The sequence below is a fragment of the Vitis riparia genome, chromosome 13 (genome assembly GCF_004353265.1).
Source record: "Vitis riparia cultivar Riparia Gloire de Montpellier isolate 1030 chromosome 13, EGFV_Vit.rip_1.0, whole genome shotgun sequence".
Classification (NCBI taxonomy): domain Eukaryota; kingdom Viridiplantae; phylum Streptophyta; class Magnoliopsida; order Vitales; family Vitaceae; genus Vitis; species Vitis riparia.
In genome coordinates this window covers 1,142,366-1,214,043 of record NC_048443.1, presented here as the reverse complement: position 1 = coordinate 1,214,043, position 71,678 = coordinate 1,142,366, and the positions used below count along the sequence as shown (strand labels likewise).

At 38.9% G+C, this 71,678-nt stretch overlaps 4 protein-coding genes and 2 long non-coding RNA genes across 14 annotated transcripts in view; 5 read left to right on the top strand and 1 right to left on the bottom strand.

The window, feature by feature from the left end:
* Positions 1-481, bottom strand: part of LOC117927744 (secreted RxLR effector protein 161-like) — a 741-nt gene extending 260 nt beyond the window's left edge. The window contains exon 1 of the mRNA XM_034847404.1: positions 1-481. This exon is cut by the window's left edge and continues 260 nt beyond it. Coding sequence (XP_034703295.1) covers positions 1-481 — 481 coding nt within the window.
* A 19,709-nt stretch (positions 482-20,190) lies between these two features.
* On the top strand, positions 20,191-20,982 carry LOC117927742. Its single transcript, XM_034847402.1, has one exon. The coding sequence runs from the start codon at positions 20,191-20,193 to the stop codon at positions 20,980-20,982; it is 792 nt and encodes a 263-aa protein (XP_034703293.1).
* A 7,526-nt stretch (positions 20,983-28,508) lies between these two features.
* LOC117929359 lies at positions 28,509-29,955 on the top strand. The gene is made up of 3 exons (XR_004653745.1): positions 28,509-29,499; positions 29,643-29,739; positions 29,859-29,955. It is a non-coding gene; the product is annotated as an uncharacterized LOC117929359 (long non-coding RNA).
* A 115-nt stretch (positions 29,956-30,070) lies between these two features.
* Positions 30,071-32,662, top strand: LOC117929357. The gene is made up of 4 exons (XR_004653744.1): positions 30,071-30,243; positions 30,520-30,651; positions 31,639-32,020; positions 32,590-32,662. It is a non-coding gene; the product is annotated as an uncharacterized LOC117929357 (long non-coding RNA).
* Positions 32,663-36,860: 4,198 nt separating this feature from the next.
* Positions 36,861-46,247, top strand: LOC117928169 (putative disease resistance RPP13-like protein 1). 2 transcript variants are annotated; one of them, XM_034848054.1, is made up of 4 exons: positions 36,861-38,321; positions 43,238-43,562; positions 44,872-45,019; positions 45,542-46,247. In XM_034848054.1, the coding sequence occupies exons 1-2, from the start codon at positions 36,918-36,920 to the stop codon at positions 43,319-43,321; spliced, it is 1,488 nt and encodes a 495-aa protein (XP_034703945.1). In that variant the 5' UTR covers positions 36,861-36,917; the 3' UTR covers positions 43,322-43,562; positions 44,872-45,019; positions 45,542-46,247. The 2 variants fall into 2 exon arrangements, with proteins under 2 accessions (XP_034703945.1, XP_034703944.1); XM_034848053.1 differs by having other exon boundaries at positions 44,099-45,019.
* A 1,257-nt stretch (positions 46,248-47,504) lies between these two features.
* On the top strand, positions 47,505-63,882 carry LOC117928168 (putative disease resistance RPP13-like protein 1). Of its 8 annotated transcripts, XM_034848052.1 has the most exons (11): positions 47,505-48,147; positions 48,804-48,876; positions 48,965-49,140; positions 49,789-50,785; positions 50,937-51,010; positions 56,037-56,489; positions 56,581-56,734; positions 56,819-56,895; positions 57,017-57,056; positions 58,332-62,315; positions 63,111-63,882. In XM_034848052.1, the coding sequence occupies exons 5-10, from the start codon at positions 50,993-50,995 to the stop codon at positions 62,282-62,284; spliced, it is 4,695 nt and encodes a 1,564-aa protein (XP_034703943.1). In that variant the 5' UTR covers positions 47,505-48,147; positions 48,804-48,876; positions 48,965-49,140; positions 49,789-50,785; positions 50,937-50,992; the 3' UTR covers positions 62,285-62,315; positions 63,111-63,882. The 8 variants fall into 8 exon arrangements, 1 of the variants encoding a protein (XP_034703943.1); XR_004653552.1 differs by lacking the exons at positions 56,037-56,489; positions 56,581-56,734; positions 56,819-56,895; ... (1 more) ...; positions 58,332-62,315; positions 63,111-63,882 and adding exons at positions 51,586-51,758; positions 52,298-52,884; positions 53,490-53,929; XR_004653553.1 differs by lacking the exons at positions 56,037-56,489; positions 56,581-56,734; positions 56,819-56,895; ... (1 more) ...; positions 58,332-62,315; positions 63,111-63,882 and adding exons at positions 51,586-51,758; positions 52,298-52,884; positions 53,120-53,138.
* The last annotated feature ends 7,796 nt before the right edge of the window (positions 63,883-71,678 follow it).

The window sequence follows — 71,678 nt, the reverse complement described above, 5'->3', positions numbered from 1 at the left end:
TAACCTCGGTTTTTAACAACTCTACCAACAATCGTCCCAGCCATACTCCTTGACATGCTGCTGCACAGGCAGCGATATACTCTGCTTCACAGGAAGATAACGCAACCACTTTTTGTTTTTGTGAACACCAACTAATAGGATTTGACCCAAGGAAAAATATTAAACCTGAGGTGCTTTTCCTATCATTAGTATCACCAGCTAGATCACTATCAGAGTAGCTGATCAGCTTCAAGCTTCCTTCCTTCTTTTCATAAACGCAACCGAGGTTTAAAGTTCCTTTCACGTACCGCAGTATGTGCTTCACCGCGGCCATGTGCTCTGTTGTGGGCTTCTCCATGTATCTACTCACCATGCCGACAGAGAATGCCAAATCTGGGCGCGTGTGCAGTATGTATCTTAAGCTGCCAACAATACTTCGGTACAGAGTTGTGTCTACAGGTGGACTTGTGCTTTCCTTGCTCAGTTTCAGACGAGGTTCCATCGGGATTTGCGAAGGGTTGCAATCTTTCATGCCGCATTTATCTAAAACCTTCCTTGCATATGCCGACTGGTTGAGTGTAATCCTTTGAGAATTCTGACAGACTTCAATTCCCAGATAGTAACTTAGTAACCCAAGGTCACTCATGCTAAACAATTTTTCCATCTATGATTTGAACTTGTCTATGTCTTGAATATACTCTCCAGTGATGATTAAATCATCCACGTAGACTCCAACAATTAAATTCCCTTTACCTTGATTTCTCATGTACACGGCATGTTCTAAAGAACACCTCTCAAAACCGAGTGTCCTCAATGACTTTTCCAGTTTTGAGTTCCAGGCTCTAGGTGCTTGTTGCAAACCGTACAATGCCTTGTGCAGTTTCAATACCTTGTGCTCTTCTCCTTTTATTTCAAATCCCGGCGGTTGAATTACATACACTTCTTCTTCCAACTCACCGTTGAGGAAGGCTGACTTTACATCCATATGATGCACCTCCCATCCTTCATGTGCCGCAATAGAGATCAGCAAACGTACCGTCTCTAGCCGAGCAACAAGGGCAAAAACTTCATCAAAGTCTATGCCTTGTCGCTGAACGTACCCCTTTGCCACTAGTCTCGCCTTGTGCTTCACGATTCTGCCTTGAGTGTCCTTCTTTAGTTTGTAAACCCACTTTAGACCTATAGGTTTGTGGCTGTCGGGTAATGGGACGAGCTTCCAAGTTTCATTCCTTCAAATGGAAGAAATTTCCTCCTCCATTGCTTTTCTCCACATCGGGTCTGCCTTAGCTTCTTCGAGAGTTGATGGCTCCTCCTCTCCTAGCAAACACAGTCCCGAATACTCCAGTTCTATTGGGAAGGTTTTATCATAAAGGCTTTTGATGTCACGCTTACCCCGTGGTCCTTCTGATGAACTCTCATCAGATGTTGTGGGCTGCACTTCTTCTGTTGAGGCCGCACCTTCAAAAGCATCAAAAGTTGCATCTGGAGTGTGTGGTGTCAATGAATCGGGGTCTGAAACAGATGTTCTGGATCTCATGTTCATCACTGGTGAAGCATACTGGTATCGGTTACCAGTTTGTTCCTGTGTCGGTTGTGGGAAATCCATACCAGAATCGCTGACCGCTACTTTATCTTCCTGATTTGTCGTATCAGATGCGCCTGCTATGGTAAAATAGTGTGCTGTAAGAGTGTTCCCTGTTGATCCTGTACCTGTTACTGGAGAGTTGCTCCACTCCCACTTCTTCTCCTCCTCGAACACTGCATCTCGTGTCACCACAACTCGTCTTGTCGCTGGGTCGAACATTCGATAGCCTTTCGTATTCATATCATAACCAATGAACACCATTTGCTTGCTACGATCAGCCAACTTCGGAATGTGCGGTGTAACTACTTTTACATGTGCAAGGCATCCGAAAATACGAAAATGATCGACACTTGGCTTGCGGTCATAGTATGCTTCATAGGGAGTTTTGCCGACGACGCTCTTTGTTGGTGCTCTATTTAAGAGATATACAGCAGTTGATACCGCTTCTCCCCAAAATCCACCTGGGACTCCCATGCTTTTCAACAAGCTCCTTGCCATGCCGACCACCGTCTGATTTCTTCGTTCAACAACTCCGTTCTGCTGAGGAGAATAAGGCGCCGTGAGATAACGCTTAATTCCCAACAGCTCACAGTAAGTCTCGAACTCATTTGAGGTGAATTCGCCGCCACGATCAGTGCGCAAAGCTTTCAGCTTACTGTTTTTCTCCATTTCGGCTGCAGCTTTGACCTTCTTAAATGCCTCAAATGCTTCGTCTTTGTCTCGGATCAGCACCTGCCACATAAATCTTGTACAATCGTCAACCAACAACAAGAAATAGCGCTTCCCTCCGTGAGTAGCAGGGGTAATTGGGCCGCATAAATCTCCATGCCACAGGTCAAGAGGTGATTCTGCTCGGAAGTTTGCCACTGCCAGAAAAGGATTTCGGTGTTGCTTTCCAATCAAACAACCATCACAGATGCGGTCCTCATGCTCGATTATGGGCAAGCCGTGCACCATCTGTTTCTGACTTAGAGACTTCAAGGCATGAAAATTCACATGCCCGTATCTTGCATGCCATCGCCACGCTTCTTCTTTGCTCCTTACCAGAAAGCATTCGGGTAGAGCTGGTGCTATGTTAAACATATATAACCGGTTGCTTGACCTGTTCACTTTTGCTAGTAGCCTTTGTGATCTGTCCAAAATAGTCATAACACCTCCTTCAACCACAACCTTGCATCCGTTCTCATCTAACTGGCCAAGGCTTATTATGTTGCTCTTCAACATCGGGATGTAGTAGACATTAGTAAGTATTCGATGTTCACCTGTGACGCTTTCAAACAAAACCGAACCTCTTCCTTGGATTTTTACAGTCGAGCCATCCCCAAATTTGACTGACCCTTTAATGGTCGTGTCAATTTCAGCAAATTTTTCGATACAACCGGTCATGTGGTTACTTGCGCCGGTATCTAAATACCAAGCCTTCTCTCGGGTGCTTTGAATCTTTGGCACCACCTTGTCTTCGTGCAGTAACACATGCTCGTTCTGTATTGCGTGGCTGAGAACACAAGTTTCGGCCATCAGCAGTGCCGGTTCATCATCGGTTTGTGTTGTAACAAGATTGGCCCTCTCTCTTCGGTTTGGCTTGGGACAATCTTTTGCGAAGTGTCCATATTCATTACAATTGAAACACTTAACCTTGGATTTGTCGAAGTTGCGTGGCTTTCGGTCTTCGTTAGTGCGTTCACCATTTCCTCGACCTCCACCATATCCACGCCCACGACCACGTCCTCTCCCGTGACGTCCTCCTCTTTTGTTGTTGCTGAAACCTTCATCTCTCTTTGCTTTTGGGATTCTTGCCTCCCACTCGGCCTGGGTAACGAGTAACTGTTCTCCACTGCCCTTTGAGTGCAGTCGCCCTTTAAGTCCTTCCTCGAAGGTTCTGAGACGGCCAACCGCCTCTGAAACCGACATGTTCTCAATATCGCCAAACTGCTCGATCGTTCCGATAATTTGGAGAAATCTATCTGGAACTGCACTGAACAGTTTTTCAACAACTTCGCTGTCGTCGAGCTTCGTGCCCAGCGAACGGATCTCACCCACCAGAGTGGTAAGCTTCATGGAAAACTCGTTTATTGTTTCTGAATCCTCCATGTGTAACTTGTTCAGTTGCCGTTTCAGCACCTGTACGCGTGCCTTCTTGACGCGATCTTCACCAACTCGCATCTCCCTGAGTGCGTCCCAAGCCTCCTTGGCCGTCTGCTTCTCCGCGATTGCCATCATCACATCATCTGGCACAGCTTGAGAAATGGCCACCATGGCGCCTTGATCTTTGTCAGCGTCTGTGTCTCCACCTTCGATCACTGACCATACTCCTAGCGAACGCAAGATTATCTTCATCTTGACAGCCCATATGCCGTAGTTCGTTTCGCTTAACGTTGGATATTGGATCGGGATTGAGGCTCCTCTTGCCGTCGGTTTGACGACTGCAAGCGTCTTAGATGGATCTCCTTCGTCACCGGCCATTGCTTTGACAACTTGGCTCTGATACCAAATGTTGGTTCTCTTAAAGCCAGTAACAAAATTGAAACTCAAAACAAACACAGAGGATTTTTGCGATGCTTAAAACTTACTTGCATCATTTTCTGGTTTTTCTCATTATATAAGCAAATACAAAATCATAACTGCACCACTAACATTACAGCCCACGTTTTCTAAAAATAAAACTGCTCAAAAATAAATGCTACCCTAATTTTAGTAACTGCTGAACCTAACTCCTAACTGCCTAACAATATGCATAACGTGCAAGCCATACATAGACAACTCCTGGAGACAACTAGATTAACTCATCAGAGACTGGAGTTAAGATTGCTCTGATACCATGACAGAGATGCAGATATGAATAATATTGCATGCTTTGTTATTGATATTATCGAATATTTATAGAGTACATAATATCAGTTTGAAACAAAGGAAACAAACTATTCCTAAAATACAGTAACAGAAATTCAAACTTATTCAAATACAAATCAAATCAAAGTAGTTACAAAGTTACAACAATATTGACCATATCTGCTGTTACTTTGTTCCATCATCTTCCTCGTCCCGAGTCTACAATGATGCTGGTGGGTCTAGTGTGAAGGGACCTAAGAGCAAGTCATCGAAATCTTCATCAAGAGCTCCGATTCCGGTCTCTTACTTCCCCGTTAACTCCTACCTCTCTCGCATGTAGTGATTAATTTCACTGCAAGGTGGAGTTAGAATTTGAAGAATATGAATGGATCATTGATTCAGTCTAGGTATTATATGATGGGGTTCTTCATCATGCAGTCGCTCAAGGAGTGATGACGGAGTTGGTTTTCATGTACAGTTTGATTTGCAATAATTTGATTGAAGAATATTGTATTAGATCTTCATCTTGTTAATTTCCTCCAACTGCATGCAATAAACAGTTCTTTTTAATAGAAAGTTGGGTACGAGGATACCATGAAATTACCTGCAACCAAATAAGACATCAGCCCCTACTATGAAAATTGAGAAACAACAAAAAAGTTCAGTTGGGGTTTCCATTGGAAAGAATCGGTACTTGAAATATTGGCAATCAGTGATTACCATATGTATAACTGCTAAGTAAACCCTAGAATCAGTTAGGGTTTACCATCATCGAAGACAAAGGTTGTTCGTATCATATAATCAGTAAGGGAAGAAGTCTTAAAAAATCCAAAGGAAACTGAACCTACGATTTTGGAGAAATTAGGGTGTAATTTGATCCACAAGGTGACGACTAATGACTAGATATGCATGGTGGGATTTGTCCATGATGATAGAAGGCTATTATTCTTTTATGCAAGCACTAAAAGAAAAAGGAAAAATTAAGCCGCCTTGCTTTGTCCTTTCATCCGCCCAAAAGTCTGCAATATGCACCTCAAATCAAACCTAAGAGTATCAATGACTCTCTTTCTCTCCATCCATTAAAAAGTATTAATTTCAAACTTGTGATATCTCACATGCCGTAGGAAATAATAGCCTAATTTTATATATGTATAGGTTTTTTAATTTTGTAGATGTACTTTAAAGTTATGAGTGTCTATTGGACTTAGAATTGATAATATCTACGTGAGAAAGAGTAAATCATTACAAATGATATTAAAATTGATCATCGATCTTAATATGAGAGTTTATTTGACCCTGCAAGGGATCTTTTTATTTCTGCGATCTTATGAGATACAACGAAGATATTGTGTATTTATATGAGGGTGCATTATATATGTATTGATTCTTCTTCTTCTTATAAATAACTTTTAAAGTTGTGAGTGCCTATGAGAGCCAAAGCGGATTAGTACAAATATTTATATAGACTTACATTTAAATCTAATAAAATATTATTTGTTATATTAAAATAAATTGTTGTTTTTTAAATGAATTGGAAATATTTTGAAGTGTTTGTTTATAAAGAATTTTGATAAATAATTGAAGATATGAAGATTAATTGTAGGGGACTCCTGACATGTGTTCAACATTTCAAATATTGGCGAGTACCTAACATATTTATTTGATCTTATTCCAAAGGAGACTTTAGCTAGTATGCTTTAATTTTCTTAATAGTTTTGGTCCCACCCTCAATTTGTTTGTTCCCTAGAGCTTCATATATATATTTGACATGACTTTTCTTCAGACTTGGACGCGCTATATATATATTTGACTTGTCAAAATTTGAAAGGTAATATAATTTGACATGACTTTTCTTCAGACTTGGACGCTACATCCCCCCTGTACAAAAGTTTTGACTGTTAATTTGGTTTTTTTCTGTAGTCAGATTAAGCCGGCAGCAGCTGGCACGATTGTCACAGGAAGCGCAAGGGAATTTTCCATCTCATACATTAATCATTTAGTTTTCCTTGCTATGCAAGTAAATCAACCCTACTTCCATTTCATATCTGCATTATAAATATAGAAGCATATGTTAGTCTAATATTTCATCAAATGTCACACACTTCCTCTCATTTCTAGTTTTCTCAGGCAAATTAAGAAGGGTTAAAAATGGTCTTCTCAGCCATATTAAGTTGCTTTGTGCCATCATCTTCCTCGTCCCGAGTCTTCAATGATGCTGGTGGGTCTAGTGTGAAGGAAACTAAGAGCAAGTCATCGAAATCTTCATCAAGAGCTCCGATCCCGGTCTCTTACTTCCCTGTTAACTCCTACCTCTCTCGCTTGTAGTGATTAATTTCATGGCAAGGTGGAGTTAGAATTTGAAGAATATCAATCGATTATTGATTCAGTTTATGTATTATATGATGGGGTTCGTCATCATGCAGTTGCTTGAGGAGTGATGATGGAGTTTGTTTTAATGTACAGTTTGATGATTAATTTGCAATAATTTGATTGAAGAATATTGTATTAGCTAGATCTTCATCTTGTTAATTTCCTCCAACTGCATGCAATGAAACATCTGTTTGATGATACCATGGAATTACCTGCAAATAAATAGGACATCAATTCCAATTCTGAAAATTCAGAAACAACAAAAAATTAAGTTCAGTTGGGGATTCCATTGCAAATTAAGAATCGGTACTTGAAATGGAAATAAGTGATAACCATATGGATAACAGCTAATAAAACCCCAGAATCAATTAGGGTTTATCATCATATATTAAGCAAAAACTACGTGCATTATACAGATGATGATTGGTAAAGGAAGTAGTCTTAAAAATGAATGCCAACGGAAAAATTAGGGTGAAATTTGATCAACAGAGTGATGATTAGGTATGCATGATGGGATTTGGCCAATCCGTCCATGATGATAAAAGCCTATTATTCTTGTAAACATGTACTAAAAGAAAAAGGAAAAATTAGGCCCTCCTACTTTGCCTTTTCATCCTCGAAAAAGTCTCCACTATGCACCTCAAATCAAACCTAAGAATCTCTATCACTCTCTTTCTGTCCATTGGTTAAGAAGTACTAATTTCAATATTGTGATATCTCACAAGTATAGGAAAAAAGTTTTTAATACTATATATACATAAACTGCTTTTAATCTAATAAAGTCATGAGTATCTATCATACTAAGAATAAACAATATCCATGTGGGAAAAAAAAAGTTATTACAAATAGTATTAGAGTTTATCCTTGACTTCGTTGTAGAAGTTTGTTTGATCTCATGAGGGGTATCTGTTTCTTTAATCCCACAATCCTACGAAAAATGGTTAAGATGTTGTGTTTGTAAGAGAGTTTATTCACGTATTGATTCCTCTTAACCTAATACACGTCTTATAAAGTTGTTAGTATGTATTAAACTTAGAATATGTACTCATAGTAGGTCATTACAAATATTTGTGCAGACTTACATTTAAATCTAATAAAATAGTGTCACAAAAATATTATATAAGTATGAAACACAATCTCATTTGACTATATATATATATATATATGTATGTATGTATGTATGTATGTATAGTACCGAATAATGGTTCCTTAATTTGATTATATGTCTAAAACTAGATGATTGATAAAAAAAAATACTTCGAAATGAAATTGAGGTAAAAGAAAATAATGAGAGTTATATAAAGAGTAATGCGACCTTTGACCTTATAATTAAGTGTGGTTAAATTACATTTTTTAATCCTCTTAGTATGTGAGACCCAAATTATTGAATATTTTTTTAGGTTGTTATTCAATTTATGAGAATGACAAATTTATGGCTACCAACAATGATGTTTATGATTTAAAGCTACTCATTTTGAAGAAGTCGCCTACCAATCCCTAACTAAATCAATTAGGTCTTAACTACTTTTTTCTTTAATTTTTTTTTGTAATGAGTTGGTCAACACTGAAGCCTTAATTTTATGTTTGAAAACTTTATTTTAAATAAACTTCTATTAAAAATAAGAATAATGTTAGTATATTTAATAGTTATTACTACTTTGGTCCCACTCTGGATGTGTTTGTTCTCTGAAGCTTCCCATTTTCTCTGGAAGGTAATTTTTGTCTAATGTCTTCCTATTATGATTGTATTAAGAGTCTAAGACTAGTCGGTCTAAGTTTTGGAAAGTTTTTTCAAAGACTTGGCCACCACATCCCTCCTGGACAAAAGTTTAATTTGTCAAATTAAGCAGCCAGAATTTTCTCCAGAAGCTCAAGGGAACCATCTCAAATATTATTTGGATTTCCTTTCTATGCAAGCAAATCAGCACTATAAATAGAGAAGCATCTTGGCCTAATGTTTCATCGGTCATACTTCCTCTCAATATTTTTGGTTTTCTCAGGCAAATTAAGAAGGGTGAAGAATGGGGTTCTCAGCCATACTAAGTTGCTTTGTGCCATCATCTTCCTCATCGCGAGTCTTCAATGATGCTGGTGGGTCTAGTGTGAAGGAACCTAAGAGCAAGTCATCGAAATCTTCATCAAGAGCTCCGATCCCGGTCTCTTACTTTCCCGTTAACTCCTACCTCTCTCGCTTGTAGTGATTAATTTCACTGCAAGAGTTAGAATTTGCAGAGTATCAATAGATCATTGATTCAGTCTAGGTATCATATGATGGGGTTCTTCATCATGCAGTCGCTCAAGGAGTGATGATGGAGTTGGTTTCATGTATTGTTTAATGATTGATTTGCAATAATTTAATTCAAGAATATCGTATTAGCCAGATCTTCATCTTGTTAATTTCCTCCAACTGCATGCAATGAAATAGCTGTTCGATGATACCATGGAATTACCTGCAAACAAATAAGACATCAATCCCAATTCTGAAAATTCAGAAACAACAAGAAATTAAGTTCAGTTGATGTTTCCATTGGAAATTAAGAATCGGTACTTGAAATGGCAATAAGTGATAACCATATGCATAACAGCTAATTAAACCCCAGAATCAATTAGGGTTTATCATCATATATTAAGCAAAAACTACTTACATTATACAGATGATGATCGGAAAAGGAAGTCGTCTTAAAAACCTATTATTCTTGTTTCCACATGCACTAAAGGAAAACGGAAAAATTAAGCCACCTGCTTTGCCTTTTCATTCTCCCAAAAGCCTCCAATATGCACCTCAAATCAAACCTAAGAGTCTCTGTCACTCTCTTTCTCTCCATTGGTTAAGAAGTACTAATTTCAATATTGTGAAATCTCACAAATATAGGAAAAAATTTCCTAATGCTATATATACATGAATTCCTTTAAATTTTATAAATGCATTTTGAAGTCGTGAGTACCTTTTAAACTTAGAACAAGAACAAGTTGTTATAAATAGTATTAAAGCCGATATTTGACCTTATATAAGAGTTTGTTTGATTCTATAAGGGGTATTTGATTTTTTTTTTTGTTCCACAAACTTATGAAACATAATGAAGATGTTGTGTTTGCATGAGAGTATGTTATTTATGTATTGACTTATCTTAACCTGGCATGAAACTTTTGAAGTTGTGAGTACTTATTGGACTCCGAGTAAGTTATTATAAATATTTATGCACACTTATATTGAAATCCAGTAAAATAGTGGGGAAAAGATAAAAAAAACGTAACTTCAATATTATTTGTTACACTTTTGGACTCATGACCTCCTATTACATAAACCTGATTTTAATATACCATATTAAGTTATTAATTTTTTAAATACATAAATTGTTAGGTAATAGACTAGTGATGTATATGGGGCTCTAACATTTTGGACTTATCTTTAAATTGAACATGTCCAACATACTAGTTAGTGGAACCTAATGTCCAACATACTTGTTAGTGGAACATAATTGTTCATTTGAAAGTGTCTTTTCCATTCATTTAAAACGTGCACGGTAAATTATTCACAAACCCACCAAACTTGATGGAACCATTGGCTGAACACACCTACTATACGTTAGTTAGCTTGCTCTTCCTTTCTCTACATGGTAAGTAACAAAGGGGTATTTAATGTTTTAATTAAAGTCATTAAATTTGATAACTTCGCTGTTACGAAGATCAACAACAAAAGTACCAAGATTCATAAACAAGTTCATCATTTTCTTGTTCTTAGCATTTGAAGCTATGAAAAGAGTTCAATTCTTTGTTACCCCACAAACCACAATCATTTTTCTTGCTATTGATGTTGCCATAACTCTTTCGGATGTTCTACGTACACTTTTAAAACTGCATTGATATATTTTTTTTTAATTATGAGTTTCTTTGTTCTCTGAAATATGGGTGAATTATACTAAGAAGTATAAATTCAGGATTAAGATTTATATCTAAAAATTCATAAAAGTTACATTTGATTTTTAAAATAATGCTTTTAGTATTTAAAAAACTTTGCCAATTGGGTTTAAAAATTAGGCCATTGATAAAAAAAATATAAGGTCAAAAAAAAAAAGAGAGAGTTATATATAAAGTAGTGAGACCTTAATTTGACCTTACAATTAAGTGTGGTTAAATTACATTTTTTAATCCTTTTGGTATGTAGAGACCCAAATTAATGAACATTTTTTAAGGGTGTTATTCAATTTATGAGAATGACAAATTTCCGGCTACCAACAATGGTGTCTATTATTTAAAGCTACTAATTTTGAAGAAGTCAACCACCAATCCTTACACTAAATCAACTAGGCCTTAACTACTTTTTTTCTTTAATTTTTCTTGTAATGAGTTGCTCAACCCTGAAGCCTTAATTTTATGTTTGAAAACTTTATTTTAAATACACTCCTATTAAAAATAAGAATAATGTTACCACTATGGATGTGTTTGTTCTCTGAAGCTTCCCATTTTCTCTCAAAGGTAATTTTTGTCTAATGTCTTCCTATTATGATTGTAAGAGTCCCAAGTTTGGAAAGGTTTTCTCAAAGACTTGGCCACCACATCCCCCGTGGACAAAAGTTTAATTTGTCAAATTAAGCAGCCAGAATTTTCTCCACAAGCTCAAGGGAACCATCTCAAATATTATGTGGATTTCCTTTCTATGCTAGCAAATCAGCACTATAAATAGAGAGGCATCTTGGCCTAATATGTCATCGGTCATACTTCCTCTCAATATTTCTAGTTTTCTCAAGGAAATTAAGGAGGGTGAAGAATGGAGTTCTCAGCCATACGAAGTTGCCTTGTGCCATCATCTTCCTCATCCCGAGTCTTCAATGATGCTGGTGGTCTATTGTGAAGGAACCTAAGAGCAAGTCATCAAAATCATCAGCAAGAGCTCCGATCCCGGTCTCTTACTTCACTGTTAACTCCTACCTCTCTCGATTGTAGTGATTAATTTCATTGCAAGGTGGAGTTAGAATTTGAAAAGAATATCAATGGATCATTGATTCAGTCTAGGTATTATATGATGGGTTCTTCATCATGCGGTTGATTGAGAAGAGATGATAGAGTTTGTTTTTCATGTACTTTATTTTGATGATTGATTTGTAATTTGATTCAAGCTCATTATGTTAGATCTTCATATTGTGAATTTCCTCCTACCGGCTGCAATGAAACAGCTGTTTTAATACAAATAATTAAGACATCAACCCCAGGTCGATGTTGTCATAAGTACTTTTTCAGGTGTTCTATACTTTTTTGAAAGCGCGGACACGACATTTCTTGAGAGAATTAAAATTAGAGACAAAGCCGTCTCAACGCAAACATCATCCATTAGATTTTGTGATCAGGATAAGAAAAGAAAAAAAAGAAGATTGAATGAATCAATGGGGGGTTAATTGATGTCCAATTTGTGAACGTGCTTGTGTGTCTATATCTATATCTATATATAGAGAGAAAGTGTCTCATCCATTAAAGTTTGTGATCAGGATAAGGGAAAAAAAAAAAAAAGAAGAAGGTTGAATGAATCAATGGGGGTTAATTGATGACTAATATATATATATAGATAGATAGAGTGAGAGAGAGAGAGAGAGAGAGAGAATTGCAGACTTTTTGGAGGATAAAAAGGCTTTTATGATCATGGACCCATAGGGCAAACCCCACCATGCATACCTAATCATCACTCTGTGGATCAAATTTCACCCGAATTCCTCCAAAATTCATCTGTATGATGTAGGTAGTTTTTGCTTAATATATGATAAACCCTAATTGATTTTGGGCTTTGATTAGCTCTTATCCCTATGGTTTATCTATATTGCTCAATTCTTTCCATTGGAAAATTCTTACTGAACTTCTTTTGTCGTTTCTAAATTTTCAGAATAGGGTTGATGCCTTATTTGGTTGCAGGTAATTTCATGGTATCATCGTACCCGACTTTCGATTAAAAACAGCTGTTTTATGGCATGCAGTTGGAGAAAATTAACAAGATGAAGATCTAATACCATATTCTTGAATCAAATTATTGCAAATCAGTCATCAAACTGTACTAAAAATTAACCAGCTCCATCATCACTCCTTGGGCGACCGCATGACGAAGAAATCCATCATATAATAATACCTAAACTGAATCAATGACCCATTCATACTCCTCAAATTCTAACTCCACCCAGCAGTGAAATTAATCACTACAAGCGAGAGAGGTAGGAGTTAACGGGGAAGTAAGAGACCGGGATCGGAGCTCTTGATGAAGATTTTGATGACTTGCTCTTAGGTTCCTTCACACTAGAGCCACCAGCATCATTGAAGACTCGGGACGAGGAAGATGATGGCACAAAGCAACTTAGTATGGCTGAGAACACCATTTTTAACCCTTCTTTTGCCTGATCAGAAAACTTGAAATGAGAGGCAGTATGATTGATGAGATATTAGGCTAAGATGCTTCTCTATTTATACAGCAGATTGGAAATGGAAGTGGGGTTGATTTACTTGCATAACAAGGAAATAAAGCCAAATCATATATGAGATGGTTCCCTTGAGTTTCTGGGGAAAATTCTGGCTGCTTAGTTTGACCAATAGAAAAAGACCCAATGACTGAACTTTTCTCCAGGGGGAATGTTGTGGCCAAGTCTTTGAGAATTTTTTTTAAAACATCGACTAGTCTATCATGCCTACAATTATGCAATAGCGCAAGGGTATATTTGTTATTGGGATGCCCTAATTGGTCATTGAATCGAGCGCTCAATTGTATACATTATTTGAAAGCGTCGTTTCATTCATCCAAAACGTGCACGGTCAAGGTATTCACAACCCCACGAAACTTGGTGGAACCATCATAGAAATGGCCAAAAACGTATTCAGCTAGCTTGCTCTTCGTTTCTCTATACGATAATTAACAAATACAAATTCCTCATTTGATCAATCACTCTAACATTAGTTCTTGCCCAAGTCCATAACCATTTAGCTAACAAGAGAAGTTCTCCAACCAAGCAATAATGTCTCTCTTTTTCAACAATTTTCAGTAGCTTGGGGTTGCCATCCTTATCTCAAGTCTGCAGTCTCTGAAAAAGAGCTTCCTTGGAGAAAAATGCAATTCAAATCGTAGGCCACCTTTGCTTGTGGGAAATATTTTTAACATTTTTACGGTTTTTAAAATAAAATATTTGAAAAAAAGTAGTTGTAAAAATAATTTAGAATTTGTAATAGGTGAAAAACAATTTCTAAATTTATAATAATTTGTGAAAAATGTTTCTTTACTCAAGACTCTATTGTAAATTCAAAAATTTAAAATTGGTTTTTTAAGATGCTACTTCAAAATTTAGTAATCAAATTGAAATTTTCTATTATTTAACTCCTTATAAGCTATTGTAAATTTTGAAACAATTTTTCAACTTGTCTTTATTTATTTATTTATTTATTTTAAAGAAAAAAAAACCTTTTTCCAACTTCCCTAAACCAAATATAAGATAAATATTTCTTTGAAAAATCATTTTTTATTAATTTTATTGAATAAAAATATGTTTCTTACCCTACATCGTTTTTTTTAGGAAAAACATGAGCTAGTTTTAAAAATTATGAGAAGTATAAGACTCGACTTAAGAATTCTATCTAAACATCTCTAAGGTAGCACACATTTGATTAAGATCAATTTACACAAGATTCATTTGATCATTTTATGATATGATGCACTTAGTGATTGCTCAGTCTTTCCCTCGTACTTAGCTAGCCAAGCTAAGTTAGAGACAATTTGAAAGCTAGGAGAACCATAGGCAATACTTAAATAGTAGGAAGTTTTGTTGCTCAAAGAAAGCTTTATAAGTACTTGGAGGCTCACTTGCTTGATTGGTTAGATTCTTAGGTGGTGTCTTGGCCAATAAGACCCTTACCTATTTATAGGTACTAGTGGAACTCTCTAGAACCTGGGAGAATTCCTTACAAATAAAAAATGTTCTAGATTATCCTAGACACTACCTATGTACAAGTATTTATAAGACATGTTTGGAAGTCTCTAGAATATCCCATAGGCTCCCCTTGTCTTCCACCCTTGGTGTAGAGATGTGTGGGTGCCTCTAACCTTTTGTAGAATCTTCCTCACTCTTCCCACTAATGGCTAAGTGTAGATGGCTTTACAAGTCTCTAGAAGCTTCCTGTCCTCTATATAAGCCAATGGAGAGAGTCATTTGAGCAAGTCATGACACTCTCTCCCACCCATGCCATCTACATCCCTGTTGTTACCTCGGCAATTTAATAATTTAAAATAAATTTTAGATTAATTTTACCAAACAACCTTAAAACTTAAAATAAAAAAATAAATAATAAATTTTAAATTAACAACTTAAAAATAATTTAATTTAAAATTAATTTAAGTCATTAAATAATAAATATTAAGTTTTACTAAATGCATACAAAAGTTTTTTAAATACCTCAATTTTTTATTTAAATTTTAAAATTTATTACATTTTCAATACAAGTTTTAGGGAGTTTTTATATTATATATATATATATATATATAAAAGAAAAGATTTCTTATATAATTAAACTTTAAATTCACTTAAAGACAATTCTTTCGTCTTTCTTTTTTCTACACTCCATACTACAAAGAAAATTTTATGCTCACTTGAATCATTCATCATATTTGTATTATTAATGATTTTTTATGGCATCCCACTTGAAGAAAATCATCTAACCATAAAAATTTTCAATATGTAGAAAGTAATATCATTATAAAAATATGGAAAACAATAATTTTCATAATTTGATGCTTTTCATTCATATATATATTTTAATATAAAATTAATTAGGGTAATAAATTTCATAATTAAATTTGAACTATAACGGTGGTGAGTTTTATGGGAGTTCTTCTTCCTCGCCTCAGCCCTCCTTCCCATCCCTACAAATTCTTCATTTTATCATATGTCCAATTGGGAGTTATGGTTATGTCATGGAGGCAGACATGGAGAATTCCCTCGTCTCCAGGAGGTTTCTATAGTGATGTGTCACCAACTCAATGGGGAATTACCAATACACCTTCCTTCATTGAAGGAACTTTACGTTGAAAATTGTCCGCAACTGCTTATGCCTACACTCAATGTTCCTGTTGTCCGTAGATTGCTCTTGAAAAGGGAAACTTGTGGCTTCACAGCTCTTCAAACTTCAGAAATTGAAATTTCAGATGTCTCTTAGTTGAAGCAACTTGCGGGGATACCCCACAATCTCTTCATTAAAAATTGTGATTCTATGGAGTCTCTATTAGAGGACGAATTCCTACAAACCAACATGTACGGTTTGGAAATTTGTGACTGCTCTTTTTCCAGATCCCCGAGCAAAGTTGGCTTACCCACTACATTGAAATCACTATCAATCTCTAACTGTACCAAATTGGACCTTCTTCTACCTGAGTTGTTCAGATGTCATCACCTTGTCCTTGAAAATCTATCGATCAATGGTGGTACCTGTGGGATCCCCACTAAAAAGTGCCACGTGGCTCCCTCTCCCTTGGCCACACGGACGATTCCCCTTGCGACGCATGGCACGACTAATTCCACCCGGACGGGAATCATCGCTCATTCCACCCGGATGACTCACAACCGCCATTATATCCGGCCGACATTCCACCTCAGCCGGATATCTCATATCCGGATCCGGTCGACGCTTGATTCGTGCCCAGTTGGGTGTTTTAATAAAAAATATTTATAAATCCTATGACCTCATACTAGCGTAGCACAGCTACTATAGTATAGAAGCTCTAGGGTCGAACTCAGGGATGGGTTTTCACTCTACCAGTGATAGACTCAAGATTAGAAATTGAATATGATGATTTCCTTTGTCAAAAACTTAAAGTTTAAAAGAAAATAAAATTTGTTTTGAAAGTAATGTTTGAAACTAAACTAACATAGAACTAGGTAAAAATGAAAGAAAGAAAGTCTCCTGGAGCTAAAGGTTGCTAGGGTTAAGTTCAGAATGCAAAGTGGGAAATTCCGGATTTTTCTCCTCGTATTGGGGACAACAACATAAAGGATGGTTGTTTCCCGAACCGGTATAGGTTTAACAATGAAGATTTAATCCATAAAAAGTCAATAGAAATGGTAGTCAAGTTCCATTAATGGCTTTAGACACTATGGGTCTTCACCTTGAGCCACTTTCCAATGGCTCGTACATGATAACTAATGGTCTGATGTGGATCTAGCAATAAGTATCCACAGAGACCTAAAAGCTTATCATGTATTGGCCATTCAAAGTGATTCTAAGGGATTCAAAGCAAAGCTTTAGATTTAAAAGTCATTTATGAACTCCAACTACCTGTATTTAATGCACGAGAGTTTTCCACTTTTGCATCTGGACTTTTCACCTAGCTTCCTTCACTCCAAGAAACTAAAGGTTTAGCCTCTCATCCTCTGGGAAAACATCCTCAGAGGTTGTTTGGCTTCCAAAAAGAAAATAGAAAAGAGAAAAAGAAAGCAAAAGAGAACCCTATATTTCACTAAGTGTAAAATATACAATATGTTCGTTCCCAGGGCAAGCTCCCCAGAATGTTATATATAGCTGGATTACAAGGAGAGTTTGGGTATTTAGACATCAAATATGTAAAGCAAAATATCATAAAATAACAGCTGTGCATAGCTGTTGTGCAGATGGCTGCGAAATGGATCCGGCGGATCGCTAGTGTTTGACGAGCCAAGCTGTCTGCAGAATCTGGATTGGCGGCTGCGGATGCCCTCTGGGTAAGCGCTATAAGATGGCCCGGACATGTCTGTCCAGGGAAGTTGAAACGCCTTCCTCAACTCTCCGGCTGTGAGATACGTCTTCCTCAACTCTCCGACTGTGAGATATCCAGATGAAAAAATGTCGGCGCATGGCTCACATCCGGATGTAAAAATGTCGGCGCACGGAACGTACTCCTTTCCCATCCTGCTCCTGAATTCCGGATGTGAGATTCCCCAAGCGGAAGGCGGCGCAATGCTATCCGGATTCCCCAAGCGAAGCGGAAAGGCGGCGCAATGCTATCCGGATTCACCTAAGTGGAAAGGCGGCGCAATTCTAATTCGGACATCTTTGCCATGGATTCCTAAAGAACTCTCCTCAATCACGGATTGCTTTGGTGATCAAAAAGCTATCAAAACACCAAAACTTAACACAATTTGATTAGAAACAATTGCAAGGGTCCTTAATATGTTAATTGGGTTAAAAGGTGATAACTACTACTCAAAAGTATTTAAAAGAGTTAATTACAAGTTATCAAATAACACTTTTTGAGTAGTAATCAACGCTACACCTCCGAATATTTCACATCCGGCGCCTTCCATAGGATGGAAAAGGAGGACGATTCAACTTCCCCGGATAGACATGTCCGGCTACTCTAGTGAAACATACCCGGGCAGCTTAGCTCGTCAGACATTCGCGATTCGCCGGATCCACTTCCGCCCGCAATCAAAAAGGTAACTCTGACAACACTGATGACCAAGTCTCCTGAACTGTCACTCGTCATTAATGCAAGATACATTCAACAAGACATTCCCAAGTCTTCTCAGGTTTCCTGACACATCCCTAATATTTAAAAGTCGTAAATTGCGGTGACGTCCACCGCCAAAATACCTTCCTGATAGCCCTCACTTGACATCAGAAATGTCATGATTGTTTAGCCTCCCTATGAGCCACAATCATGACAATGGGACCCGCTAGCAAGGCAGTGCCATACTTTCTGACACTGTATAAAAGAGGCTTCACACAAGGAGGGAGGTAAGCTTGCTATCCCTGAAAAAGAAGGCTGAGTATCCCTGAAATAGCCTGATAGCTTGATCTCTTGAGCCATGACTGACAAAACCATCGGAGGGTGTGTCCGGACATCCCGTCCGGACGCTTTTTTGCAGGAGGAATGAGGAATTACCACTCTGCGTTGACCGAGATTCCGTTGCTGTTGACGATTACTATAGTAGGGGAATTTCGCCACCAACACTGGCGCTGTTGCCGAGGAACGTCTTCTCTTCTCAGTAAATCCTATACCTTCCAACTGTAAAAATGACTTCACCCTCAAGGAGACGTGTTTTAACCAAAGGTGCCGAAAGTCACTTCGAGTGGCGGGATACCATGGAAAGACGACAGCAAGAGAACGAACGGCAGATGCAAATTCTGCTCCAAGAAACAAGGAAACTCAGGGAAGAAAACAATGTCTTGAGGATCCGAAGCTCTCCTCAACCTCAGCACTATCAGCGGAGGCAGGACCCCTGTCACAGCCAGGGAGCTCCATTCCCCCAGAGGGGAGCCCAACCCTCGAAGCGCATCAAGTATGGCCTATCGAAACCTCGGTGCACGCCCACCGTGTCCGACGAGACGAAAGCTCTGGCTCCACTCGAGTCTCATCCAAACTACGACGTGAGAAAAGACCCCAAATATCTGACGCCATGTACACGCGTCTGGGACCCCAAACATCTTACAAAAACAAGCCTCATGCCACCATATCGCCAGGTGCACATTCCGAGCCCTCGAGCTCACCTACTTTACAGGGACATGCCGCCCGCCCCCCAGTGGTGCGGGGTGGTAAAAATCCCTTGCACACAGCCCCTCCGGGCTCTATCAGCAGGCGTCTGGACGACATGCTCTCCACTCCTTTCAGCTCTCGTATCATCAAATATGAGCCCCTTCGAGGGTTCATCGTCCCGAAATTCTCCACATATGATGGATCCAGCGATCCCTTTGATCACATAATGCAGTATCGGCAACTCATGACCCTTGACATAGGGAATGATATGCTGCTGTGCAAGGTTTTCCCAGCCAGCCTACAAGGCCAGGCTCTATCGTGGTTTCACCGACTGCCCGCGAACTCGATTGACAATTTCAAGGATTTGTCCGAGGTCTTCGTGGGGCAATACTTATGCTCAGCCAGACATAAGCAAAATATCAGCACCTTGCAGAACCTCAAAATGCAAGAAAATGAAACTTTGAGAGAGTTCGTGAAGCGCTTCGGACAAGCTGTCCTACAAGTCGAATCGTACAGCATGGATGCAATCCTCCAAATTTTTAAGCGGAGCATATGCTCAGGGACCCCCTTCTTCGAGTCCCTCGCCAAAAAACCTCCTACAACCATGGACGAATTATTCCGGCGTGCGAGTAAATACTCCATGCTAGAGGATGACATCTGCGCCGCTACACAGCAGGTCCTGGTAACTGGCTAGGCCGCTACAAGTGAAGCCACCAAAAGCTTCAAAGCACCCAACCATCCTGGGTCATCCAACAGGGGGCAAGATGAGCGGCGCCCGCCACCCATTCGAACACCTTTCACCAAGTCGTACGAAAAACTGCTTCCTATAATCCACAATCTGCCTGGATTTAGATGACCAGTACCAATAAGATCGAACCCCTCAGAAAGGGACTGCAACAAAAGATGTGATTACCATAAAGATCATGGGCACACGACTGAAACGTGCATAAGCCTCTATTACATGGTAGAGGATCTCCTAAAGGCAGGACACTTGAAGCAGTACATCCGAATAGTGCCTAAAGGTGAAGAATCTTCCCATAGTCGAGGCCCACGCACCCCAGCAGCTCCTGCTAGAGCAATGATCAACTATATATACGGAGGACCCTTGGATGACGAGTACAATTCCAAAAGGAAAAGGCAAAGTCTACTGCGAGCGGCTACGGTTTGGGAACACGTAAGCTCCATCCGCCCAGGGTTAGCCAATGGGAGCATCCATCCCATAGATGGGACCATTGTCTTCCCCGCTCTAGATCCATCCCGAGTGCTGCAGCCGCACCGAGATGTTCTCATCCTAACAATAAGGGTGGGAGACTATGACGTAAAAAGAATCTTGATTGACCCAGGTAGTTCCACGGACCTATTGCAGGTGGCGGTCATCAAACGAATGGGTTTCGAACCCTCCAGCCTGGAAAATCCCGGAAGAACCCTGTCCGGATTCAATGGTTCATCCACAACCTCACTTGGGGATATAATACTACAGGTTCATGCCGGGCCAGTCATCCTAAATGTTCTGTTTTCTGTGGTTGAGGATTTATCCCCCTTCAATGCCATTTTGGGACGCACGTGGTTGCATGGAATGAAGGCCATTCCATCCACATATCATCAAAGGGTCAGCTTCATTACCCGAGATGGGCAAATTAATCTTTACGAAAGCCAGCTCGCTGCTCGACAATGTTATCAGATCGCTCGCGAGGCCGGACCCAGTGCCGACCGCGAGCATTCCTCCAAAGAAGCAAATGCTTCTGACCAATAGCAGTTACATCATCCGGGAGACAAAGATCCCTCGGCAGCAGATCCGCTGGAAGCTACCCGGATATCAAAGGAAGGTGAACGCTTCACATACGTCAGTACCCTCCTACCGCCAACCGAGAGATTCGAGCTTCAAAAAGTGCTCCAAAAAAATCGCGATATTTTTGCTTGGGCCCACTCGGACATGCTTGGAATACTTCCGAGCGTCGCCTCTCACCGGCTCAACGTGTTAGCCACCTCCAGGCCCGTTCGACAAAAAATCCGACGATTCCATCCGGACAGGCAAAAAGTTATTCAGGAAGAAATGGAGAAATTATTGGAGGCCGGATTTATAAGGGAGGTGGAGTATCCGGAATGGTTGGCAAACGTAGTAGTGCTCCCTAAGAAGGAAGGAAAATGGCGGGTGTGCGTAGACTACACCAATCTCAATGACGCATGCCCCAAAGACAGTTTCCCACTACCGCGAATAGATCAGATAGTAGATGCAACCTCCGGACATGAAATGCTATCCTTTTTGGATGCTTTCTTCGGGTATCATCAAATTCCCATGGCTCCGGATGACGAAGAAAAAACCTCATTCATAACTCCTCACGGGCTCTACTATTATAGAGTCATGCCATTCGGACTCAAGAACGCTGGAGCTACGTATCAGAGGCTAATGACCAAGATTTTCAAGCCGCTGATTGGTGACATTATTGAGGTGTACATTGACGATGTGGTGGTCAAAAGCAAAACCCGAAGCGAACATACCCAGCATTTGCAGAAAGTTTTTCATTTATTGAGAAAGTATGGCATGAAGCTTAACCCAACCAAATGCGCATTCGGGGTAAGCTCGGGGAAGTTCCTGGGGTTCATGGTTACCCAAAGAGGAATCGAAATCAATCCAGATCAGGTGAAAGCAGTCGTCAACATGCTTGCACCAACAAACAAGAAGCAGTTGCAACGCCTCACTGGCAAACTCATCACTCTCGGACGGTTCATAGCTCGATTCACAGATAAGATGAGGCCTTTCTTCCTGGCACTCAAGGATATCAATAAATCCGGATGGACGCAAAACTGCCAAAGCGCATTTGAAGAAATCAAGCGGTATCTTTCTCAACCTCCCATTCTAAGCAGTCCGCAACCTGGGGAAAGACTATACCTGTATCTAGCAGTTACCGATTGGGCTGTTAGCGCGGTCCTGCTCCGTTCCTTGTCGCCCCAAGAGCAAAGACCCGTATATTTCATCAGCAAAGCCCTTGCCGATGCAGAGACAAGATATTCAAGAATGGAACAGACTGCCCTGGCGTTGCGCACGGCCGCTCAGAAACTGCGTCCCTATTTCCAAGCTCACCCCATAACCGTACTCACCAATCAACCTCTCAGAAATGTCCTACATAAACCAGACATAACAGGAAGGATGCTGCGATGGGCGATAGAGCTGAGCGAATATGGGATAGATTATCAACCTAGACTATCCCTGAAGGGACAAGTCATGGCAGACTTTATAGCAGAATTGCCTGAAGCGCGGGCCCCGGACAAAGAATCTACTACGGACGATTGGTGGTCTTTGCATGTTGATGGAGCCTCCCGCTCGTCCGGATCAGGAGTCGGACTCTTCCTCAAAACACCAATCGGAGAACGACTGGAGCAATCCATCCGTCTGGATTTTCCCGCTTCAAACAATGAGGCTGAATATGAAGCCATCCTATCCGGATTAAACCTTGCAACAACTTTGAAAGCCTCAAAAGTCAAAATCCACAGCAACTCCCAGCTCGTCGTGGGACAAATACTAAAAGAGTACGAAGCCAAGGACGAGCGCATGACCAAATACTCATTGAAAGTACAAGAATCACTCAACCGGTTGGAAGAATGGATCATTGAGAAAATCCCAAGGGGAGATAATGTGCAGGCCGACGCCTTGGCAGGAATAGCTGCATCATTTCCCGTGAAAGAGTCAACAATGCTACCAATATACGTTCAAACCATTCCCACCATTGCTGAATCACACATTTGCAATGTAAGCCCAAAGGAAGATGATTGGGCGGTCGACATCAGAATCTATCTACAAACGGGAGCACTGCCTGACAATCCCAAGCACGCCCACAAAATTCGGGTACAAGCATCCCGCTTTACCCTAATCGGAGGTGATCTCTACAGGCGATCCTTCGGAGGTCCGTACCTCAGATGCTTGATCCAACCGGAAATCCAATATGTTCTATCTGAACTTCATGAAGGCATTTGCGGCAACCACTCAGGGGGCAGAACCCTGGCACACCGGGCGCATTCGTAAGGATATTATTGGCCTACAATGAGACAGGACACAGAGATCCATGTCAGGAAATGTGACAAATGCCAAAAATACGTGCCAATCTCGCATATGCCCGCTGAGGCGTTAAACTCAGTAACAAGCCCCTGGCCTTTCGCACAATGGGGGATGGATATCATGGGACCCTTTCCCACTGCAGCCGCTCAGAAGAAGTTTCTGCTCATTGCTACCGATTATTTCAGCAAGTGGGTAGAAGCTGAAGCCTACGCAAGCATCAAGGACAAGGACGTCAAAAGGTTCGTCTGGAAAAATATAGTGTGTCGATTTGGAATCCCTCAGGCAATCGTAACCGACAACGGCCCTCAGTTTGATAGCTCTGCCTTTAAAGGTTTTTGCGCGGAACTTCACATCAAAAATCTGTATTCCACACCGCGGTACCCTCAGAGCAACGGTCAAGCGGAAGCAACCAATAAAACCTTACTGAGTGCGTTGAAAAAACGATTGGAAAAAGCCAAAGAAAAGTGGGTAGAAGAGCTACCCGGCGTCCTATGGGCTTATCGAACTACACCCGGAAGGCCGACAGGAAATATCCCGTTTGCCCTTTCATACGGAACAAATGCCGTCATCCCAACTGAAGTGGGTATGCCTACAGCCCGGACTGCCGTCCAAGGTCAAAGAAATGAAAACGACGAACTTGCAAGGCACTTGGATTGGGCGGATGAGGCTAGAGAGGCAGCATCCATCCGGATGGCCGCATATCAACAAAAGGCGGTTGCATACTACAACAGGAAGGTGTGACCTCGAATTTTCAAGAAAGGGTCATTGGTGCTTAGAAAAGTTTTTGAAGACACGGCTGAGAAAGGAACCGAAAAATTTTAGGCCAATTGGGAAGGTCCTTATATGGTGTCAAAAGCTAACGAAAATGGATCATACCATTTGCAAACCTTAAGTGGAACCCCTCTACTCCGCCCTTGGAATGCAGCCAATTTGAAGCAATACTACAAATGAAAGAAAGATAGAAGCGCAATTTGAATAAGTATGTTTCATTAACACTTGTAAAAATTGTGTACAAAGAGACTCTCCGGACTACAAATACAGGGAGAAAATAGCAGTAAAAATTACAAAAAGAAAAGCTCTCATTGGGAGGGCTTGCCGCGTAGCTTGTCTTCCTCATCCGGGGGAATCGAAGGGACGTCCCATTTAATACCATGCTTCTTCATGCAGCAATGGTAGCCGAAAAAGTACATTTCGTCTATCTGCTTCTGGTAGTCCGCTTCGAGTTCCTCCCTTTGCGCAGCAAACTCAGCCTCCAACTCTTCCTTTTGTGCTGATAAGCGCAACTGCAAATCCTCTCTCTGTTTTTTCTCGATGGACACCTCTGTCCGGAGTTGCCTCACTTCTCCCCTCAGCTGAGCCATCTCGCTCTCCGCCTCATGCAGGCGGGCGTCTGTAGATTCCTCCCGACTCTTTGCCTCAACTAGCTCTATCCGGAGAGCCTCATTGTCCTCCTGGGACTTCTTCAAAGCTTCAACATTTTCTTCAGAGGCTCTCCGGCAGTGGATAAGCTGGCTTCGGCCCGCTCCAACCTCAAGCGCAGTCTTTCTTCACTGTTCATACGCTGGGAGACGAAGGCCTTCATATAATTGGTAGTCCGCAGCAGGTCTATAAGAAGATCGTGTTGTTGAACCATGCTGCGAATACCGCTCACCAGCTGCAGAAAATCCCACAACAAATTCAATCATCAGTCATGTGAAAAGCACACCAGCATGGAAAGAAAAATCAAAGGAAGATAAGCTATACCATTTCCGCCGCTTCAAACATTTTCCCTGTAGGCGCAGCAACGTCTGAGCCGGATGGAATCCGTTTCAACATCTCTCCCAACTCCGCATAGCTGAAAGGGTTAGCGGAGGTGCAAGCTGCATCATCAACGGGACTCCCCCCTGACGAGGCGGTAGGGTATGACTCCTCCCCCGGATCCGGGCCCTCATTATTCACGGCCGGCTGGGTCTCTTTGGGTGAACCCTCATCCAGGACCAGCACCAGGGCGGTTGGGTTCTCTTCTGCCATCACTGTCTCACTCTCCTCCGGATGATCCTCTTGGATGGACGAGTAGCTGACTTCGATGGTTTCCAGAAGTCGATCCTAAAGCCGCCCGATGAGGCCAGACTTTAAGTCACGGGCCGGACGAGACCTTCTTGTAGCTGGCCCCTTCACCAGCACAAGGGCAAGGGAGCTTGGCTCGCAAGGAGGCAAACCCTGACTTTCAGCCCCCGCTTCTTCCGTTGGAGGTGCCGTAGGAGGCAGTGTTTCATCGAAAGAGGCGCTAGCTACATCCGCGTCCGGATGGGGAGAGCCGGGCTGATCACTGAAGTTGCTTCCTCAACCGGAAGAACCAGCCGTCTAGCTCCTGGCAATGAAAGCCCTGATCCATTTAAACACGCAAGACGTCCGGAGCCGCTTGAAACAGAGGGCAAGACAGGGGGATCCGGTGTCCTTGTTGTTACTCCCTTTACAAAAGTTATAGGTGGTATTACCACTTCCTTTGGGGGAGTTGGAAGTTTTATTTCCTTTCCCTTATTGAGAGTCTTCTTTTTCTTTTTTCTGGGGTGCCAGCAGGAGGAGAGGACGCGAGGCGTTTATCACCCGGAGCCTTCCGCAAGGTTCCTTCTTGGTTTTTCTCCTCCCGTTTGTTGAGACAGGCTTTGCGTGCCCGGGCGTCTGCCTTTCGCGCCTCCGCGTAGAAGGGAAGATCTTGGAGAACAAAATGTTCTCCAGCTACCACCTCTTTGGGAAGCCGCCTTGGGAGGATATTGAGTACGTATGACTGAGGCTCCCGGGCAACCGCACGAAGATTCTGTGCGGAGAGAAGCGTCTCACAATTCCTCTCAGCCACCGCAATCTCAAAAAGCCTATTCAACCGATCGAACGAGGCTTTCTCCACCCATTCTACCAGCTTTCCCCTCTGATCCTTGCCTGCAACCAAGAAAACAAACCATATCAGCCACCTGATAATGCTGATTTAATTTGCAACAAGGGGGGACAGGGAGTAACTTGTTCATACCTGGGACCTTCAATTACTGGTTAGGAGCAAACTGCTTGTCCGGATGCACCGTCAAGCCCGCCCACAGGCCCTTGACCAACACGCTTCCCTTGGCGGCCCCCTTGGTCAAATCCGGAAGGCTGGTCACCAACTGGAGAGATGGAAGACTGGCGACGAAGCTGAAGATGTCATTCTTTTCCTTCTTAATGGAATAGACGAAGAGAACCTCCAGCAGTGAGAGGTCCAGATTGAACAACATGCTCAAAATGCTGCATCCCATCAGCACCCGGACCATGTTAGGATGGATGTAAACCGGAGGAATCCGGGTGAAATGAAGAAACTCTTTGAACAAAGACGGGAGGGGGAACCGGAGCCCAGCGTTGAATTGCTTCTTAGTGAAGAAGATGGCATTGTCCTCAGATTTCTCAGTCGACACGGCCTCTCCGTCTACAAGCTCAACGAACACTCCATTCGGGATGCAGAAGCGTTCGCGAAACTCCTTCACATTCAACTTATCCACGGATTTCTCAGCGTGAACATCTCCGGATACATCTCTGCTGCTTTGTCCGGACGAGCTAGACGAAGCGGCTTCCTTGTTTGAAGACATTTTTGAGACTGGGGCTGAAATGGTACCTGCATGGAAGAATGCCAACAGTCAAACACAGCAATCTGGCCCCACAACCCTAATGGCAAAAACGCCTAGAAAACCTAACATCACCAGCATACCCATCCCAATCTTTGACTCTACCCCAAAGAAGAATCGGTACCCCACAAAAGGCGCAGGGGGCAACAGAAACCCTAAACACGCCCAAAACACAATCAAAACCCCCCGAAAAAACCCTACAAACCAACATAGACCCGCCAGAAAAAACCCTTCTCTCAGCAACCTCACATTCAAAGAAACCTATGAAGACCCTTAAAATACATCAGAAACCCCTTATCAGTCCCCAACACATCCTGGCCTCTTCAAGGCTCGAACTCTGGCAAAAACTACCCGTATTGTTCACTCCTATTAACCCAATCCATCCCCTCAAAGGGCAAACAAACGACATCGCAAGCAGCAAAGTGAGAGAGAAAGGAAGAGAGAAATGGCAAACCTTGCAAAAATTTCTAGGAAAAGTTGAAAACCAGTCGCTGCGCTTTCGAACTTTTTTCTGAAGAGTTTCTAAAAGCACTTGGGAGATTGGAAGCAGAATGAAAAGTATCAACAGAGGGCCCTAGGCCCCTACTTATAAGAGCAAAGCCTTGAGAAATTCCCCCCAAACGACAGGAAACATAATTGCACCAAGTTCTGAAACAACACACCATCTGGCACAGTTTTCAAAGTCGGCGCGCCTCACTAGCTCCCGCAACGAGAAAGCGCCACGTGCCATTGTTGTCCGAGTGAAAGAGAAATTGTGTAAAGGTAACATTTTTATCCCGCCTTTTCTGACCAAGCCAGATAGGCGATATAAAAGGGGGCATTGTGGGATCCCCACTAAAAAGTGTCACGTGGCTCCCTCTCCCTTGGCCACGCGAATGGTTCCCCTTGCGACGCATGGCACGACTAATTCCACCCGGACGTGAATCATCGCTCATTCCACCCGGATGACTCACCGCCGCCATTATATCCGATCGACGCTACACCTTCTCCGGATATTTCACATCCGGCACCTTCCACCGGATGGAAAAGGAGAACGATTCAACTTCCCCGGATAGACATGTCCGGCTACTCTAGTGACAGCATACCCGGGCAGCTTAGCTCGTCAGACATTCGCGATTCGCCGGATCCACTTTCGCCCGCAATAAAAAAGATAACTCTGACAACACTGACGATCAAGTCTCCTGAACTGTCACTCATCATTAATGCAAGATACATTCGACAAGACATTCGCAAGTCTTTTCAGGTTTCCTGACACATCCCCGATATTTAAAAGTCGTAAATTGCGGTGACGTCCACCGCCAAAATACCTTCATGACAGCTCCCACTTGACATCAGAAATGTCATGATTGTTTAGCCTCCCTATGAGCCACAATCATGACAATGGGACCCGCTAGCAAGGCGGTGCCATACTTTCTGACACTGTATAAAAGAGGCTTCACACAAGGAGGGAGGTAAGCTTGCTATCCCTGAAAAAGAAGGCTGAGTATCCCTGAAATAGCCTGATAGCTTGATCTCTTGAGCCATGGCTGACAAAACCATCGGAGGGTGTGTCCGGACATCCCGTCCGGACGCTTTTTTGCAGGAGGAAGGAGGAATTACCACTCTGCGTTGACCGAGATTCCGTTGCTGTGGACAATTACTGTAGCAGGGGAATTTCGCCACCAACAGTACCTATGATAATTCTCTCCCGTTATCCTTCTCAATATTGGACATCTCCCCCAGGTTGACTAACTTCGCAATCAATGGTCCTAAGGGGCTTGAGAAGCTCTGCATTTCGATTTCAGAGGGGGATCCCACATCTCTTTATAAATTGGAAATCAATGGGTGCTCTGATCTTGTATACATCTAACTGCCCGCTCTTGAGTCGATGTCCCATTTGATTCACAATTGTTCCAAGCTCAGATTGTTCGCGCATACCCATGCATCTCTGTAGAACCCGAGTTTAGGGGATTGTCGAGAATTGTTGTTTCACAGAGAGGGCTTGCCTTCCAACCTATGTGAACTTCAAATCTATAGCCGCAACCAACTCACATCCCAGGTGGACTGGGATTTGCAAAGACTGAGCTTTCTTACTCATTTCACAATCTTTGGTAGATGTGAAGACGTGGAATTATTTCCCAAGGAGTGTCTGCTGCCCTCTTCTCTGACTTATCTTTATGTCTATGGTCTTCCAAACCTCAAGTCTCTAGACAACAAGGGGCTTCAACACCTTGTCTCTCTAAAAAAATTACGAATACAGGACTGCCCAAGTCTCCAATCCTTGACAGGATCTGTTATTCAACACCTTATCTCTCTCAAAGAATTACAAATCTACTCGTGCCCAAGGCTCCAATCCTTGACAGAAGCAGGTCTTCACCACCTCACCACTCTTGAAACCTTAGATCTCTACAAGTGTCCTAAGCTCCAATACTTGACAAAAGAGAGACTGCCAAACTCCCTCTTTTATATGTCTGTCTTCAAGTGTCCTTCACTAGAACAACAGTGCCAATTTGAGAAAAGGAAAGAATGGCCTTTTATATCTCACATTCCAAAAATAGTGATCGATGATGTGCTATTTTAATGAAAGTGGCACTGCCCAACATATCGGCAGGTAATTGCTTTGTGCTTGAACTTATTTCATTAGAAAATTTATGTTCCAATTCCTAATGCAGCCATCCAAATTTCTAATCTCAAGAATATATTTGCATAATTCCTTAGCTCCATTTATTTGGTTTAAGATTTTTCTTCTTGAAGCTTCAAGCCTAGGACAAATGTTATTCGAAGGCCGTAGATGAGGATTCAACCTAGGTGCTGACATTTTGACACAGACAATTCAGATCATATTTTAATGGTACTCATATTTTCATGCTTTGGCAGTATGCATAACCCAAGTGAACCACTTAATTACTGTCGAAAAACATGAATGCTTTGATTTTTTTTCTCACTTGCTTTGTCATTTCTCTAATACAGGCATGGAGAAAACCGTGGATGCATTCTAGCTACCTGCTTATTGGTAGGTAATTTTAATTACTTATGATTCTGATGTCCCTTTTTTTTATATTCTCAATAGGCCACATAATGGTAGACTCATCTTTTTTAGAAGAAAATACCTCACTGTTCAAGGTTTTGTTTAATCAATTTTATTATGTTTGATAACAGAATTACTTAAACCTTCTACATTGTTAAGGTCTTGACCTCCTTTCAGAATTCAAAGGCTCCTAATATGCTCAACACTCCTTAGGAATTGTACATCTACACAAGTCTTTGGCAGGTCCAGTTGTTGAAGATTTGGGCAAGCAACAAACTCTATTTGTTTGATTTAAGAAGTTCTCCAACAAAAGAAAATTCATCCCAGGTAATTTGCATCGTAGCTTTAATTGATCTTTTCAAATGAGCAAAGATGAAACTATTGGTGTATCTATCTCATGCAGGAACATGTGGATACAGTTTTAGGTAATTCATGGTTATTCAAGTATGATCTTAGTTGGGTACTTGGTGCCTTTTGCAAGTGGTTTTTAGGATAATATACTTGCATATGCACATGTTGTGACTTTACTCCATTCAATATCAAACTAAATTAATCACTACTTTTTGTTTTTTATTTTCTTTTTTGTATATGTTTCATATTAAGTAACCAGAATCAGCATAGAAGACTGCTTATGAGGAACAAAGTTCGGTTATGATAGTAGCAACCTGCATTGATTGGGAATCGTAACAAAAGCTGGTCTATTGTGTGCTAACTAAGTGGCCCACTTTTTTAAAGGTAAGCTAATAGCCTTAAATGTTTATTAGGAAGCTGATGCACTTGTTTTTATCCCAATTTTAATGTTTCTTTGTTCTTGTTTTGGCTTTTCTTAGGTCTTGACTATGACTAGGAATTTCTGTATATTTTATGTTATCATGGAGATGATCATTGACATCAATGTCATGGATCCCATTTCGGACTATAGTTATGGATCACAGGAGAAGACAATAATCTTCTTATGCTAGGTTCTCATTAGCAGAATTCTCATTGGCATGCCTGCACTTCTATCGGCGAGTACGTGTATTGGGTCCATAGTCTTAAAGGAGTCTAATTCTTTACAAATGTTTATACCGTGAAACTCCCAAGAAGTATATTGTATCTAAATTGGTCTTAATTTAAGACCTTTTATAGTTCAATTTTCTATTTTTGATGTTGTTATATTATCTTAAAGTAGTTAAGAGTGTAATTCCCTCATCTAACCAACTGACTTTGTGTAGAAATGATGATTCTAAGCTTATTCACCATTCTCATGAATTCGAAAAGTTACTCTTCTATATTTCCAGACCTTCTAATGGTTAAAAACTGGGTGAATCAATCAATAGGATATTAGGTTATGTATTTTATTATTTCTCTGACTATATATTTTTCACTATTTCTTATATATTAAGAGCAGGGTTGGTTGTGGACTATCTCAATATAAGGTCTGTTCTCAACCTGGGAAAGTTTATTTTGAGGGCTTATTTGTCTATTAGTCAAGCCGAACTAGCTTCTAAAACGATACTGGAGATGAGCATTATATGTAACTCATTTCAATTTGACCAACCTGAAAGGTATCAAGTATGGATGCCCATGCTTGTTTGGGTTGAGTTACAATCAGACCCAGATACTTACCTGCACATGGGGAGAGACTTAAGGAGTGACTATTACTACAGGGCAACACTTGATTCTGATGGAGCTGCTAAATCATATAAGCACTCAAATGCTTCTTCTTGGTCTGTTGTGCAGGCAATTCCTGATGACATGTGCAGCATAGGCACCAGCGGCCATGGATGTGGGATTAGTGGATTTAATAGCTATTGAATTGTTTGATGAAGAGGGGAGGTTGTCCAGGTGTGTGTGCCTGTATAGTTATTCTTTCTTGGATCTAGATTTTAAAGACCAAATTTTTTCAAATGCCTAGTTGCCAAGCTGATGAAAGGGAAGCAGATAAGAATGCAGTAGAGTTCATATAATTATGAACTTCATATCGGACAGGCTATTGACGTTACTTGCAAATCAGAGGGTACCCTGATCTCATATATATGCAATTGCTCGCTCTCAACTCCGAAAATAGTGATCAATGGTGTGATATTTTAATGAAAGTGGTACCGCACCAATATACAGTCAAGTAATTAATTCTATGCTTATACTTATTTTATTCAGAAAACTTATGTTCCAATTCTATGCTCTATTTATTTGATTTAAGAATTTTCCAATGAAGAAAAGATGAGTAAAGGAAGATTGGTTCTCGGTAATTCACATTTTAACGAAGCTAGTTATCATATTTTAATCACATGAGCAATGGCTTTTTAATCACCTTTGGGGTTGTAATAAGGCCAACAACGAGGAAGGTCGAAGTTTCTATATACCACCACACCCCTTTGGAGTTTTTATTAGTTAATCTTTTCTTGTCACTCTTTCTTTTAGAATTTGTATATGAGAATGAATTTCTCTTCTTTTTTGTGATTATAAATTTGCATAAATTTAAATTTTTTCATCTTTTTGGTTAGTTTGTAGTCAATATTGTAGTTTTATGAATGAATTAAGATTCTTTGGGAGACATCTGTAGGCACTTATTCCATGGGCAATTGATGCTACTTCTCTGAATAAATTTCCATTTTCTTTTTAATTTTTATCAAACTAAATTACTCAATACTTTTTGTTTTTTCTTTTCTTCTCCATGCGTTCCATATCAAGCAACTAGGATGAGCATAGAAGACCTCCTATGAGAAGGAGCAAAGTTCCATTATGCAATATAAAAACATGTGAGGTAAAGAAACTATAATTAATTTTATGCCAATGTACATTTAGATCCAGGATCATTTAGCAAACTGCAATTTTATATGAAGTATTTTATGGTACTGAATTGGTCAACTTTTATTATTTGTTTACATGAAGTATTTTGGTCAATTTTTTTCTTATTAGGTAGTTGTTGTACTTGTTTTGTCCTAATTTTGATGTGGTTATGTTCTTTTTTCGGCATTTCTTAGATATTGACTGTGAGTATGAATTTTTGTATACTTTTTTTTTTTTGAACTGTTGCTGGGTCTATCATTGGGATCAATGACATGGATTCTGAAGGTGACGGTCTTCTTGTGCTGCTTCTCATTAGAAAAATTGTTGTTGCCATGCCTACACTCCTGTTAGTGCCCATGGGCATTGGCTCTCATTGTTTATCTGATCAGGAGTCAACTATTTCTTTGAAAAGAAAATTAGAGTCCATGTCTTAACGAAGGTTTATACCATATAACTCCCAAAGAAGAATACTATAATTAAATTGATCTTGGCTTTAAGACTTTTTGTAGCTTTGTTTTTTATTCTGATGTCCTTATTATCTTAAGGTGGTTGAGTGCAACTCCGTCATTGAACTTCCTGATTTTGTATAGAAATGATGATTATGAGCTTATTTACTATCTCCATAAATTAGAAAATTTAAGCTTCTATATTTCTAGACTTTTTAATGATTAGTGAATGGGTGAATCAATCAGTAGAATACTAGAGTACGTGTTTTATTATTCATCTGACTATATGTTTCTCACCATCTATTATCTTAAATAGAAAATACCGCATTCCAGAATTACCAAAATACAACTCATATGTGACAGATCTAATCATGGGCGTGCTCCAAGCTTCTCCAGATGACTGACTAGACATCACACAGGCATGTGCTTGGCTTGGTTGGCTATTCATCTCCATGAATTTAGGTTAGTTTTAGATAATTTGAGTCCATGTCAATGTTAGGTGCAAGGAATTTTATGTCTGCTTGCTGATGCTGATTTTTTTAATGGTGGCAGGTGTGCTTGGGATTTTCTTTTTTCGTGAAGCTTCAAGTCTGAAACAAATATTGAAGAGGAGTAAAGAAGGATTGAACCCAAGTGCTCACATTTTGGATGCAGATAGTTGCCATATTCTAATGGTACTCGCATTTTCATGCTCTATTTTTATTTGGTAGGTATGCCTAAACCAAGTGAACCACTTGATAACTATGGAAAACCATGGATGCTTAGGTTTTTCTCACTTTCTTAGTCTATGTTCTCTTATACGAGCATGGAGGAAAGCAGGGATGTATTGTGCTTTGGCAGTAAGAAATTTTAATTGCTTTGCTCTTTTCTTGTTGCTATTCCCTTTCGAGTGTAATAAAAGTGGAGATTTAACTCTTGCAATATACAAAATTGCAAGATTTATGACTGCATATCCTTTCAATGTCTTATTTATCACTAAAACAAAAAGGTTTTCTTTGTTTTGGTTTATGTTCTCAATAACCTAAAAACATCTCATTGTTTTATATTTTGGTTTAGCGGCTTGCATTCATTGATTGGGAGTCTCTGTAATAAAAGTTGGTCTATTTTGCATTGACCCAGTGGACCACCTTTTAAAGGTAGGCGACTTGAAGTTTGTTAGGAAGTTTTGTTCCTGTTTTGGCATTTCTTAGGTACTGTGACTAGGAATTTCTGTCTTCATGGAGATGATCATTGAGATGAATGTCATGGTTATGGGTCATAAGAGAAGACCTAAATCTTTTGGTGCTAGCTTCTCATTAGCAGAATTCTCATTGCCATGTATGCAGTACTTGTGTCATTGACTACGGGGATTTAGTCTTTGATGAATTAGGAAAGATTAGAAACTGAGAGAACCATATATGTTTGTGACATGTAAAAAAAGTAAAGGGAAAAAATTTAGATCATTTTTAAAAAAAATATTATTTCTCATTTTTCTTCATTAATAAAAATATATGTAATTTAGTATCTGACATTTCACTCTCATTCAGACATATCATTTTAAATTCTCATTTAGCTTTCCTTTTTTTCATTTCCTTGATACTTCTAGTATTACAAATGAAGGATAAGATAATTAGATGTGAAAAGTCAATAAATTGTTTTTATATCATATTTTAAACTTATTTTACTTATTTAACTCTTTTATATAAAAATAAAATAACTTGAAAATATATAAATTTTTTACTAATTTTAATTATATTTGACTTTCTTTCATATTCTAAATAGTAAAATCAAACAGGAGAAATTTTTTTTTTTTTTAACATTTTTTTTTTGGACACTTTATGAGAACCAAGTATGACTTTAATATAAAGGATTACTTTAAATATAAATCTATATTTAGTTCCAGAAAAAAACTAAGAAAGGAAGAAAATATTAAAAAAATGATTTTATAATTTTTTATTATATCATAAAAAAAATATGAAAAAAAAGGTCAAATATAATTAAAATGATTAAGAAAATAATATATTTTTAGACTATTTAATCTTTATATCAAATAGTTAAATATGTAAAAATGAATCTCATGTCATATATAAAAATAATTTATTAATTTTAAATTTATTTTTTATTTTTATTTTCACTTTTTCCTTTTCTTACATTTTTCTTCAAACTTTTTGAAACCAAACATGGCATAAAGTATGTTTTTTCACAAAATTGCTTTTGGCAAACAATATGGACTGTTTGGTTCTATCATAATGTTCAATCAACTCCATGAGTCTTGAACCATCACTAACTTCAAAGTCAGAAAAAAAAAAAACTCTCTCTCTCTCTCTCTCTCTCTCTCTCTCTCTCTCTCTCTCTCTCTCTCTCTCTCTCTCTCTTCTCTCTCTCTCTCTCCTCTCTCTCTCTCTCTCTCTCTCTCTCTCTCTCTCTCTCTCTCTCTCTCTCTCTCTCTCTCTCTCTCTCTCTCTCTCTCTCTCTCTCTCTCTCTCTCTCTCTCTGAGGCTTTGAGCAGCCCCATGAGCCTTCTATGACTTATTTCATCTTTCATTATTTCTGTATTCTGGTGTGTACATGGCAGGCACAACTCTCTCAATAAAACTAAATGAATCTCATGCGCATGGCTTGTTCTATTTTTTATTTTTTGAATCTCGTGTATATGGAAGGAAGTGAGGAGGATATTATTGATTTAAGTAGACATCTTATAATAATCTTTTACCAATCCATCCTTCGGTTTATTATTCAAATTTTTTTTCAAATTATTTAGGCTATTTTTTATTTACCCGAAAAATTTAGAAAAGAAAAAAAATTAATAATGATGTTGTTAAAGAATCTTGCGAGGTGGCTTCAAGATTGGGAAGTGAAGGTGGTGATGATGCAATTATGAGAAGTTTTATGACTGCTACAGCTAGAAGAGGCAAAGATAAGGTTATTTAATTAAGATTTATTTTTGTCATATAAAAATTCTTAAATCAGTTGAATGTATAGAAACATTCAAATAGAGACGCTCTTTCGTTGTGATTATGATCGACTAAAGGACTACAAAATCGATCAAATTAAATGAAATCCATTATCGTTTGTACAAAACCAATTAAGGATATCCAAGTAGGCATAGAACTAATGCAAGTAAAAGCTATATATGCCTTTGACAAAAGCCAATCAAGGTGAAAATAACATTGACAATGAGTTCCTTTTTACCTTTTTTCTTTGGGTTGGGAGTATCACAATTACATTGTTATGAAAACATAAAAATAACAATTTTCATACTTTAATTCATAAACTACCAAGTTATTTTTTTAACAAAAATGCTAATTGTTAAAAATAATTTTAATATTTTCAAGTTAAGAGCTTGAATAATTATTTTACAATGGTAAATAAAATACAATATTCTAAAGAGCAAATCTAGAAAAAATTGAAGACCTAGATCAATGTCAAAAGATCTGCCCCTACTCCACCAATTGATTCACCAATATATTAAAAACAAAAAAATAAAAAATCAATACTAACAATTAAAAAAACATGCATGAAGTTATAGATAAAATTATATATGGATTTAAAAAAGATAAGAGTCATTAATAAACAAAACATGAGTTTTATGCTCGAGGGTGACAGACCATGTGCATCTCTTGGTGTTTGGTGCAGCCCCATGTGCCTCTCTGTGGCCTTCTTTATTTTTCCATTATTTTTGGATCTCGTGTTCAAACCAGTCCACTACAGTTTGGTGGTGTGATTCTGCATCTGCTTTACCTTCGTTTTTTCCTGAACTGAATCGCTGAGTTCCTTTGATTTGCAAAGCAACAGTCAACAGATATGGCCGACGCACTCCTCTCCGCTTCACTTCAAGTTCTATTCGACAGGTTGGCTTCTCCGGAGTTGATGAACTTCATCCGGGGACAGAAGCTAAGCCATGAACTCCTCAACAAATTGAAGAGGAAATTGCTGGTTGTCCACAAAGCGCTCAATGATGCGGAGATGAAGCAATTTTCAGACCCACTAGTCAAAGACTGGCTGGTCCAGGTTAAGGATGCTGTGTATCATGCGGAGGACCTGTTGGACGAGATCGCTACCGAAGCCTTGCGGTGCGAGATTGAAGCTGCTGACTCCCAACCTGGTGGAATTTATCAGGTGTGGAACAAGTTCTCTACCAGGGTTAAGGCTCCATTTTCCAATCAAAGCATGGAGTCCAGGATGAAGGATATGATTGCTAAGCTTGAAGATATTGCTGAAGAAAAAGAGAAGCTTGGGCTGAAAGAAGGTGATGGTGAGAAACTGTCACCAAGATTACCATCCTCTTCTTTGGTGGACGAGTCCTTCGTGTACGGCAGGGATGAAATTAAGGAGGAGATGGTGAAGTGGCTGCTTTCTGACAAGGAAACTGCAACAGGCAACAACGTCATAGATGTGATGTCCATAGTGGGCATGGGCGGCAGCGGCAAGACCACACTCGCTCAGCTTCTCTATAACCATGACAGAGTGAAGGAATACTTCCACCTGAAAGCATGGGTCTGTGTTTCCACGGAGTTTCTTCTTATCGGTGTAACCAAATCAATTCTTGAGGCAATCGGTTGTACCCCTACTTCCGATCACAGCCTAGATTTGCTTCAACGTCAACTCAAAGACAACCTTGGCAACAAGAAATTTCTACTCATTCTCGACGACGTCTGGGATGTGGAGTCTCTTGATTGGGAAAGTTGGGATAGACTACGAACTCCACTCCACGCTGCAGCCCAGGGAAGCAAGATTGTTGTGACCAGTCGTAGCGAAACTGTTGCAAAAGTCATGCGTGCAATCCATACTCATCAGCTGGGAACATTAAGCCCTGAAGATAGTTGGTCCCTATTTACAAAACTTGCATTTCCAAATGGAGACCTCTGCGCTTATCCTCAGCTTGAACCCATAGGCAGAGAGATTGTGAAGAAGTGCCAAGGATTGCCTTTGGCTGTGAAAGCACTCGGGAGTCTCTTGTACTCTAAGCCCGAAAGAAGAGAATGGGAAGATATTTTGAATAGCCAAACATGGCATTCTCAGACTGATCATGAAATTCTTCCATCTCTTAGATTGAGTTACCAGCATCTTTCTCTACCTGTGAAGCGTTGTTTTGCTTACTGTTCAATTTTTCCCAAGGACTATGAATTCCACAAAGAGGAGCTGATTCTATTATGGATGGCAGAAGGGTTTTTACACTCAGGACAAAGTAACAGAAGAATGGAAGAGGTAGGTGATTCATATTTTAATGAACTTTTAGCAAAGTCATTTTTTCAAAAATGCCTTGGAGGAGAAGAATCATGCTTTGTAATGCATGATCTAATACATGACTTGGCTCAACATATCTCCCAACAATTTTGCGTTCGATTGGAAGATTGTAAGCTGCAAAAAATATCTGATAAGGCTCGCCATTTTCTCCACTTTAAAAGTGACGATGACAGGGCAGTTGTATTTGAAACTTTTAAGCCTGTTGGTGAAGCCAAACATCCCAGAACAATCTTATTAGAGGTGAAGGCACCATGGTTCCATTCTACTTATTTTTTGAGTACTAGAGTTTTACAAAATATATTACCAAAATTTAAATCTTTGCGTACATTGTCATTGAGAGGATACTTCATAGCTGTTGTGCCTGATTCAATACACAACTTAAAACAGTTGCGTTACTTGGATCTCTCTGAAACATCGATTGAAAGATTACCTGAATCAATATGTTGTTTGTGCAATTTACAAACAATGATGCTGAGTAATTGTCAATCTCTTCTTGAATTGCCTTCAAAAATGGGGAAGTTGATTAATTTGCGCTATCTTGATATTAGTGGGCCTAATTCATTGGAAGAACTGCCAAATGATATAGGTCAATTAAAAAGTTTGCAGAAATTGCCTAATTTTACTGTGGGCAAAGAAAGTGGGTTCAGATTTGGAGAATTGTGGAAGCTTTCAGAGATTCGAGGAAGACTTGAAATTTCAAAAATGGAGAATGTGGTGGGTGTTGAGGATGCATTGCAGGCGAATATGAAGGATAAGAAATACCTTGATGAGTTATCCTTGAATTGGAGTCGCGGGATTAGTCATGATGCTATACAAGATGATATTCTCAACAGGCTAACACCTCATCCAAATTTAAAAAAACTGTCCATTCAACACTATCCTGGTCCAACATTTCCAGATTGGCTTGGAGATGGATCATTTTCAAATCTCGTGTCCCTTCAGCTTTCGAATTGTGGGAATTGCTCAACATTGCCGCCACTGGGGCAGCTACCTTGTCTTGTACATATAAAGATCTCAAAAATGAGTGGAGTAGTGATGGTGGGTAGTGAGTTTTATGGGAATTCTTCTTCCTCGCTTCATCCCTCCTTCCCATCCCTGCAAACTCTATCATTTGAAGATATGTACAATTGGGAGAAATGGTTATGTTGTGGAGGCATATGTGGAGAATCCCCTCGTCTCCAGGAGCTTTCTATAAGGCTATGTCCAAAACTCACTGGGGAATTACCAATGCACCTTTCTTCATTGCAGGAACTTAACCTTAAAGGTTGTTCGCAACTGCTTGTGCCTACACTCAACGTTCCTGCTGCCCGTGAATTGCAGTTGAAAAGGGAAACTTGTGGGTTCACAGCTAGTCAAACTTCAAAAATTGAAATTTCAGACGTCTCTCAGTTGAAGCAACTTCCACTGGTACCCCACTATCTCTACATTAGAAAATGTGATTCTGTGGAGTCTCTACTAGAGGAGGAAATCCTGCAAACTAACATGTACAGTTTGGAAATTTGTGATTGCTCTTTTTACAGATCCCCAAACAAAGTTGGCTTACCCACTACATTGAAATCGTTATCAATCTCTGATTGTACCAAATTGGACCTTCTTCTACCTGAGTTGTTCAGATGTCACCACCCTGTCCTTGAAAAGCTATCAATCAATGGCGGTACCTGTGATTCTCTCTCATTGTCCTTCTCAATATTGGACATCTTCCCCAGGTTGACTGATTTCGAAATAAATGATCTTGAGGGGCTTGAGAAGCTCTGCATCTCGATTTCAGAGGGGGATCCCACATCTCTTCGTAGATTGAGAATCGAAGGGTGCCCTAATCTTGTATACATCCAACTGCCCGCTCTCGACTCGATGTGCCATGAGATTTGCAATTGCTCCAATCTCAGAATCCTCAGAGTGCTGGCGCACACCCATTCATCTCTGCAGAAACTGCGTTTAAAGGATTGTCCAGAATTGTTGTTGCACAGAGAGGGTTTGCCTTCCAACCTACAGGAACTTGAAATACGGGGCTGCAACCAACTCACGTCACAGATGGACTTGGATTTGCAAAGACTGACCTCTCTTACTCATTTCAGAATCGAAGGTGGATGTGAAGGCGTGGAATTATTTCCCAAGGAGTGTCTGATGCCCTCTTCTCTAACTTATCTTTCAATCTGGAATCTTCCAAATCTCAAGTCTCTTGACAAAAAGGGGCTTCAACAACTCACCTCTCTTCTACAATTACACATCGGGAACTGCCCTGAGCTCCAATTCTCGACAGGATCTGTTCTTCAACGCCTTATCTCTCTCAAGGAATTACGAATCTACAGGTGCGGAAGGCTCCAATCCTTGACAGAAGCGGGTCTTCACCACCTCACCACTCTTGAAACCTTAAGGATCTTCTACTGCCCTGAGCTCCAATACTTGACAAAAGAGAGACTGCCAGACTCACTTTCTCATCTGCAGGTCGACGGTTGTCCTTTGCTGAAACAACGGCTCCAATTCGAGAAAGGGGAAGAATGGCGTTATATATCTCACATTCCAAAAATAGAGATCAATTGTGTGCTATTTTAATGGGAGTGGCACTGCACCCAACAGATGGGCAGGTAATTGTTGTGTGCTTAAACTTAATTTCTTTACAAAATTGATGTCCACCCAAATTCTAATCTCAAGAATATATCTGCTTAATTCCTTGCCTCCACTTAAATCTCCTACATTGTTAAGCCTAAAATAAATGGTCTTAAGGGGCTTGAGGAGCTCTGCATCTCGATTTCAGAGGGGGATCCCACATCTCTTCGTGAATTGAAAATCGAAGGGTGCCCTAATCTTGTATACATCCAACTGCCCGCTCTCGACTCGATGTGCCATGAGATTTGCAATTGCTCCAAGCTCAGAATCCTCAGAGTGCTGGCGCACACCCATTCATCTCTGCAGGAACTGCGATTAAAGGATTGTCCAGAATTGTTGTTACACAGAGAGGGTTTGCCTTCCAACCTACGGGAACTTGAAATAGAGGGCTGCAACCAACTCACGCCTCAGGTGGACTGGGGTTTGCAAAGACTGACCTCTCTTACTGATTTCACAGTCAATGGTGGATGTGAAGGCGTGGAATTATTTCCCAAGGAGTGTCTGCTGCCCTCTTCTCTAACTTATCTTTCAATCGAGAATCTTCCAAATCTCAAGTCTCTTGACAACAAGGGGCTTCAACAACTCACCTCTCTTCGAGGATTACAAATCTGCATGTGCGAAAGGCTCCAATCCTTGACAGAAGCGGGTATTCACCACCTCACCACTCTTGAAACCTTAAGGATCATCTGCTGCCCTGAGCTCCAATACTTGACAAAAGAGAGACTGCCAGACTCTCTCTCTTATCTGTGGGTCTACAATTGTCCTTTGCTGAAACAACGGCTCCAATTCGAGAAAGGGGAAGAATGGCGTTATATATCTCACATTCCAAAAATAGCGATCAATTGTGTGCTATTTTAATGGGAGTGGCGCTGCACCAACACATGGGCAGGTAATTGTTGTGTGCTTAAACTTAATTTCTTTACAAAATTTATGTTCCACCCAAATTTCTAATCTCAAGAATATATCTGCTTAATTCCTTGCCTCCACTTAAATCTCCTACATTGTTAAGCCTAAAATTAAGTGACAGTAACTTTTGTATTTTAACTCTTAAAGGCTTACATTGAAAAATTAATAATTTTAAAAACTGTTTAAAACAATCAAGGTATCAAAAAAAGTTTTGGCAGTGTTCTTAAAAATTTATTTTTAAGAATTGTTTTCAAATTAAAAAAAAAAAAAACAGTTTTAATTTTTATTATAGTAAAACAAAATTTTCTATAATATAAAAATAATTTTAATATTCATTTTTAATACAAGTCAATTAAGTACTTTAATTCATTTTTTAAAATTTGTTGTTTGAACATGATTTTTTATGCTTTTTTTTAAAAAACTTTTTTAACGTTAATCAAAAAAAAATTTTTTTTTAATGTTTTATAAAATTAAGGATTTTTGGTAAGTTATTATTATAAAAGGATTTTTTTTTTTTAAAAAAAAAGACTTGTTCCGATAAATTTTTTTTTTCTTTTAAATTATTTTAAATTCAAATTATATAATATTAATTAATTCAATTTAATTGAATTCTTATTGAAAATGAAAATAATTTTGTAATTACAAATAAATTAAAATATATATATATATATATATATATATAATATATATATATATAATATATATATATATATATATAATATATATATATATATATATATATATAGTTTTTAGTAAAACATAAATAGTAATATTATAATAAAATCATAAATTATATTTTTAGTAGAAATTATACTATTTTATTATTTGTTAGAAAAAAAAGATATTTTATTATATTAATAAATTTATGGTATTAATGAGTTTATTATTTAAGTTTTAAATTATTTTTAAAAATTAATAGACTTGTTAACAAATACAACACATTAAATTTTGTTTAATTTGGAGTTAATTTGCTTAACCAAAAAATTTGAAAAATAATAATTCTATGTAGAAGAGAAATAATAGAGTGCATATGTTTTTCTATTATTTTTAAAAATAGATAAAAATAACTTTTACTTGTTCTCTAAAAGTTGTTCTGTATTTTATTTTGTTTTTAAAAAAGGAAATCGAGAAGAATAACCAAACAGTGTTATTAATTTTTTAAAACTGTTTTCAATTTTTAAAAACATAAAATTATTTTTAAAAACTTCACCAAATAGATTCTTATTCTCTCAAATTTTAAAATTTTTGAAAATGTGATTTTTAAATAGATAAGGTAAATATATACTCTTTATATAAGATGCTTTACTGATATATAGAAGCTTCTGGTTTTAAAAACAAATGCTTCTTCTTGGTCTGTCGTGCAGGCAATTTCTGATGACATTTGCAGCATAGACACCAATAGCCATGGTAGTGAGATTTGTGGATTTAACAACCATTGTATTGCTTGATGAAGAGGGGAGGTTGTCTAGATTGTTGCCTATATGGGTATTCTTTCTTGGATACAGATTTTAAAGATGAAATTTTTTCAATTGCCCGATTGCCAAGCAGATGAAGGGGGAGCAGAGAGGAATGTGGTACACGGGCTATTGACAAGCAAAATCGAGTTCTAGAGGGAACATAATCCCATGATCTTGTATATATGAAATTGCCCTCTCTCAACTCCAAAAATAGTGATCAATATATAGTCAGGTAATTTGTTCTATGCTTAGAATTATTTTCTTTAAAAAGTTATGTTCCAATTCATAAAGTAGCTGGCCAAGTACTCATGTTTCAAAATTTCTAACAATCTCTATAGTTGCATGTCTCCATAACTCATTTTCTAGTCTTCTTATTAGGAATTTGGTTATGCACCATGCTCTGTCCTATCTTTGTTTTTTTTTTTTCTTTTTTAAAGAATTTTCTAATGAAGTAAAGAAGAGTAAAGAAAGATTGATCCATGGTAATTCATATTTTAAAGAAGCCAGTTATCATATTTTCATGACACCATCAATTTACCTTTCGGAATGGGTAGAGATGACTCTTAGCTACTTGTGTGTTTATCCCCTGTAAGAACACGTGGATACATTTTTAGGTAATTCATGGTTATTGAAATATGTATTGAATCTTACCCACATCATAATATGTACTTAGTTGGCTACATATGTAATATACATGTTATGACTTTGCTCCCTTCGATATCAAAATAAATTGATCACTACTTTTTCTTTTATGTGTCTCATATTAAGTAACAAGGATCAGCATAGAAGACTTACTATGTGAACAATGTTTGATATGACCATGGAAAAAAATATGAGGGAAACATCAATAACTTTATGCCAATGTATTTTTAAATTTGGGAACATTTGGAAAACTACAGTTCCAAAAGCAACATTTTTATGTGAGGTATTTTATGGTATTGAATTTATAGAATTTTTTAGTTATCTGAAACTGATTGAGGTCCCCTATAAAAAAAAAGGCAGTCTATTTTGCATTAACCCAGTGGACCGTTCAAAAGGTGAGAAGATTGACACAAATCTTTGTTATGTAGTTGCTACACATGTTCTGTCCCAATTTTGATGTTCTATTGTTCTTGTTTTGGTTTTTCTTAGGTCTTGACTATGACCAAATGATCATTTGCAAAATTGGCATTGCCTTGCCTACACTTCTGTCTGTGACTATGAGCATTGGTTCTCATTTTTCATTTGAGTAGGAGCCAATTGTTTATTCATAAAGAAAATTAAAAAGTCCAAGTCTAAATGAAGGTCTATACCGCAAAATTCCAACAACGAATATTGTAATTAAATTGTCTTAACTATAAGACTTTTGCAGTTCTATTTTTTATTTTGATGTTGTTATTATCTTAAAGTAGTTGAGTGCAATTCTCTCATTGAATTATCTGATTTTGTATAGAAATGATGATTTTGAGCTTATTCCCCATCTTCATGCTTTAGAAAATTAAATATTCTCTGTATTTATTTTTCTGAACTTTTGATGATACAAGGTTTGATCTCAATCTCAGGAAAGTTCGTTTTGAGAGCATATTTGACTATTATTCAAGCTGGACTAGCCTGTAACTCAATTCCATCAACCAACGTCAATGGTATCAACTATGGATGGCCCTTGCTTGGTTGGGTCGAGTTACAATCAGACTCAAGTATGTTCACATGGTAAGTCCAGAGATCAAAATTAAGTTGTAACTTGTAACCATAGGTCTTTAATATTGTCACAAAGGAAAAGGATATTGAGAGAAGTTACTTGAGGAAATTAGTTTCCACACTGGTTGACATTCTCATAATTTTCTTTTTCATACTTCTCTAGTAGCTTAAAATCATATAGAATGTACTTGTGATTGAATATTTAAGAGGCCAAAACCACATGTACTTGAATGACCTGCTCAAATTAACATGGTGATTTTCCAGTTTTTACATATTCTATGCTAATTCTACCAGGTTTTTCTTGGTTGGTAACCATTTTTTTTTGAAAATATGGCTTTAGTTATTTGTGCCTGGGCATGCTTCAAGAATCCCACTGATACCATCTTGCCGCATAAGTTAACCTCTTATCAGAAGATAGAGACTTTGGGAGTGATTTTACTACAGGACAACACTTGATTTTGATTATATAAGCACCGAAAACAGAACACTGCAAACCATTGGAACTGCATTAATACTTCTTGGTCTGTTCTGCAGGCAATTACTGATGACAATTGCAGTGCAACTGCAAGTGGCTGTGGCACCGGGATTTATGGATTCAACAACTATTGTATTGTTTGATGGGGAGAGGGGGTTGTTCAAATGTGAGTGCCTGTGTAGGCATTCTTTCTTGGCTCCAGATTTTAAAGACCAAATTTTCCAATGCCCAGTTGCCAAGCAGGTGAAGGGGAAGCAGAGAAGAATACAGTAGAGTTCATAGAATTAAACAACACAAACTGGCAAATCTCCAATTATGAACTTTGGATTGGACGGATTGTTGACAAGAAGAAGTTTTAAAGAGTCTTGTAAAGAGGATTGCTTCTGTGCAGTAGCCATTTATACAGACAATGTGTTAGCAGAAGAGATTCCTTCTCTCCTGTGGAAGACAGAGCAAAAGGCTTGCAGACAGGCCCAGATAAGTCTACCTTGATTCTTGTTCAGTGTTCTTCAATCTGTTTGTGTGGTTAGCTATAGCTGGGTTGCTGTCTTCTGATATTGTAAGAAACTGATCAGTCTCCAGTTTGTTTCAAGCATACTGGGGATCTTTTAATTTTTATCAATGTACTTGTTCCTATACTTTCAGTTTGTACCCACATTATGAAATTAATACCCTAAGGAAAAATTTAAAAAAGTAGCATAATCTTGTTACCTTCTATGTAACATGCCATCTTAGAAGATGATTGATCATATTAATTATTTTTTTACAGGGCTAATTATGTTCTATATGCAATTAGTGAACATGAATTACCAAACAATAATTTGGTATGCAGATAAAGAAGTGGCAGAAGGGTACAAAGATTGAACTCACCAAAAACGGGGAGTTCAAACTCGCTGACAAAGGAGGATATGAGCTTCGGAGAACTTAGTCGGCTGTTAAAGGGCTGGGGTTACTCATGCTGCCATGCTCGACAATGGTAACTTCGTTCTTGAGAGTGAGAGTGAAATGGAGTTGCCAAGCAGATGAAGATGAAGCGAAGAAAGCGAAGGATGAAGTGGAGTTAAAAGAATTAAACAACACAAATTGGTTGAGCAGGAGAAGTGTAAAGAGTCATGTAAAGAGGATTGCTTCTGCAAAGTAGCCATTTATAGAGACAATGTGTTAGAAGAAGATTTCCTCTTTCATATGGAAGACGGAGAGGAAACCCTAATGGATCGAGATTATGAACTGTTTGTGCAAAGGAAGTTGGAGAAGTTGGTGGAAGATGATGAGGATGCAAATTATGAATGATATGAAGAGGTTGGAGAGGTTAGTGATGGTGTCCATTTGGTGCATTCAGGAGGATTCAGCTCTAAGGCCAACCATGAGGAAGGTTACACAGATGTTGGAGGGTGTAGTTGAAGTTTCTGTGTTCCCACGGGCTTTTTGGAATTTCTTTCTGTTCATTTCGAATCATTACTTTTTTATTATTTGTACGAAAATACATTCTTTTCACCTAACATGAGTTCAAGTAAAGGAGAGAATAATATATATTAATCTTAAGATAAGACGTATAATGCATATCCCGTATATAATAAATTTTTTTTATTTTATTAATTTTTAAATTTTTTATATTAGTTATTTTAGAAAATAAAAACTTTTATTATAAAATTAAATTTAAAATAAAAAAATAATTAAAGAAAATATTTATTATTTATAGAATATATTGTAAATTAATATTAACAACCATGGCTTTACATCCGTTGGTCTTCAGGGGCTTGAATCCCTCTCCATTTCGATTTCAGATGGGGATCCCCCATTTCTTTGTGACTTCCGCATCAGTGCGTGCCCTAATCTTGTACATATCGAGTTGTCTGCTCTCAACTTGAAGTTATGTTGCATCGACCGTAGCTCCCAGCTTAGGCTGCTGGCACTCACCCACTCATCTCTGGGGGAACTGAGCTTACAGGATTGTCCACTATTGTTGTTTCAGAAAGAGGGTTTGCCTTCCAACCTACATGAACTTGAAATACGGAACTGCAACCAACTCACACCTCAGGTGGACTGGGGTTTGCAAAGACTAGCTTCTCTTACACGATTGAGCATCGAATGTGGATGTGAAGATGTGGATTTATTTCCCAATAAGCATCTGCTGCCCTCCTTTCTGACTTCTCTTGTAATCTCAAAACTTCCTAATCTCAAGTCTCTTAACAGCAAGGGGCTTCAACAACTCACCTCTCTTCTAAAATTAGAGATCAGTAGCTACCCTGAGCCCCACTGCTTTGCAGGGTCAGTTTTTCAACACCCTATATCCCTCAAGGTACTACGAATCTGCGACTGCCCTAGGCTCCAATCCTTGAGAGAAGTGGGTTTTCAACAACTCACCTCTCTTGTAGAATTAGGGATCATAAAATGTTGTGAGCTCCAATCGTTGACAGAATGGGTCTTCAACACCTCACCTCTCTTGGAAAATTGAATATCCAATGGCGCTCTAAGCTCCAATACTTGACAAAACAGAGACTGCCAGACTCCCTCTCTTATCTACATGTCTACGACTGTCCTTCACTGGAACAACGGTGCCAATGTGAGAAGGGGCTAGAATGGTGTTATATAGCTCACATTCCAAAAATAGTGATCAACGAAGTGCTGTATTAATGGAAGTGGTACTGCATCAGTATACAATCAGGTAATTGTTGTATGGATAAACTTATTTTCTTCAGAAAATTTATGTTTCAACTTTTAATTCATAAAGTAGACAGCCAAACTTATGTTTCAAAATTTCTAATAATCTTAAGAATTGTGCATCTGCATAATTCTTTTGCTAGCCGTGTTGTTGGTGATTTGGTTGTGCAGCATGCTCTGTTTTATTTATTTATTTATTATTTAATATTTTCCTTTTCTTGACGCTTCATATTCTGTTTTGATTTGACAGTAAGTGAATAGGGATGCTGTGGTTTTTTCTTACTTTCTGTCTATTTCTCTTGTATAGAAATGGAAGAAACCAGGGACATTTTCTAGTTAGCTACTTATTAGTAAGTAATTTTCAAAGGAAAACAAATTGCATGTGCTAAATTTAACAAAAGGAAAAAAAAAAAAATGTCTCATTGTTTAAGAATTGTACATCTACACAAGCCATTAGCTAGTCCTATTGTTGGAGATTTGGGCATGTGCCAGAACTCTAGGTAATTCATGGTTATTCAAATATGCATTGAATCTCTACCCACACCATAATATGTTCTTAGTTGGGTGCATATGTGCATGTTATGACTTTGCTCCATTCATAATCAAACTAAATTAATCACTACTTTTTGTTGTTTTTTTAAAAATAAAAATAAAATGTAGCCTACTTTTCTTGGGTATCCCTGTAACAAAATGTAGTCTATTTTGCACTAACCAAGTGGACCACCTTTTAAAGGTAAGCAGATAGACATACTTTGATAGTTGATGCACTTGTTTCTATCCCAATTCTGATGTTGTTTTGTTCCTGTTTTGGCTTTTCTTAGGTCTTGACAACGGCTAGGAATTTCTGTATATTTCCTGTTGTTGTGAAGATGATCATTGACATCAATGTCATGGATCCCATTTCAGAATGTGGTTATGGATCACAAAGAAGACACAAATCTTCTTATGCTAGGTTCTCGTTAGCAGAATTCTCATTGGCCTGCCTGCACTTCTGTTGGTGAGTATGAGTATTGGTTCCATAGTATTAATGAAGGAGTCCAATTCTTAACAAAGGTTTATACTGTAAAACTCCCAAGAAGAATATTGTAACTAAATTGATCTTGATGTCTTTTGTAGTTCAATTTTCCATTTTCATGTTGTTATTATCTTAAAGTAGTTAAGAGTGTAATTCCGTCATTGAACTAACTGATTTTGTGTAGAAATGAAAATCCTAAGCTTATGCACTATCTTCTTGAATTAGAAATATACTCTTCTATATTTCCAGACTTTCTAATGATTAAAGCATGGGTGAATTAATCAATCCAATAAATGTAACTCACCTACTCAAACCTCAACTTTCTAAAGTACTTCAATAATTGAAAAAAAAAAATGATAAACTCATTACTCCAAGATAATTAAAAACTGTGAAATGTTAAACATTTATTCCCTATCCTCTTTATATTTTTCACATTTTATGTATTTCTCACCACTTCTTATTAAGAGCAGAGTTGGTTGTGGACCATCTCAATATAAGGTTTTTTTCCACTGGTTGCCAGATCAAGTGAACCTCTATCAGAAGATAAGAGACTTTGGGAGTGACTATTACTATGATGAAGCTTTTAGATTATATAAGCACTCAAATGCTTCTTCTTCATTTGTTGTGCAGGCAATTCCTGGTGACATTTGCAGCATAGGCACCAGTGTTATGGCAGTGGTATTTGTGGATTTAACAGCTATTGTATTGTTTGATGAAGAGGGAAGGCTGTCCAGATGTGTGTGCTTGTATAGGTATTCTTTCTTGGGTCCAGATTTTAAAGACCAAATTTTTTCAAATGCCCAGTTTCCAAGAAGATTAAGGGGAAGCAGAGAAGAATGCGGTAGAGTTCTTATAATTATCAACTTCATATTGGATGGGCTATTGACAAGCAAAATCAAGTTCTAGAGGAAACATAATCCCATGTCTCTCTTCGTTATTTGCAAATCAGAGGGATTGCAATTGTCTGCTCTCAAATCCAAAAGTAGGGATCGATGGTGTGTTATTTTAATGAAAGTGGTATGGCACCGATATACGGTCAGGTAATTTGTTCTATGCCTAAACTTATTTTGTTCAGAAAATTTATGTTCCAATTCATAAAGTAGCTCGCCAGGTACTCATGTTTCAAAATTTCTAACAATCTCTAGAATTGGATGTCTGCTCATTTGTTTGTCTTGTTGTAGGGAATTTGGTTGTGCAGCATGCTCTGTTTGTTTGATTTAAGAATTTTCCAATGAAGAAAAGAGGAGTAAAGGAAGATTGATCCTCAGTAATTCACATTTTAACAAAGCCAGTTATCATATTTTCATGTCTTCTTCAATTTTCCTTTCTAAATGGGTAAAGATGACTCTTAACTATCTGTGTATTTATCTCATGTGAGAACATGTGAATGCATTTTTTGGTAATTGATGGTTATTGAAAAATGCATTGAATCTTACAATATCATAATATGTTTTTAGTTGGCTGCATATGTACATGTTGTAACTTTGCTCCATTCAACATCAAGCTAAATTAAGCACTACCTTTTTTTTTTTCTTTTTTGTGTCTCATATTAAGCAACCAGGATCAGCATAGAGGACTTATTATGAGAACAAAGTTTGATATCACTATGGAAAAAAAAAAATGTGAGGTAAACAACAGTAATTTTATGCCAATATATTTTTAGATCTTGGATCATTGGAAAAATTACAGTTTCAAAAGCAACATTTTAATATGAAGTATTTTATTGTACTGAATTTATTGAATCTTTTAGTTATCTCATCTCTCTTCTGATTCAACAGCCTGCACTGTTTGAGAGCTCCTGTAAATAAAAGCCGGTCTATTTTGTACTAACCCAATGGACTACCTTCAAAAGGTGAGCAGATAGACTTATATCTTTGTTGTGTAGTTGCTACACTTGTTTCTGTCCCAATTTTGATGTTCTTTTGTTCTTGTTTTGGTTTTTCTTAGGTCTTAAGTATGACTAGATGATTATTAAGATGATCATTTGCAGAATTGTTAGTGTCATGCCTACACTTCTGTTTCTGACTATGAGCATTGGTTCTCATTTGAACAGGAACCAGCTGTTTATTCATAAAGAAAATTATAGAGTCCAAGTAGTGAAGATCTATACCATGAAACTCCCATCAAGGATATTGTAATTAAATTGTCTTTACTTTAATACTTTTTTCAGTTTTGTTTTCCACTTCAATGTTGTCATTATCTTAAAGTAGTTGGCTGCAATTCCTTGATTGAACTTTTTGATTTTGTATAGAAATTATGATTTTGAGCTTATTTCCCATCTTCATGTTTTAGAAAATTTACTCTTCTTTGTTCTGAACTTGTTCACCACCTCTTATCAAGAAGAGAGTTGGTTGTTGACTATCTTAAATATTTTTAGGATTTATTTTTCTAAACTTCTTACGATACAAGGTTTGTTCTTAATCCCAGGAAAGTTCATTTTGAGAGAGAATTTGACTATGAATCGAGCTGAACTAGCCCAAATAGTGGAGATGAGCATTTTATGTGACTCAATTCTATTCGACCAACGTCAATGGTATCAAGCATGGATGACCCTTACTTTCCTGGGTCAAGTTACAATTAGACTCAAGTACCTTCACACGGTAAGAGACTTTAGCTGAAAAATTAAGTTGTGACTTGTAACCTTTGGTCTTGAATATTGTCACAAAGGAAAAGGATATTGAGAGAAGTTGCATGAAGAAATTAGTTTCCACTAGTTGACATTGTCTCACAATTTTCTTTTTCATATTCTCTAGCAGCTTAAAATCATATAGAATGTACTTTTGATTGAATATTTAAGAGGCCAAAACCACATGTTTTGACCAAATTAACTGATGACCTGCTCAAATTAACATGGTGATTTCCAGTTTTTTTACATACTCTATGCTAATTCTTCCAAGTTTTTCTTGATTGATGACCAAAATTTTTTGAAAATATGGTTTTACTTATTTATGCCTGGGAGAGCTTCAAGAATCCCACTGATACATCTTGCCAGATAAGTTAACCTCATCTCAGAAGATAGAGACTTTGAGAATGACCATTACTACAGGGCAACACTTGATTTTGATTATATAAACACTAAAAAAAGAACAGTGCAAACCGCTGGAACTGCATTAATACTACTTCTTGGTGTGTTCTGCAGGCAATTACTGATGACAATTGCAGTGTAGCTGCAAGTGGTTGTGGCAGTGGGATTTGTGGATTCAACAGCTATTGTATTTTTTGATGAGGAGAGGGGGCTGTTGAGATGTGAGTGCCTGTGTAGGTATTCTTTCTTGGCTCCAGATTTTAAAGACCAAATTTTCCAATGCCCAGTTGCCAAGCAGATGAAGGGGAAGCAGAGAAGAATGTGGTAAGAGTTCAAAGAATTAAACATCACAGATTGGCAAATATCCAATAATGAACTTCGGATTGGACGGAGGTTGACAAGGAGAATAAAGAGGATTGGTTCTGTGCAGTAGCCATATATATAGACAATGTGTTGGCAGAAGAGATTTCTTCTCTCATGTGGAAGACAGAGCAAAACGCTTGCAGACAGGCCTAGATAAGTCTACCTTGATCCTTGTTGGGTCACTACTCCTTGGCAGCTCAGTGTTCTTCAATCTCTTTGTGTGGTTAGCTATAGCTGTGGCTGCTGTCTTCTCATACTGTAAGAAACTGATCAGTCTCCAGTTTGTTTCAAGCATACTGGGGACTAAGGAATGACATCTGCCGGCACTTATACCCTAGGTAATTGATGCTACTTCTCTGAATAAATTTCCAATTTTTCTTTTTAAATTTTTATCAATGCACTTGTTCCTATACTGTTAGTTTGTACCCACATTATGACATCGACGCCTTAAGAAAATTTTTTAAGAAGTAGCATAATCTTGTTACTTTTTATGTAACATGCCATTTTAGAAGATTGATCAAATTAATTAGTTTTGTTTCAAGGGACTAATTATGTTCTTTTATATGCTATTAGTGAACATGGATTACCAAACAATAGTTTGGTATGTCGATAAAGAAGTGAGGGAAGGGTCCAAGATTGAAGTCACCAAAAATGGAGACGTCAGTCTGTTGATTAAAAATGGATTTATTAAATTTAAATTTATTTTTTAATTTCTTTCTCATATTCTCTCCACTTTTTTCTCTATTTTTTTTCTCTTACATTTTCCCTTAAATTTTTTGAGAACCAAGCATAACCTTCGGGTCTCCAAGGAAAAAAGAAAGAAATTCCACCCAGCCCTTTCCCATTTTCCAAACATGATGCCAAATAGAGCTTTTATTTCTTTTCCTCCTTTCCTCTCCTCTCTTTTTACCAAATGTGATATTAAAGTTTTTGGAATTCTCAGAAGGGGGAGCAGGGGAACCCAGTTGTTTCAGAAGGCAACTCCTTCCAGAGAAACAAACAAGACTAGCTTCCCCAAGATTCTTCAGAGCTCAATTAAAACATGTTCCAGCATCCAAATGGACTCAATGGAGCTCTGGGACTGCAAAACTACTGCATAGACGTACAGATTTTTCCAAGGAGGAGAAAACAAGATTCTGATTGGGATGTGATCAGAAGTAAAAGATTGGACTAAAAAATTATAGCTTCGAAGTAGACCACTTTTGTCAAAGCTAGTGGGGATGTTGCAATGGGGCAATATTACTAAAAAAGGGAAACGCAGAACCTGCAAATTGGCATCAAAACAGTCCTCTCATGGCATCAATTTCTTTTTTCAATTTGGAATGTCTACAATATCCACATTCACACCTCAATTATGAACAAGCAAAAAGCAATAAGAGTTGCCACTAAATTCTATACGCATATGCCGCCTATTTACATATAAAGCATACTACCATGGCTACATGGTCAATATGCATATGTGCCACTTGTGCTGTGCGGCTGTGCCCATCAGAGTGGGAGACAATTTCATATACACAGATGTGTGAGCATATTATGTTTGTTGCCTAAATGATTCTACCAGGCCCATTTTCAAAGGGAGTTGGATAGTAGAGGGTCTTTCTCCATAAACAAAATGCAAATTAATGAAAGCTTAGTGGAATGACAAGTTATAGCTTTCTGAGTGAACATGTTGTGATGGCACAAGTCATCTTCCAAATAATTGCAAAAGGAAGTTTGCTCTAATGGAGTATTGGTGTAGTAACATGAAGATAAAAATCATTTATGTAAATATCCATAGGGTTTTAACATGACTTGACTAATCATCGTCTACGTCACTGGATGATAGAGATTCATTCCACTGTACATCATAGGACATACTGTTAAAAACAAAAAATAAACAAAATAGATACAACCATTAAAACCTTACTTTATAGTCGATATAAGCTTTACATGCATGCTTATCTCCATTTGATAATTTTTCTTTTTCATCACTTAGAATATATAGAGAGAAGTATGTTTTAACAGCTTTTCTTGTCCAATAAAAAGATCTAAATAGAAATTTAAAACACTTTTTAGTAGTATATAAGTGTGTGGACAATTGTGATTTTCTCTTATTCTAGTTCTATGAAGTTCAATTTTTCTGCAAAAAAATTAAGTGCTTATTTGAATGTATTGTCTAGTTTTCATTTTTAAAATAAAAAATAATAGTGATTTTTATATAAAATACATATAAAAACTCTTAAAGGCTTACATTAAAAAAAAAAAAAAAAGTAATGGTTTTAAAAATTGTTTAAAAAAATTGAGGTATTAAAAAAAAATTATTATCTCAAACAAAAATTTTTTTAAGTTATCAGATAAATCTATACTTTTTGTACAAAATGTTCCACTTTTGTACAAAAGTTCTTAATTAAAAAAAAAAAAAACAAAAACAAACAAACATGAAATGTATCCAAAAAGACACTAATTTTATAAGGTCTATTTTTTATTTTTTTGAAGTTTTTTATTTTAAAAAAAAAAAAAGGAAATGTATCCAAACATTCTAAATGTTATAAGATTTATTTATTTATTTATTTATTATTTGAAGTAATCTCTAGATTGAATGGCTGCATTTGTGTTTGTGTTTCAAATTCGACTCCATGCTTGATTTAACTTATTATTCAACTCCTTGTACTTCAATCTATATATTCTTGGAACTCGTACAAAATGATCAACAAGTTGAAGGACAAATTACCCACTAAGGGCAAACCCATTTGCATGGTCTCTTCAAACCCCCAAGGGTCAGTTTGGATAGTAAAGCCTACAAAAGGAGCCAAAAGAATTCCTCTTTGTTTATTGAAAGATAACATGCTTGCCTTGGTACAAAGAGTTGTCTTTGTCATCTAAGAATTATTTCATCTTTGTTTAATGCCCCTAAATAAACAAGATAAGAAGGCTTTTTGTAAGTATCGAATCCTTGTTGACCTACCTGTTGTACATTGTCATAATCACTTGGCCGCATAGCCAAATTTTAACCCCAAAAAGCTATGCATTAGCTATACATTAATCAACATTAGCGTGTTAACTAACCCTTTCTTAGGACTTATTCCAATAATATATGATCCCTATAGATGGGATCAACTTCATTGATTTGTATACCTACATGGAAATTAATCTTTTATAGTAACGAGTTCATTGCTTCGGGTTTATCATATGATCATTGTTAGACTCTATGATCAACTAATTAATCCACCCTTCATCAAGTATTTTAAAAAGCTTGCATGGGTTCATAGTTCATACTTTAATTTATGGCACATCCTAAGAGCTTTTTTCCATTGCAGAAAGAAGACTCCCCTAGCCCCTACAAGAGTCCATATTCATAGTGAATTGTTTACCTTCTTCACCGTTTATACTTTCATATGATGGTTCAGTCTGTTTGAGAAGTAGTCAATCAAGAGAAAAGTTCTGTTTTTTTTTTTCCTTGCATTGCTGGTTGATTGTCATAATGAATACTAAGAAGATTGATGTAGTTCAGAAACAAAACATTGGATCATTCAACTGTTATTCTGGGAAAGGTATTTTTTCCCGGCAGCCATGGAAGATGGGATTTTGTTTCGAGCCTGATCAGTTTCCGGCCTCAGAGGGAGGCTCCACCAAGCAGATAATCGAATTGGGGAGTACTCCTACCACCATTGCTGGCCATTTCGGGTCTCCAGCAGCTTCTGCCTTTTATGCAACTGAATTCTACATGGCGTTTCCAGAATATGATTCCTATCCTGCTGATTCAGTAACCCCATCATATCCATCTTCTAAATTTGATCCAGCAGGTTCTCAATCAAGGGATACTCAGAACCTTCCCAGCTGTGAAAATCAAAGTTCCACTAGAACCCCATATCGAAATTCACCGGTTTGTGACATCTTGTTCATCAAGTCTGACGTTGAAGATGCGCAGCCCTACAGAATTCTTCGGGAAAATCAGAATCAAAGAGTGAGTTCTCCACTGGTTCTTCTTGTTTGTTTTATTTCTGTATACTGCTTTCTGATATCCTGACTTCTTCTCCATTCAATGGACTCTACAGATTGAACCCAGCTCTAGATTTCAACTAAGGAGGCAGCCTGCAAATCCTTCTCATAATACTACTTCTGTCGCTTCAAACAAGACGCGGATTAGATGGACTCAAGATCTTCACAAGCGATTTGTTGAGTCTGTAAATTGTCTAGGGGGAGCTGAAAGTGAGCAGCAGTAGTGATCATATATAGGGTTTTTCAGTTCAGAAGAAGTTACTGATTCAATGCTTGTTTGATGGTTGAATGCAGAGGCAACTCCAAAGGGAATCCTTAAGCTGATGGGCTCTGAGGGACTGACCATCTTCCATGTCAAAAGTCACTTGCAGGTTTGATTAATTTTCAACCTCAATTCTGAATGTTTGGCTTATTGTTCCTCTTTTTTTTTCCTTTTTACTTTTTTTTTTTGCTGGGTCTGAAGATCAGCGTTCTGCCATTATTGTTTTTCAGAAGTATCGTATTGCAAGGCACCAACCAGGATCAACAGAAGGTATGTATGTATGTTAAGGCAAGAACATCAACCTGTGGGCTTCTGCCAGTAGGAATTCTCATGGAAATTGAAATAATTTTTCGTGTTGCTATAAAAGTATTTGAATGAGTTAATTGGTTTTCTGATCCGGTGTCTTGGTAGATGACCCATTCCCATTAGAAACCCCATAAAACCGATCCAACCCAATTAAAATTGAGGAAATTGGTTCAATTTTTAACAACCATGAAACTCAATTAATTTGGTTTGGGAATTATTGAAACATACTTGGATCTTGTTTGTTAGTCATTTTGAAATGTTTAGTGTCAAAGAGCATGATATGTATATTAAACCCAAATTTTATAAGCTTAAACTCTTAAGAAAAATGATAGTTTAACGTGGTATCAAAACTCGTCTTTGTGTATTAAAATTTGTTGTAATTCTAAGTTAATAGCTTGAATACTTATTTTACTATGCCTTTTAAGTTGGTTTGAACTTTTAACAAATAAAATAAAAAAGAAATTTATGAGACAATTGATCAGTCAATATCCATCCACTTGCTCCACCAACTTGATATAAAAATGCTTTGAGACCGACCATTGAATTGAGACAATCAATCAATCAACATCCATCCACCTACTCCACTAAATTGATGTAAAAATGGTTTTTGACCGATCATTGAATTGTGGGGTTTGGTGATAAATCCTGCTATCTAGATTCACCAGGATTTTCTTAAATTTATGACTACAATGTTCTATAATTAATTATTTTGTGAATGAATGGTAGAATTGTAGAATTGTAATACTATTTATAATTATTAAAAATAATAGTATTAACATAAATATTGAAATTATTATTACGACAAAAAATGAAAGTATTAAATTAGGAATATTAATGTTCAAACAAATATTCATCTGTTATAATAGTAGTAGAAAAAGAAATGAGTATATTAAAAAGAAAAATAATTAAGAGGAAACAAATAAAAAAGCTGGCACTACCCACCTTACTCAACAGAGTCTGGCATCAGCTTTTTTTTGCGCTTTTGCTTTCCCCTTTGCTTTCTTTTACTCACCGGTCACCACTCAATTACTGTGTTTGGCAAAAAAGTCTGCATCTGGGTCCACCACCATCAATGATTCCTTCAAGTTCAAGCCCTTGGCAAAAGAGACCAGTCTTTACTCTTTACTTTGTTGTTTGCTGCTGTGATTCTGCATTCCGCTTACCTTCATTTTTCCTGTATTCAATCTCGCTGAATTCCTTTTGCAATGGCGGACGCACTCCTCTCCGCTTCACTTCAAGTTCTATTCGACAGGTTGGCTTCTCCGGAGTTGATGAACTTCATCCGGGGACAGAAGCTTAGCCATGAACTCCTCAACAAATTGAAGAGGAAATTGCTGGTTGTCCACAAAGCGCTCAATGATGCGGAGATGAAGCAATTTTCAGACCCACTAGTCAAAGACTGGCTGGTCCAGGTTAAGGATGCTGTGTATCATGCGGAGGACCTGTTGGACGAGATCGCTACCGAAGCCTTGCGGTGCGAGATTGAAGCTGCTGACTCCCAACCTGGTGGAATTTATCAGGTGTGGAACAAGTTCTCTACCAGGGTTAAGGCTCCATTTTCCAATCAAAGCATGGAGTCCAGGGTGAAGGATATGATTGCTAAGCTTGAAGATATTGCTGAAGAAAAAGAGAAGCTTGGGCTGAAAGAAGGTGATGGTGAGAAACTGTCACCAAGATTACCATCCTCTTCTTTGGTGGATGAGTCCTTCGTGTACGGCAGGGATGAAATTAAGGAGGAGATGGTGAAGTGGCTGCTTTCTGACAAGGAAACTGCAACAGGCAACAACGTCATAGATGTGATGTCCATAGTGGGCATGGGCGGCAGCGGCAAGACCACACTCGCTCAGCTTCTCTATAACCATGACAGAGTGAAGGAACACTTCCACCTGAAAGCATGGGTCTGTGTTTCCACGGAGTTTCTTCTTATCGGTGTAACCAAATCAATTCTTGAGGCAATCGGTTGTAGACCTACTTCTGATGACAGCCTAGATTTGCTTCAACGTCAACTCAAAGACAACCTTGGCAACAAGAAATTTCTGCTCGTTCTCGACGACGTCTGGGATGTGGAGTCTCTTGATTGGGAAAGTTGGGATAGACTTCGAACTCCACTCCTCGCTGCAGCCCAGGGAAGCAAGATTGTTGTGACCAGTCGTAGCGTAACTGTTGCAAAAGTCATGCGTGCAATCCATACTCATCAGCTGGGAACATTAACCCCTGAAGATAGTTGGTCCCTATTTACAAAACTTGCATTTCCAAATGGAGACTCCTGCGCTTATCCTCAGCTTGAACCCATAGGCAGAGAGATTGTGAAGAAGTGCCAAGGATTGCCTCTGGCTGTGAAAGCACTCGGGAGTCTCTTGTACTCTAACCCCGAAAGAAGAGAATGGGAAGATATTTTGAATAGCAAAACATGGCATTCTCAGACTGATCATCAAATTCTTCCATCTCTTAGATTGAGTTATCAGCATCTTTCTCTACCTGTGAAGCGTTGTTTTGCTTACTGTTCAATTTTTCCCAAGGACTATGAATTCCACAAAGAGAAGCTGATTCTATTATGGATGGCAGAAGGGTTTTTACACTCAGGACAAAGTAGCAGAAGAATGGAAGAGGTAGGTGATTCATATTTTAATGAACTTTTAGCAAAGTCATTTTTTCAAAAATGTATTAGAGGAAAAAAACTGTCATGCGTTGTAATGCATGATCTGATACATGACTTGGCTCAACATATCTCCCAAGAATTTTGCATTCGATTGGAAGATTGTAAGCTGCAAAAAATATCTGATAAGGCTCGCCATTTTCTCCACTTTAAAAGTGACAATGACTGGGCAGTTGTGTTTGAAACTTTTGAGCCTGTTGGTGAAGCCAAACATCTCAGAACAATCTTAGAGGTGAAGACATCATGGAGTTCATTTCATTGGTTGAGTACAAGAGTTTTACAAAATATATTACCAAAATTTAAATCTCTGCGGGTGTTGTCATTGTGTGAATACCACATAACAGATGTGCCTGATTCAATACACAATTTAAAACAATTGCGTTATTTGGATCTCTCTGCAACATGGATTAAAAGATTACCCGAATCAATATGTTGTTTGTGCAATTTGCAAACGATGATGCTGAGTAAATGTCGCTCTCTTCTTGAATTGCCTTCGAAAATGGGGCAGTTGATTAATTTGCGCTATCTTGATATTAGCGGGTCTAATTCATTGGAAGAAATGCCAAATGATATAGGTCAATTAAAAAGTTTGCAGAAATTGCCTAATTTTACTGTGGGCAAAGAAAGTGGATTCAGATTTGGAGAATTGTGGAAGCTTTCAGAGATTCGAGGAAGACTTGAAATTTCAAAAATGGAGAATGTGGTAGGTGTTGAGGATGCATTGCAGGCGAATATGAAGGATAAGAAATACCTTGATGAGTTATCCTTGAATTGGAGTCACTACCGGATTGGGGATTATGTTAGACAAAGTGGGGCAACAGATGATATTCTTAACAGGCTAACACCTCATCCAAATTTAAAAAAGTTGTCCATTGGAGGGTATCCTGGTCTAACATTTCCAGATTGGCTTGGAGACGGATCATTTTCAAATCTCGTATCCCTTCAGCTTTCGAATTGTGGGAATTGCTCAACATTGCCGCCACTGGGGCAGCTACCTTGTCTTGAACATATAAAGATCTCAAAAATGAGTGGAGTAGTGACGGTGGGTAGTGAGTTTTATGGGAATTCTTTTTCCTCGCTTCATCCCTCCTTCCCATCCCTGCAAACTCTATCATTTGAAGATATGTCCAATTGGGAGAAATGGTTATGTTGTGGAGAATTCCCTCGTCTCCAGGAGCTTTCTATAAGGCTATGTCCAAAACTCACTGGGGAATTACCAATGCACCTTTCTTCATTGCAGGAACTTAATCTTAAATATTGTCCGCAACTGCTTGTGCCTACACTCAACGTTCCTGCTGCCCGTGAATTGCAGTTGAAAAGGCAAACTTGTGGGTTCACAGCTAGTCAAACTTCAAAAATTGAAATTTCAGACGTCTCTCAGTTGAAGCAACTTCCACTGGTACCCCACTATCTCTACATTAGAAAATGTGATTCTGTGGAGTCTCTACTAGAGGAGGAAATCCTGCAAACCAACATGTACAGTTTGGAAATTTGTGATTGCTCTTTTTACAGATCCCCAAACAAAGTTGGCTTACCCACTACATTGAAATCGCTATCAATCTCTGATTGTACCAAATTGGACCTTCTTCTACCTGAGTTGTTCAGATGCCATCACCCAGTTCTCGAAAATCTATCAATCAATGGCGGTACCTATGATTCTCTCTCGTTGTCCTTCTCAATATTGGACATCTTCCCCAGGTTGGTAGATTTCAAAATAAATGGTCTTAAGGGGCTTGAGGAGCTCTGCATCTCGATTTCAGAGGGGGATCCCACATCTCTTCGTAAATTGAAAATCGAAGGGTGCCCTAATCTTGTATACATCCAACTGCCCGCTCTCGATTCGATGTGCCATGAGATTTGCAATTGCTCCAATCTCAAATTGCTGGCGCACACCCATTCATCTCTGCAGGAACTGCGTTTAGAGGATTGTCCAGAATTGTTGTTGCACAGAGAGGGTTTGCCTTCCAACCTAAGGGAACTTGCAATACAGGGCTGCAACCAACTCACGTCACAGATGGACTTGGATTTGCAGAGACTGACCTCTCTTACTCATTTCACAATCTTTGGTGGATGTGAAGGCGTGGAATTATTTCCCAAGGAGTGTCTGCTGCCCTCTTCTCTAACTTATCTTTCAATCGAGAATCTTCCAAATCTCAAGTCTCTTGACAACAAGGGGCTTCAACAACTCACCTCTCTTCGAGAATTATGTATCGAGAACTGCCCTGAGCTCCAATTCTCGACAGGATCTGTTCTTCAACGCCTTATCTCTCTCAAGGAATTAGAAATCTGGTCGTGCGAAAGGCTCCAATCCTTGACAGAAGCGGGTCTTCACCACCTCACCACTCTTGAAACCTTAGGTCTCTGCTGGTGCCCTAAGCTCCAATACTTGACAAAAGAGAGACTGCCAGACTCCCTCTCTTATCTGAAGGTCAACGGTTGTCCTTCACTGGAACAACGACTCCAATTCGAGAAAGGGCAAGAATGGCGTTATATATCTCACATTCCAAAAATAGTGATCGGTGGTGTGCTATTTTAATGGGAGTGGCAGTGCACCAACACATGGGCAGGTAATTGTTGTGTGCTTAAACTTAATTTCTTTACAAAATTTATGTTCCACCCAAATTTCTAATCTCAAGAATATATTTGCTTAATTCCTTGCCTCCACTTAAATCTCCTACATTGTTAAGCCTAAAATTAAGTGACAGTAACTTTTGTATTTTAACTCTTAAAGGCTTACATTGAAAAATTAATAATTTTAAAAACTGTTTAAAACAATCAAGGTATCAAAAAAAATTTAGGGCTCATTTGGTGGTGTTTTTTAAAATTTGTTTTTAAAATTTTCTATATTATATATTAGTTAAAGATAAATAATTTTGTTTTTAATTATGAAACAATATTTTTATTATAGTGAAATAAAAATTTCTATAATACAAAAATAAGTTTAATATTCATTTTTAATACAAGTAAATTAAGTATTTTAATTAATTTTTAAAAATTTTTTGTTTGAATTATGCTTTTTTTAGAAACTTTTTTAACGTTGAAGAATCAAAAAAGGTTTTTTAATGTTTTATAAAATTAAGGATATTTGGTAAGTTATTATTGTAAAATGAATTTAAAAGAAAAAAAGACTTCTTCCGATAAATTGTTTTTTTTTAAATTATTTTAATTTTGTAAAAATATTTTAAATTCAATTTATATAATATTAATTAATTAAATTTAATTAAATTCTTATTGAAAATGAAAATAATTTTTTAATTACAAATAAATTAAAATTGTAGACCCCCTCCCGGGAAGAAGGGGTTTTTTTGGGCCATTTTTATTTTGGCTATCATGATTACTTTTCTGACCACCCCGGGAATTAGGCTGATGGGGGCGGCCAGATTAGACGGAATGCAGCGGGTAGGTGAGGAAGCCATGCTGCTGACTGGTGAACAGGGAAAGCAAGTAGTGACTTGCTGAGGAAGACACAAACAGAATAGGGTGAAAAAAAAAAAAAAAAAAATAAGGAAGGAAACCTAGGGGAGGCAGTGGAAAAAGGAAGACGACATGGAGCTGAGGGAGGGCATCTAGTGCATCTACAGGTATATCCTTATTCAACCATGCTTTCGGTTATTCTGGGTATCGCTCCCCAGGATGTCTTTGTTGATTTATTTGGTGTCTTTCTTTTTCTACTTATGCTGTTGGTGCCTTCTCCGTTGCATTAACTTGGCTTGAACAATGGATGAGGATCTTTATTATATTCATCGTGAGACATCCAGATATATGCATGGAGTTATTTATTCATTTATTGTTTTGTTTTGAGTTTTGGAATCCATTTGCGGATCTTCTCACCAACATGGGCATTGAGAACCATGTGAACAAGGCTGCATCACACCTATCCTCTACCTCATCACCTTACCACTCATGTCTCCCATCCATTTTCCCCCCATGCTCACTCTTTTCTCAACCATGTTCCTCTCCTTGGACAACCTCTACAAGCTCGCCATCGTTCACAAGGTCTTTGGCGCCACCAACAGCTACAGCACCACCACCACCACCACCTCCTCTCGGGGGGATTGGCACGTGTTAGAGGTGGAAGAGAAGAAGGCTTAAACGCCACTCAATAAATAGCTAGAGAGAAGGAGAGATGGGTCAGAGGCGGGGCTGTGGAATGAGTCACGAGCATGGCTCGTCCGTGATGATTCAGGTTGGGGGATCCCAATCTCTTGTGCTAGGCTGCCACTTTCAACAGTCATTTGGCTCATCAAACAGCCGCTGCCGGAGGGGGAGCCTACCGCTTGTCATCGTCGCCTTCCTCTCCATTAAGACCTCTGTCCAGCGACGGAGATGGCGGAGGGACCAGCAGCGCCGGCCATGGTAGCAGTGGCGCGAGCGCCAGCAGAAGCAGTAGCCCCCATCTCCATTTCCCCGTTTCATCCCCGGCGTCGTCAATATGCTAGCCATAACCTTCACCACCGGCCTGCTATATTAGTCATCCCTCAACTATTCTAAAAATGAGGTGGCAGCCCCCTTGGATCCTCATGGTAGACGTTTGGCTAGTGGGTTTTGTTGGTGGGCTTCCAAAGCCCAAGTTGTAGGTTTAGATTAGTTCTTATGGGCCTTAAGCCCCATCCTCCAAGTTTGGGCCAAGTATACGGCCCTCTCAAGTCCTTTTTCTAATGTTACAAATATGTTTTTCCTATGAAGTTTTTTTTTAAAATCAGCTATAGAAAATATCATTTTCGAAATGACTTCTTAAAATTTAATTTTAAATTCAGTTTGCAAAATTTTGATTCTCGAAAATTAAATCCCAAAAATTCCCCTATGCAATTTCACTCGTTTAAAAATTATGATTGTTAATTATTATTGTTTCATATGTATCGATTTATCATATTTTAAAAATCTCATTCATTAAAGTCTAAATCCCTCAAAAATTCCATGTTTTAATTTAAATTTTCAATTCTAAAAATTCCACAATTCGCTTAAATCTCATTTTCATCAACTAGAATTATCCTCCTATATTTATCTATTTAAAGACTAAATCCCTCAAAAATTCCATGTTTTAATTTAAATTTTCAATTCTAAAAATTCTACAATTCGTTTAAATTTTATCCTCATCAATTAGAATCATTATTCCATATCTATCCAAAGTCCAATCTTTCGAAAACCCTATGTCTTAATTCAACTTTCAATCCCAGAAATTCCATTATTCGTCTAAATTTTATTTTTTTTAATTAGGATTCTTGCTCCATATCTATTTATTTATATAAGGTCCAATTCTTCAAAAATCCAATTTCTGAATTAAAATTTCAATCCCAAAAATTCTACTATTCATCTTTATTCGCCTAAATATTATTCTCGTTAATTAGTATTATAATCACATACCTACCTATTTATTCAAAGTCTAACCTTTTAAAAACCCAACGCCCTAATTCAAATTTTCAATTAGAAAAATTCCACTATTTTATTTTTATTTTTATTTTTTTAAAACATTATTTTTGTTAATTAGTATCACTATTCCATATTTGTGTATTTATTTATTTCAATCATTAAAATTCAATTCTTCAAAACCAGATTTCCAAATTTAACCTTTAGACTAAAAAATTCCACCATTCACTTTTATTCATTTAAATATCATCTTTGTTATCATTATTATAAATTCCACATTTACTTATTTCTTTCTTCTAAAAATTCCAATAATTAGAGTTCAATTATTCAAAGACCCGACTTTCAAACTTAATTTTCAAAATCCCACTATTCACTTTCATCCGTCCAAATATCACTTTCTTCAAAATCCGATTCACTATTTATCCGTCCAAATATCATTTTGATTAATTAAGAAAATTATTCCATATTTACCTATTTATTTCTCTTAAAAATCTCAACCATTAAAGTCTAATTCTTCAAAATTCCGATTTCTAAATTTAGCTATCTAAAATTCCAAGTGTCCTATCTCCAAACCTAATTTTCAGTTCCTAATGTTCCGATTACTGTATTTACCCAGTTACTCATTTGTTATCATCATTATCTTTATTACCATTTTATTTGTTCATTTCTAAAAAGTCTGCCTTCAAATGATTTTCGAGATTTCCAATTTTCATAAATCAACTTTCATAACTTCTACTTCTCAAATAACTCACGATTCTGATTTCTTTCAAAATTCAACTCCCAAAGTCCCAATTTTCGCAACTTAATCTTTCTTTAAGACCCCGAACCCTCAAATCGTTTTCAAAATTCCAACCTCTTTCAAATTCAATTTCTAAGAAATTCTCATTCTCACATTCAATATCTAAAAGTCTAATATTCAAATAAACTCTAAAACTCCAATTTTCAAGCAATCTTCGAGACTCCAATTTTTCAAATAAATTTCAAAAATCCAATTTTCTCTCAAATAGTTTTAATTCCACTCTGGTTTTCAAATAATCTTCTGCTCCTCTTGATTTTAATAAGCGTGAATGAATTTTTCATAATTCCAGAATAATGGAATCTATGACATTAAGTCATGCAAAATGAATGGGCTTTGGTGGGGACCCAACATGGGTGACTTTATGATTGATTGATTTATTGTTTGATTGGATTATCATACGTGATTGACTTATCCTACTCTCTGACACGCATGAGGTTATCCCTAAATTGTGTACTAATCCTCTCTATTGATAGCGCATGGTGGCTCGTTGCCCAGGTATGTACCCATCTTCCTTTTAATTGTTGTCTATGCATGTCCCGATTCTCACACGTGCATGATCACCCTGAGTATTCATTGATTTTCACATCAATTGTCACAACAACTTCATTTTATTAGTAGAGACCCGACTTTAGGGACTTAGAGGGGTGCTATGGTCTTTACCGTACCTTCCCGATAAGTAACCTGACCCCCGAGCTCGATCCGGTTTTTTGTAGATCACCTTTTCCAAAATAAGGAGTCGCACTTAGGGTTTTCTTTCTTATTTTGTTTACCCTTTTAAAAATAAAACAAAAATAAGTGGTGATTCCAAGTCATTTTCTTAATCAATAAAAATCATTTTTTTTCAAAATAAAAAATCGAGCTCGCCATCGAGTGGGAAACGCATGACCCGAAATGCGGGGTCCACAAAATGGTGACTCCGCTGGGGATGTTTAGAGGGTCAAGCTTGAACTTAAGATGAAGCAAACATGGCACGTGATGGGGTCGATCAATGAGTACCTGTCTTTTGATTGCACATTGGGAGTTTTTGATGCATGCTTGGATATTGTGTTGTGACATTGATAAGGTTGATTATCTTGGTTAAGGCTTCGGATGTCGCTTTTTCAGTACTTCGTTGCTAGATTAATTTGGTACATCGACATGCCGATTATCATAGGTTGCTCACCTTTCCTGATTATTCTGCTCACTTCACATGCATAGACTCACTATTGTACATCGTTTGAATTGCTATGCTGTTTTCTCTAGCTTGCATATTATCTTGATCGTCTTTTGAGCATAATGTTCATATCGCTATTCATCCTGATAGTTGTAGCTTTCTGTGTGGACATGAGTGGTATTTCTTGTACTCTGATTGACTGTTTGATGCATGACTGCCCTCCCTCTGTATGATTGCATGTCGCTTGTCTATGTGGGTCGCACTCCTATCCCCCTACCTCCAACTCTTTGGTTTCGGTCATTCATTTCATCTTGGTTCTCACTATTGCAAGTGTGAGACCTTCTGTATGTTCGCTCTCTGACCGAGCCAGAGATTAGGAATAGGGTCTAGCGACGGGCTATATCGATGTACGGGAGCATTCTGGAGGAACGACACTTTGATGTCGATTGGAGTCCGATCATTGAAGACCTGTATAGCCCGGAGCTAGGTTTCATGGATATTTGTGTGGCCAGTATGTTTCATTTTCTGTTTTAGCTTCCTAGTGTTATCGGATGCACCCACACCATTCACTGTGCACTCTAATCGACCATTGAGCGTTGAGAGTTTGAGAGGTTTCACCATAGGAAACCCCCTAGGATGTTGAGGTAGTACATGTGTGGAGGTGATGACCACCTTGCATGGAAGCGCCCCGTCTCTTTGGAGGCATGCAGAGGGTTGTATACCGCTGGAGGGTATGATCGCTAATGCTAGGGATCTTTTAAAGTCCACCCATTATCCATTTAAAGCCGCCTTCACCTCGTAGGTTGAGCCGTAGATCCTTCGATTAGGACCCCCTCCCTACACGTGGGTGCATCTGAGAGCCTTCGACGCCTCTATGGTCACATTTTGGATTCGACGCTCCCCCTTTTAGTCTCCAGTTGAGAGTGCACAGAGATCAGTGCGAGTTTTGAGTACGGTCGAACCGTTCATCTTCACTTGGATGCTTTGCTAGTTCCCGCTTAGATTACCTTTTCTTTTGTACATTCTCAGAGCCATATCCTTATTCCGTTCTTCGTGCTTTCTTAGGATCGGACCTTTGTTCTTCATTTGGATATACCTTCATGGGATAGAGTAGAGGAGGAGACTTTCAGGATCGGATTTTGTTCACAGCCTGGATACACCTTCTTAGGTCAGAGTTGAGGGGAGATTAGTCCGATATTTAGAGAGACAGAGTATGGATCAGCAGGTTGTTACTGTGGATCAGTTCACGGCCGCCATGACTTCTATCCAGGAGGCTTTGGCTAGCCTCAGGTAGGAGATCGGTGGTCAGTAGGGTAGACCACCAGCAATGGCTCAGGATGAGACACCACATGACTCGTTGCCACCTCCACCGCCACCACCTATTCCTTCGGCGCCTCAGGCTTCACTTTATGTATTACACGAGCATTCTGAGATCGCTCCGCCCGTTGTTGTCTAGACCACTGTCGCTGATGACGCTCATGCGCGTATGGACCGCCTTGAGCAGTGTATGAGGCAGATGAGAGTGTCAGATGGATCAGTTGTTTGGGATGATTTTGAGGGTATGCCGGTAGCCAGTTTGCCGGCTAAGTTCAGGATGCCAGACATCGAGAGATATACAGGCATTGGTTGTCCGCGCCTCCACCTCAGACTTTATAGCACCGTGATGAGGGCTCATGGTTTGGACGAGTCTCAGATGATTACTCTATTCCCCCTATCTTTGAGTGGGGCAGCCCAATGATGGTTCGCTTCTTTGGAGTCTTCACGATGCCAGACATGGGGTGACTTGGCCCGGGAGTTCCTACGACAGTTTTCATTTAACACTGTCATGGATGTATCGAGGAGAGAGCTAGAGGCTCTTAGGTAGAGATCGGACGAGTCAGTTTCTTCGTTCATTTCCCGCTGGCGCGGGAAGATTGCCGAGATTATTGACAAACCTTCAGAGCGAGATCAGATACAAATGGTCTTGAGGAGTTTACAGCCCAGGATCGCCAGGCATGTGGTCGGGGTACCGTTCGCAGATTTTGGGTCATTGGTTATGGCTTTATACGATGTTGAGGACGACATCTCGAGAGGATTATGGACAGATTATTCCCCTGGTGATATTAAAGGGAAAAAGCCCTTCGTAGGACTGAGGCCAGCAGATGTGAGCGCTATCGGTTCTTCCAGTCAGAGGCCTCTTAGGTGCCATCAGCCGATCCCACAGTTTCCCGAGCCTCATTCGTCCTATGTATCTCATCAGTACAGGCCACGGGCACCTCGTCCAACTTATGATCAGACATACACTCCGCATACTTTGGCTTTGCCATATTATGCCTCCTAGGACATTGAGAGACCCCCGGTTTCCTACACGGCTACAGGACAGCCATGCTATGCTGCTCAGTTCACTGTGAGACCCGCGGCGCCTTATCCCCGACCCAGAGCTCAACAGACTTCTGCTCCCTTTGCTTTAAGGACGCAGAGACAATTCTCGCAGATAGGCATGCCATTGAGCTAGGCTCTTCGGAAGCTTACAGAGGCTGGGTTATTGACTACTCTCACCCCTCGGCCACCGTCTCAGCCGATTCTGCCTCAGTTCAGGATGGATCTACACTGTGCATACCATCAGGGGCCTGGACACGAGACCGATCGATGCACCGCTTTGAGGCATGCCGTTCAGGATTTGATCGACCAGGGTTTGGTACACTTGGGTCAGCCGAGTGTGACCACGAACCTATTGCCTGCTCACACCACACATGCAGTCCCTCCACCAGCCGATGGCATTCATTTTTTAGAGTTTGAGGAGATCAATGACCACATCCACATGCTAAGTGATGATGATTCAGACCTAGAGCCCATCATGCCAGATGTGATTTATGAGATGAGTGGGATGACTCTGGGTCCTCGGATGCCTGCTCCATTCCGATTAGTTCCCGAGGCGGCATCGGTGCAGGCTGCCACCGTTAAGCCATTGATTTTTGCCGCATTACAGTGTCCAGACGCCTTTCATCTTGATCCTGGATGTTGAGGAGGTTCAGGCTCCGTACATTGATGATTCTCAGACTCTGGACATTCAGTATGTTCTCCGAGGAGGTAGAGTGATGCGACAGCCACCTCCCGTGGCAGCTAGGCCAGTTGAGGGTACGTCCGCTCCCGAGGAGGTTAGAGCCGAGGACGATGAGATCTTGAGACAGTTGCGGAGCACTCAGGTTCGTATTTCCATTTGGAGCCTGTTGGCGTCCTCGAGCACTCACCGTGATGCTCTGATTCGGGCTTTGAGCCAAATATGGGTCGAGACTACCACCTCCCCCGAGGGATTGATCCATATGATGACGGCCGGCCGAGCCACATGCATCGTATTCTCGGACGATGATTTGCCACCGGGGGGCTCAGATCACACGCGTCCACTCTACATATCTGTCGGTTGTTCAGGCCGTCGAGTCCCATCTGTCCTTCTGGACAATGGCTCGGCCCTGAACGTATGTCCTCTCGCCACTGCCATTGCCCTCGGATACGCTCCTTTTGACTTCGGTCCCTCCACTCAGACCGTTCGCGCGTATGATAGCACTCGAAGGGAGGTCATGGGTACACTAGAGATTGAGCTACTGATTGGTCCAGCCACTTTTGTCGCCGTGTTTCAGGTTTTGAGGATTCCTACATCCTTTAACCTGCTTCTAGGCCGACCATGGATCCATAGAGCCGGAGTTATTCCTTATTCCCTTCATCAGAAGGTGAAGTTTATTCATGATGGCCAGGTCGTCGTGGTGCAGTTTGCGGGTGATAGGTTCATCTCTGCCGAGCCTGTACTCGAGATTAGTCACGCTGATGATGATCTTTTTTCTGACCGGATTTACCTTTGACGAGGTGCAGACTCTGGAGATGAAGGATTTCTGCCAAGACTTTGTAGCCATGTCCTTTGACCAGCATAGCAGCACGGTGGTGCTCGATATTATGCGGAGCACGTCTTATCTTCTCGGTATGGGCTTGGGGCGGCGTCAGCACGGGCCTAGTGAGTTCATGGCCTTTCCAGACCGCGACGTACCATTCGAGCTCGGATTCATTCCCACTGAGGCCGACTATCGTCATATGGCCAGCTGCGCAGGAAGAGGGTGAGGGCTCGCTTGACTCATACGCCTTTTTATTATCCTGTCCGCCCATACACCATGAGCCTAGCCGATTACTTTGTGAGGGCATCAGAGCCACATGCACCATCTGATGGGATCATCGGAGGACTCAGCACCACCCAAGAGGCCGAGCTTCAGCGCCTCGTCCAACAGTTACAGTTGAGTGACGGAGCCCCCGGCCCTTCGACTTCTGTGTTGATTGCTCCTCCCTCCCCAGATCGCACGAGCCTTATGACGCTTTGCTTCCCCGATGAGATCGATGATCACGGGACTTTTGCCGAGATTGGAGACGTAGTGGACAGAGCCGTGCCGCGTGACGAGTACGTTGATGAGATGCTCGCGATGAGTTTGAGCCAGACCGAGGAGATAGCCCCGCCGGAGCTCGCTTCACTATTTGATCTCTTCGGGGTGTCCGTCCTCGAGATCGCCGAGGAGATCCAGGTTGCCCCCACTCCAGAGGTCGTCGAGGATGTTAGAGTTGCTGTTGATTTGTTTGATGGGCCTATTGGCC

Coding starts and splice junctions, on each gene's coding strand:
- LOC117927742 (XM_034847402.1), top strand. CDS start 20,191: ATGGTAGAGGATCTCCTAAAGGCAGGACACTTGAAGCAGTACATCCGA.
- LOC117928169 (XM_034848054.1), top strand. CDS start 36,918: ATGGCCGACGCACTCCTCTCCGCTTCACTTCAAGTTCTATTCGACAGG. Junction 38,322..43,237: donor GTAACAGAAGAATGGAAGAG/GTAGGTGATTCA, acceptor TCTGTCGTGCAG/GCAATTTCTGATGACATTTG.
- LOC117928168 (XM_034848052.1), top strand. Junction 56,735..56,818: donor TTGTCTAGGGGGAGCTGAAA/GTGAGCAGCAGT, acceptor GGTTGAATGCAG/AGGCAACTCCAAAGGGAATC. Junction 57,057..58,331: donor CCAACCAGGATCAACAGAAG/GTATGTATGTAT, acceptor CTTCACTTCAAG/TTCTATTCGACAGGTTGGCT.